Here is a 72,089-nt window from a genome sequence, read left to right as displayed (position 1 = left end):
ACTTGCTTCAAGTGCTTCAAGTTCTTTATAGAATGCAAGCTCTTCATCTGTTGGTTCCTTGTAGAAGTAAAATTCATCCGCCTTAAGCCAATCGCTAGTACACACTAATGCCTTTACTATTTTAGATGTCAATGAATTTCTAAAAGGATCCACATCCTCTTGCCTATGCTAAAGGCATTCTCACTAGCAACGGTTGAGCTTGGGATTGCAAAGATTGCAAAGATACCCTTGGCAATCTTTGAAAGGATTGGATATCTACCCTCATTGTCTTTCACCAATTCAAGAGTTTGAAGCCTTTGGTAAAATGGCTTTCAAAAGGGTCAGTCAAGTATTTATCCACTTCATTGGATATTTCCACAAGTTGTTCCTCCTTCCTTTGTTGCACAAGTTGATGAAACATTTTGGTTTGAACATCATCATGGCCTTGAAGATCATTTCCAACATTCTCATCTTTGCCTTCATTCATTGGTTGGCTCACTAAGCCATCCACCCCTCTATACTCAGTATACAAATTGAACAAGCATGTTCTCACTTCATGCACAACCTCATCTATCTTATTTTCTTTGGCCTTGAGATTATGGAAGCTTATCTTAAGCATTTGAAGTTTAAATCTTGGGTCTAGCACTAATGCTACAAAAATCATCTTGTTCACACTTTCAAAACTCCCCCAATACTTGTCAAACTTCTTCTTCATTGATGAAGCCAACCTTTGCAAGACCGGATCTCTAGGATCATTCATTTTGAGTTGAATCTAAACTTGTAAGCTAACCAATTCAAGGAAAATTATATTGGATGCAACCGTTTTGGTTGCACTTAGTTTCAAGATTGTGTCATAGAATTTCTTAAGAAAGTGAACAAATGAGATTGACTTCTCCCAATCTTAATTACTCGGAGGACCCACTCTCTTCATCCCATCCTTCTCTATCTCCTCAATGTAAGCTTGAAAAGATACATTTTCCGCCGCCATCCTATTGAATACTATCTTGTACTTGAAAGCACAATCAAGCATTTTATCAGTTGAATTCAACCTTGTCACCACATCCATTGGCACATTTGCCATCCCATCCATCCTCATCTCCAAGGCATGGTCCCTAAAAGAATCCAACCTTGACGGGGATGAGTGAATATATTTTACACAATTCCTTATCCCCTCAATTGAGCTAAGAAGCTCCTTCAACCCATTCTTAACAATCAAGTTAAGGATATGACATGCACACCTCAAGTGCAAACACTTCCAATCAAGCAAAAGGTTATTGAAATCCTTCATCCTATTTCCCACATACACAACTGCCCCATCATTTGCCGAAGCATTGTCAACCGTAATGCTAAACAATTTTTCAATCCCCCAAGCATTCAAGCATTCACATAAAGTCTTGCCTATGTCAACACCCTTGTGATTAGTGATCTTTGTGAAATTGATGATCCTTTTATGCAAATTCCACTCACTATCCATGAAATGGGCTGTGACTGTGATACTTACCTTGTGATTACCTATCACACTCATTATCTTGGCCTTCTCAACTAAGAACAAATACCATACTCCAGCGGCTATCTTTTGTCTATTAGGGATCTTGAACTTAGAGTTTAACTCATACAACATGCCTAAAAGGGATCTCATCCCTTATGATATACCTCACACATTTGGCTTCACACCTTTGTTGATTAAAGGTGTAGGGAACCAATTGAGCTTGACCGCCCATATTCACATTTGTCAAGATCGATTGAGTCTTATCTCTACTCTCCAAAAGAGAAAAGATCTTTTCTCTCTTCTCTAGGTGTTTTCTTATACCAGTTATCCCATTTTTCCTAGAATCACTCGACATCACTAATTTTCAATAGATGCAAAATGCAAGTACCCTTTCCATCCCATTATCATCTTTCTTGTGGGCTTTTTTTGTAGTGTTGTCACACCACAGATTTTGGGGATTTCCTCTTCCCTCCCACATTACCTGAATCTACTTTTGATTAGGTTTCAGTTTCTGTTTGGGGTTGAATGGAAGGTGTACTTCCTGAGGCATTAGTGTTGGATTGGCTAGACTCCATCATATCCTAAAAATAAAAGACACCATAACAAAAAACAGTCACACACAACCTAACCAACCAGCTGACTACACACACAAAACACAATAAAAACCTAACCAACCAGCAACTAAAAAAAATAGAAAAACACACCAACATATTTATAAAAACCTAATCAACTAGCAGCTACAAATTATATGCTTTGAAATTCAATTCCAACCAGCAATTACATGCATTTAACTAATCCTAAACATAACAATAAATAAAAAGAGAAACAAATGCTTTCAAATCCAAACAAAAACAGATGCATTCAATTTCAAATTAAGCTTCAATTGTGATTTTTATTTATACCTCAATTTAAGCTTCCAAACAAAAACAGCAGCAGCTCATAGCAACACAAAAAGCAGCAGCATCATGTAGTAGCAGCAGGTCTCTGTCCACAATTAACAGAAATGGTAATTTAAAAAAACCCTAATACAATACACCCTAAAAACTCTAATATAAACCCTAATCATTGAAACTCCCAATTAACAGAAATTCTTGATCGAAAAGCCCCAATTCATCCTAAACAAACCCTAAAGAAAACCCTAATTGATTTCATCCTGAACAAAGTAACAAACCCTATTCGATAGAAACCTAAAAAGAGAAGAGATAAGGGGGAAAGAGAGAGGAGAGAAGAAAGAAGAGAGAAAAGAGAAGAGAAAAGGAGAGACAAAGATACAGAGAGACTATTCTTTATTCTTACCAGATAAGAGGATAGGAGAGAAGAGAACGCGAGGAGGTGAAGAACTCGTTGACATGGAGGCGAGGATGTTGTCAGATCGAAAGAGAGGAGAGAAGAGAACGAGAGGAGGAGAGAGAGTTCAATGGATTTGGCGAAAATGAGATGAGATCGATGATTTCGAAGGAATCTCTTAAATTTTCGGGTGATTCAGTGTAGTCGACTTTATTGTAAACCCATAGAACTCTCCATTACACCAAATAAAATGCTGACAAATGTAATTAAAATAATAATTAATAAATAATATATATATCCGAGACTTTTCGGCTCGGTTATGAATACTGGACCGTCGTTGACTTTCCGATCAATGCGGTTTACCGCCCGAAAAAATCGGTTGGGAATCGCCGGTTTTGGGTTTTTTTGGTAGAACTGCATATGCCTAATTTCTTCTACCTCCATTATATATATTGATACCGTCTAAATAAAATGATAAAAAAATTACAAACACAATTAATAATAAAGTCACATATGCACTGGAGCTATAACATACAAATTGTAAGTCACACATATGCACTGGAGCTAATAACAAATTGCAAGTAATAATAAATTGCACTGGAGCTAATAACAAATTGCAATTAGTAATAAATTCCTGATTTTCAAAAGAAATGAAGGATTCAGAAAAGCAAAACAAGTTGATGAATTCATCATCAACTGTTTAATAACCAATAAAGTATTTAGACACAAACAACAATGTTTGATAAACAAAACAAATAGTCCAAATATCTTGAAGCATTATCAACCAAAAAAACAATCCCAAAAACCAATCATTCCAAACAAACCAGTCATTCCCAAAAACTCTCAAAAAAACCACTCATTCCAAATTGTAGGATATCAAATTTGAGCGCTCTTCAGGGGACATTTTCAAAAATGCATCCTTTTTGTGTTAGTATTCAACAAAGAAAGCACTTTATAACGAGCATGTTCATCCAAATTTGGGGTCTCCTTAATGACATCCCACATATAACTCTGCTCCTCTCTCTCTTTTTGCCCTTTTGCCAATAGGTTATGGACTCCCCGGAAGTCGGTGCCAATTGAATCAATGCTAAGGCTAATTCTTCCCATAGCTTGCTAGGTGGTGTCATTTGAGATAGCATTCCCTTCCAAATCTGTTCTAGTTCTTTTCCTCTAGCTTGAGTTGTCTGAGGGACCTTCATAATTAGTGGCCTGGAAGGGTAAGGATGAAGAAGAATGTTTGAGTGGTGGATCTTGGTGTGGTGTGGTTCATTATGATTTGGCATAAAAGCCTGACTTTCATCATAAAAATAAAGTCTTCTATTCCAACATATCTATCTTCCACCCTAAACGTTCTTGCATCAGTATCATCACCCAATCCTAATGAGTTTCTTCCAACAGCAGTTGCTTTCCCAATTACAATTTGTAGATCCTCATAGACCTCACAAGTTTTTGTTTGAATACTTGTGTCTTTTGGGTGGGACTATAACAAAAATAATAAAATAATAATAATTTAACAGAATTATGTATTCAAGTTACCAAACTGAATTATTTAAAGAAAATTTAATAACCTAACCTTAAAGTAGTCTTTCCAAACTTCTTCAGGAGTAGCGAATTTCTTTGTGGTTGGATCTCACCTAAACCCAGAGTTGTGACGGAGAAGCTGTGAATATTTTTGGTATTTTCTTTTAAAGTATTTCAACCGACTCTAGTATTGAGAATAGGTTTTGTGCACTTAAGTTTTTCATTAATCTTGGGGAGTATTTTGGTTTCTATAGTTGCCTTGCTTAGCATTCCATTAGCATCACTCCATCCACAGGATGCAGCATCAAGCATGAGTTGCAACAACATTCTACTCTCTTCCATACTCCAAGTGTTATAATTTTGTTTGCTCTTCCCTTTTCCATTTACTTGTTGTGCATTTTCAGACTCCATTTGAGTGGTACAGCTATGAATTTTATCATATCAATCACAAATAAAGCATAAAAAATATACAAAACCCATAAAACACTACATCCTAAAAAATGTACATCAGCAACCATAGATCCCAACAGACACATCTTATGTTGAATACACACATGAATGATGTAGAACAAATGGCTGAATGGATTGAAGAAGAATTGGAGTGAAGAATGGAAAAAGGACACATCAGAAATGTACAAATTTGACTTTCGAACTCTGATTGGGGTGCATGATACCTGTCCGAAAAGGGAATGATTGGAGCGCATGATATAAGTTGGATTTTGGGCTTCTGAGGTTGTTTAGGCTTCGAAAACATCATTTAAAAGTTGTAGTTAATTTTTGACTTTTCGTTTATTTATTGTTTATCTCAATTTGTCTCATTTTTTTGTTCGATTACAGAAAGGTTGTCAATCACTATATTTAAATTTCCTATTCAGTGATTCAATGAACAATTCTTACAAAGTTGTACATAGATATTTCAGAAGAAAAACAAGCATAAACCCTAGTAACAAGCATAAACCCTAACCCCAAGCTAAACCCTAATAACAAGTAAAAGCTGTAACCCCAAACTATACCCTAATAACAAGAAAAACATGAACGAAGAAAAATCATGGAAAAAGAAAACCCAATGAGGTAGAGAGAAAAGGTTGGACGTATGCAGAGAGAAAAGGTTGGACGTATGCAGAGAGAAACTTTGGGAGGGGGGGGAGGAGGTTGGATTTATTATGGTCTTTGTTATTTATAGCTCTCACCTTAAAACTTACCAAAATTTATCACTTAATGAAATCCTTCCAAATATATGACTCTTTGAATACACCTAGATTTTATTCAACTTTTTTATAATCCTAATTGAATACACCCATATTTGTATGGACTTTTTAAAAGTTCATACACGTCTGAATTGAGTACACCCAAACTTGTAAAACCCCTTTTGAAGTTTGTATAAATCCAAATTGAATATACCCAAATTTTTAATTTTTTTTTAAACGCTCTAGAATCCTAATTGAATACACCCCCTTTAATTATTAAACTACAAGACCCTTGCTAGGAAGAGGATTCTTTAGGACTGTGTTTGCGTGTATGTTTTTTTTTTTTTTTTTTTTTACTTTCTTTTATTTTTCTTTATAATAGAATTTTTAGGTTTAAGTACGTGAGAGCGAAAACTACATAGAAAATGTTTAGGTTTTAACTAACGAGGTCTACCTCAGTGAAAAAGGGCGTTGATTTGCAGACAATGACCTCATGTTTGAATCCCTATGACACTACTGTTGGAACATATATTTATGCAACCAATAGAGGGGCGACGCGGGGAAAATGAATGTTCCTTAGGTCAACTGATTACCCTAATTAAATGCTATTTAATTAGGGAAATTATCTTTGATTTAAGATGAAAATATCTCTCCAAATCAAGGATGAGATTTTCATCAAATCTACTTGATTAAATTCCAATCTCCTATTTATGGGTGAGAATAATCCTAACCAAATAAGAATTATTTTTCAAACCCTAGCACACAAGGAGCCTATAAATACATGACCACACAAGACATTAAAGGTAACACTTTCTCACCCGAAAAACCTTTTTCTTGCCGCCACTCTCTCTCCCCTCTCTCCCACATGACTAAGTGCCACCACACACTGCTAAGGCCACCTGACTTTCCCCATGAGAGAAAACTCCATCCACTTTAGCTATTGTTGTATCTTTATCAAGATCCAATTGAACTGACTTAGACATCGGAGGGTCTTTGGTCAACACCCCTTGGGTGTGGTCTATTTACTCATATTTATTTCAAAGGGATCGAGGAAGATAGAGAAGGAAGATCGAAGGTCAAGAAATCAACCTACGAATATTCCCCGTGCAGAATTTTACTCAAACATTTTGGCGTTTTCATTGACAGCTTCGAAATATACTCAATGCGATGCTCTTGAATTCAAATCAAGGGAAACTTATTTCCTTTCCATCATCGGTTTCATCCGAACCTCAAATCACCATAGGGAGAGGCCTCACTATGAACCGATAAGAATTTCTCTAGGCACCCATGGCCATTTTTCTTTGTGTTAAAAAAAAGAAGAAGAAGCTTTTGTACCTGATACAAAAGAGGAAAAAGGGAGAAAACTACAGGATCTGCTATGTCGCTGACGGCGACCAACAAGCCACCACTCACGATGACAAGCTATAGAGGGTCTTTCACAAACTCAGTCCACCGACATGCTGTGCAGGTAGGATAGTCGAGGAGATCTTCTCCAAAGAGATAATGAGAAAGTGAACCAGCGATGCCCGCATCATGGAGGACACCAACGTGAACCGCAGACCATGCAGGTAGAAGATTTCGAGAAGCTCATGAATGACCAACTTCAAGACTTGAAGATTGGATGAGATTTCAAAGATGTTCTATGCAAGGAGGTAGACCAAGTGAACTCCTCATCGTTCATTGCCGAGATCGAGCAGCGGTAACACTGAAGCGATTCTGAATGCCTTCTTTCACACACTTCAAAGGGGATTCCTATCCCGAGAGCCATTTGAAGCACTTCAAAAGTGTCATGATTCTCTACGAGGCCGAGGATGTGTTGATGTGTAAGGTATTTGCAAGGACCCTATGAGGAGTAGCCAGGATTGGCTCCATACCCTACCATCCGGGTCGATCAGCAACTTCAAGGAGCTTGCTTTCGTCTTCATCAAGGAGTAAACTTCCTACCGAACAATTAGGGGATGTTTGGTAGGGCTCACTAGATAGGACTGTGCTAAATTGGACCTGAAGCCCATGTTTGGTTAGAAAGGGGACTAATTTAAATGGGATTATATAGCCCAATAGTAAAAAATACCCCTTACTCGTTCTCCTTATACAGAGACATTGAAAATGGGTTTGCAAAATAAGCCTTCGCTATATTGAACATGCCTCTCGCTGTGGTTCACGACTCCGACTCTGCGACTCCACCTCTCCTTCATTCAACATCGACTCATCTTCTTCAAATCTTGACCCAGGCAAGTTTTTTTGATCTTTCCCTTTGGAACCTCTCTTATTCCTTCTTCCACCTCTTTGAATTTTGCAATTGTCCTCAACAATTTTGACCTGAAGCTCTGAATCTCTCCTTCCTTTTCTCTGTTATTTTTCTTCTTCTCTTCTTTAATTTTCGTAGAATCCATATCTACTGTAGCGATATGTATACCTTTGATGTTAATTGGCCATTAATTTGTAATTAGGTATTTAAGAAAACCTAGAAATTCATAAGCAGACTGGACTTTTGGCATGAATCCTAAGTTTATTGAACTTACTGGTTCATGTGGGATGATGCATCTTTGTGGTTCAGTTTTTCTTGGTTGGTGATTTAGTGCTAAAAGATTACACATAGGAAGATTTGTAGCTTGAGTTTGCCAATTTTTTTTTTCTTGGTTGGTGATTTGGTGATTCAATTTGTACTGCATCTATTTATCCCCTGCCTGTTGGTTCCAATACCTTGCTTCTCTTGGGTTTTGATAGTAAACTATTTTTGCTTATGTTGGTAGTATTTTAAAGTAATCTAGTTCTGATGATTTTCCTAAATATCTATTACAAATGGTTGTATTAGCTCTGTAGAAATTGCAATTTTTGTTCTAGTTATCAAACAAGTGTTAGATATTCAAAATTGTGAATCTCGTAAGTAATTATCTATTTTGCAGAAGGATTTAAAATTCATGAGTGTATTTTTCCTAGTGTGATAGTTTTATTTGGGTTTGTGCAGGTATATACTTATTTTCTGTTGTTGCAGGCTGTTGTATTCACTGACATCAGTCTTGAGAAAGCCATTGAATTCAATGATTATTGTCATAATCATCAACCTCCAATTGCCTTCATTAAAATCGAAGCTAGAGGCCTCTTTGGTTTTCTTCTTTTTTCTTTGGCCATGTCAAAGCAAAGTCATGCTCTGTTTTTTTTTTTTTTTTTTTTTTGGAGAATGATTTGTAGTTTTGGAGTTTGCAATTGCCTGTGATTGATTGTATATGTCATTTGACAGAGCAATTTGCGTCCTATGTTTTCTCATTTGGTTTCAGCTCGGATCCCACCATTTCTTCGAATAAGCTTCTTGCTAAACCAGGCTTTTCAGCCTTGCCCATTGCCTCTAACAAAGTATTGTACACAACCAAATTAGGCTGCACACCAAGAGCAGCCATTTCCTGCAAGACATACCTAATGCCATTGATAACTCATATATTTATACATTTATACCATCCATTTCTAGTATATTTGTGATGTTTTTGAGTTGAACTTGTTGCGTTTTACCCTATTTTGTGGTAGTATGCAGTTGCATATACTTTAGGATCAAGTTGAAGGCAAAAGAAATGAAAACATGCCATTTTTGGAGCTGACCCTTATTCAAACGTGGAAACAAGTTTCGTGACCTGTTTTGAAGTCCAAATAAAGAATGCAAGGCGAACCTGGCTTGTTTGAAGACTAAGAGCGGAATGGGAAAGCAATGGGGATTTCTAGCCTGATTTGGAGGTGCCAAATAAGGCAAAAACGTGCAAAATAAAGGCTGATTCATTAGGATATCTTTGGAACATCTTGCAGCCTTGTTTACCCCATAAAAACTTGCCTTTTAGCCACTTCTAAAACCCCTATTTATTTTGGACGAATTTCACAACCCTAGATCTGACTTCTTGGTTATTCTCTCCTTTCATGCACACTAAAACCCTAGCCGTCCATATATTTCCACCATCAGGACTCAGCGCAAGAGGTGGTTCTTAGAGAAGTTCAACATCAGAATTGGTTCAAGGGTTTCCTCTCATGAATTTATTTTCACTCATGTTGTTTATTTTTGTTTTAATCTCTTTGAACATGATGTGTAACTAAATTCATAGCTAGGGATTTCGATGTAGCCTTGCAACATTGATCCATGTTTCTAATTTAAAGTATTCAGTTCATCAATCTGTTTCTTGTTTCATTCACTGAATCTATTGTTCAATTTGTTTGTCAATTTTAATGTTTGATCACCATTAGAGTTGCCTACAGATTATCTAGACAAGGTTATAGTAAACATCATGCTTAATCTTGTTAGACATGTGAATGAATGAAAAGAATGCTATGCAAACATCATGCTGTGTATTTTCTTTGGTTCTTTAACGTTTTCTTGCATGCTAATGACTCTTAATTTGGAACCAAAGTTGAACATCCTAACTATGTTGCAGATTAGGAGAATTTGATCAAAACCACACATCATATGGCTGATCATATATATGTAAAACGAACTCTGGAAACAGGTTGGTAATTGAGTATGGTTTAATTTTATAAACATGGAATTAGTTTTGCAATGGTGAATTCGAAATCCCTGGTCTCTTCCCTATTCTTTCTACATCAATATATTATTCACTACTACATTCTTTTTGCATTGGAAGTTATTTTTCATTTACAACACAAAACCTACTTTCAAATTGTCAATTCATTTTTAGTTAGGGTTCTTTCAAAACTAGTAATTTATAGAGGTCCAATCGGTCCCTGTGGTTCGACACCCTTACTTGTACCATTATACTAACCATATATTGGCACTTGGAAGGAACACAACAAACTTTTGGCGCCGTTGCCGGGGAGTGATTTCAGTCCTCTATAATTGCTTTTTCTCAAACCCTAATTTCGTTTTATTTTTGTTTCTCAGGTAGTATATGTCAGATACACTTGCTGAGATAGGCCAAAGACTTGAACGGTTGAAGAGCAACACTTTTGAGAAGTCTATATCAGCTAGTGCCCAAACTAGCAGTGTAGAAGAGGACAATAGTTCTTCTGGCCCAACGAGTGTAGATTCTTTCGATAACTCTAATTCTGATAGAGAAGAAGAGATGGCTGACAATAACGATGAAAATCGAGCTTTGGAAGATTATGCTTAACCAGTTATACCAAATTCCCCTTCGTGCATCTTGCTGCCTACTGAAGCTAGAAATTATGATCTCAAATCTTCACATTTTCACATGCTTCCTTCTTTTTATGGTTTACCTAACGAAGATCCATTAGCCCATATTAAGGAATTCTACAATGTTGTGAGTGGTTTACCTTTGCAGGGAGTGACTGAAGCAAATCTGAGGATGAGGGTTTTTCCTTATACATTGAAAGATAGAGCAAAGGGTTGGCTAATGACTTTAGCACCTGGTTCGCTCACCACTTGGGATGCCGTAGCTAAGAAATTTTTGGAGAAGTTCTTCTCTACTCAAAAGACAGCTACTTTGAGAGGGCAAATCTTTAACTTTAAACAAGATGATGGAGAACCTTTCAATGAATGTTGGGAGCGTTTCAAAGGGCTGTTGCTACAATGTCCACATCATGGGTTACCTCTTTACTTACAAATGCAAATTTTTATGATGGACTAACCCAAACATGTCAATCGACTGTTGATAATGCAGCAGGTGGAGCTTTGAAGAAAAAAAATGCTCAAGAGTCATATAACATTTATGAGATGTTGGGATCTAATGCTCAACACAAAGATACAAGAGGTAAACGAGTTGGAGTGTATGAAATGAGTTCTAATAATGATCTTGCCTTGCAGGTGGCTAGTTTGGAAAAGAAGCTCGATTCTATGCTCAATATGGTGCCTAAGATAGCTGAGGTGTGTGCCATTTGCAACATACCAGGTCATCCTACTTATCAATGCACGGCTAGTGAGGCGTATCCCGAATTTGTTTAAGAGCAAGTGAATCTCATGAATTCTTACAATCAGAGGCCGAGGAATGACCCGTTCTCTAATACATATAACCCTGGTTGGAGAAATCATCCCAATCTCTCATGGAAGAATAACAATCAATTTCAAAATTTCCAACCAAAGCCTGCCACTACGCTTGAAGATACGGTCAAAATGCTAGCTCAAAACTCCGTTCAATTCCAGCAAACTACCAATAGTACTCTCCAACAACATTCAGCTGCTCTAACCAAAATGGAGACACAATTAGGTCAGATTGATGATGCTTTGAGTCAAAGAGAACCCGAAAAATTTCCAAGTCAACCGGTGATACTTCAAAGGAACCAAGAGCAAGCCAAAGCGGTCATAACACTTAGAAGTGGTAAGGTTATTAATAATGGAGTTGGCAATGAAGTTACTAATGAATCTGATCATGTGAATGCAGGTCTCACTCAAAAAGAGAATAAGAAACCGAATGACGATCCAAGCAATGCCACTTCTTCGTATGAAGCTCCAAATTTTCACAAGGCTGAAAAACCTTACTCTCCACCCATTCCATTTCCTGGAAGACTTGCCAAAAGCAAGCAGGATAAGTCATTTAAAGAAAATTTTGATATATTAAGTAAAGTGAATGTTAATTTACCTTTGCTTGATGTCATTAGGAATATGCCAGCGTATGGGAAATTTTTCAAGGAGCTAAACACTTATAAGAGGAAGTATGGACCTAATGAGAAGGTGTTGGTGTCTGAAAATGTGAGTGCTATGCTTCAAAGAAAGCTCCCACCAAAACTCAAGGATCCGGGCAGTTTTTCTATCAATATCACCATTGGTGACAAGCTAGTTGAAAAGGCTATGCTTGACTTGGGGGCTAGCATCAATTTAATGCCCTATTCAGTGTATCTTCAATTAGGTTTGGGGGGTTTCAAGGCAACAACTATTTCATTGCAACTTGCTGATCGATCAGTGAAATATCCAAGAGGTATAGTGGAAGATATCTTAGTTCAAGTTGACAAACTAATTTTGCCTGCTGATTTTGTAGTGTTGAACATGGAAGAGGCTCCTCTACATGATCATGAGTTACCTATTTTGCTTGGGAGACCCTTTATGGCCACGACAAAGACGATCATAGATGTGCAAAATGGTCTCCTCACCATGACTGTGCTAGGAGAAACTGTACAATTCAAAGTGTTTGAATCTCTTTCTCACCATTCTAGTTCAATTGATTGTTGTTCGATTGATGTGCTTGATCACTTGTTTTCTCTAAGTTTTTGCTGCCACAATCCAATGATCCATTACAATATGTTTTGAGTCAATCTCAAAATGACTTTGATGAAGAAGTGCTCATGGAGATGGTGGCTGCCTTGGAAGCATTACAACCATATCCCTCCACTTTTTCGCCTCTTATAGAGCCATTAGAACCGTCTGCCACACATCTGATCCCTTCTATTGTTAAACCTCCGAAACTTAAGCTTAAACCACTTCCATCACATCTAAAATATGCTTACCTAGCTGAGTTTGAAACTCTCCCAGTTATCATAGCATCTGATCTCACCCCTTTGGAAGAAGATAAGCTAATTAGGGTGCTAAAAGAGTTCAAATCAGCCATTGGGTGGTCTATTGCAGATATCAAGGGAATAAGCCCTATCATGTGCATGGCAATTCTTAGAAAGAGGTTTCAACCAGGTATGAAAGTACTTTTGTATGACTCACGTTTGCGACTGTTTCCAGGTAAATTGAAGTCTAGATGGGTTGGACCATCCAAAGTGCTTCAAGTATTTTCCCATGGAGCTATGGAGATAGAAAACATCAAGAATGGCACCCGTTTTAAGGTCAATGGACAGCGTTTGAAGCCTTATTTGGAGAATGTTTCACAGGAGCAGGTTTATGTTGTTATAGATTCTCTCGAGTTTATGGCAACTTAGACACACTACCATGTCTTGCCTAGACATTAAATAAAGCGCTTGCTAGGAGGCAACCTAGCTGGGTTTGTGTTCTTTCCGTTTATTTGTGTTGATTTTTAGTTTTTATTTTATTTCTTTCCATGCACACTGTGCCAATTTGCATTGCATCCATTCCATTCATTTTTTTTAAAGTATCGAGGACAATGCTTAGTTTAGGTTTGGGGGTGTGAGATTTTCGTTTGTTTTTAGTTCTGGTTAAAGTTTGCTTTTGCTTACTAATGTGAATGTATATGAGGGCTATGGTTTACAATGAGGACTACTGCGATGTCATGAAAAAGTTCATATCATATCTTCTTTTTTTTTTTTTTTTCAAAGCTGTTACTCTTGGAATCATGGTGGTTAAAGTATCATGCTCAAATTCTAGAAGAAGAATTGTGGAGACTACCCTAGTGAGTGATTTTGAGCCTATTTACTTCTTTGAGAGGGTTTAAAGTGTTTGTACTCCTATCTTTTTGCTTCAATGTCATTTCAAATTATCTCATTATTGTTGTTTGATTGAACGCTAAGAATTGTTCGCTTTCGCAGATACCATGTGTTTGGTAACATTCATGAATGAACTCATTGAGACGATGTTAGGCTATGTATGTCTTAACCACCAAAAGGCCTAATTTCTTACCTTTATGTGTGTGCCATTACCCCATTTTGAAGCCAATCATTTTTAGCCATTTTCTTTTCTCACACTTGTTTCCCCATATCCTTTTATCTCAATATGAGATATTTAGCCCATTACAGCTATACCCTATAGTTTGGGGAATACCAAAGTGATGAAGACAAAGATAATTTGAGCTCTACATCAAGAAAGTGGTATGTACCGAGGTATGTGTGCTGGAATTGTAGAAAAAAAGAAAGAAAAAAGAAACAAAGTTTTAGAACCACATTTAAGTAGGTCAGCATTGAAATGTAGTTTCTGCTCAAAATCTGAAAACAAGCATTGAATGGCAGTCGAAAACGAATATCCACTCATTAAACAATTGTATAATTTTCATTAACTTCAAAAAAGAATCACAATATCCAAAAATGTGAAAAGAACCCAAAAGCCAAAGCCATAATCAAAGTACTAAAACTTTGTTCAAAACACATTTAAGTAGGTCAGCATTGAAATGTAGTTTCTGCTCATAATCTGCAACAAAATCTGCTCAAAATCTGAAATAAACAGAAATCTGAAATAAACAGAAACTGCAATGCAGTTTCTGCAACAAAATCTGCTCAAAATCTGAAAACAAGCATTGAATGGCAGTCGAAAACGAATATCCACTCATTAAACAATTGTATAATTTTCATTAACTTCAAAAAAGAATCACAATATCCAAAAATGTGAAAAGAACCCAAAAGCCAAAGCCATAATCAAAGTACTAAAACTTTGTTCAAAACACATTTAAGTAGGTCAGCATTGAAATGTAGTTTCTGCTCATAATCTGCAACAAAATCTGCTCAAAATCTGAAATAAACAGAAATCTGAAATAAACAGAAACTGCAAATCTGAAATAAACAGAAACTGCAATGCAGTTTCTGCAACAAAATCTGCTCAAAATCTGAAAACAAGCATTGAATGGCAGTCGAAAACGAATATCCACTCATTAAACAATTGTATAATTTTCATTAACTTCAAAAAAGAATCACAATATCCAAAAATGTGAAAAGAACCCAAAAGCCAAAGCCATAATCAAAGTACTAAAACTTTGTTCAAAACACATTTAAGTAGGTCAGCATTGAAATGTAGTTTCTGCTCATAATCTGCAACAAAATCTGCTCAAAATCTGAAAACAAGCATTGAATGGCAGTCGAAAACGAATATTCACTCATTAAACAATTGTATAATTTTCATTAACTTCAAAAAAGAATCACAATATCCAATTAGACGCGGTGTAGCCAATTACAAGCAACTAAAACTGCAATACAGTTTTTGCAAAAAGTGCAACGCAGAAACTGACTATATATTCGCTAAACCATATCTAAAATAAAAAATTGTCAAATGAGAAGGAGTGTTCATATAATAGCCTTGCAAGTCTTCCTATTGTGCCCAGCAACACTGCATCGACTGCATTTCAATGGCCTTTTAAATTCACCAAAAACTTTGATCCTCTTTGTTGGTGGTCTTCCGGCTGGCCTCTTTGTAATTGGCGGAAGCACAACTCCAGCGGCAGAACCATTGCTGCCCAATCCTTTCCCAATATCTGGAATAGGAAAAATAGGACTCTCATAGGCTTTTCGAAAGAAGTCGGTTTTGTAGTAACACTCCACGTAATCATAAACTGAATCTCTCTTTGCTAGGATTGCAGCCACCGCATGTGTGCAAGGAAAACCGTCAATTTGCCAAAGACGGCAAGAACAAGTCCTTTGCTCGAGATCAACCATCACAGAATAATCAGCAAATACTTCAAAAACAGTGCTATTAGAACGACGAACTGCCCAAGTCCTACCGGCCTCCGCATTTTCACAGAGTCTAGTCTCCATCTCCGGACACAAAACTGTTGTCCACTTCTCCGCTTCAATTCTTCGTTGAGAATTCAATACCATCAATTTCTGTCGAATCCCTTCTATCAAAGGTAGCACCGGCAAATCTCGAAACACACCAACCCAATTATTAAAGGACTCCGCTAAACTGTTTGCCATCTCCCCATAACGCATTCCTTTGAAAAATGCGTTGGCATAGTGATCTCTAGACAAATCAGATATAAATGTCTTCACTTTCGAACTCCCAACAATCACCAACTCCTCCATTGCTACCTTAAACTCTTCCTCCGTAACAGCATATGCGCATCTACTAAATAAATTGATAACACGGTCTTGGAGCAGTTTCCCATAACCTGACTTCGGGTACTTTGATATCAAATTCTGTTTGAGGTGATAATAACAGTAAGAATGAGGCCATCCGGAAAACACAAACCCCATTGCATTTAACAAACCTTGATTGCGGTCCGAGAAAAAGGTCACCACTCTCCCCATCGGTAGCAATATAGAAGCCAAATGTTGAAGAAACCAAGTCCAATTCTCCTCTGTCTCAGAATCAACAACTCCAAAAGCTAGAGGATAAAACCCTGCAAAACAAAACCAAAAGCACAAGTATAAGCAAAAAAGGGAAACTGCAGTGCAGTTTATGAAAACAAATCTGCTCAAAAAAGGGAAACTGCAATGCAGTTTCTGCTAAAAATTGCAACAAATGAAAATCTGCAATACATTACAGTAACCATACCTTGATTTCCATTCTTTCCCGAAGCACACAGAAGCTGCCCCTTGTACTTGCTCTTCAAAAACGTAGCATCAATGAACAACAAGGGTATGCAATATTGAAATCCAGCAATGCAACCGCCAAAAGACACAAAAAACCGTCGAAAGCGATTAATTCCAGCTTCACAATCAAGAGTGCAGAGAGAACCAGTGTTAGTTTCCTTTACGGCGTCCACATACCACACTAACTCGTTGAAGGACTTCGACTCATCACCGTGAACGTCCAATTTAGCTAACTCTTTGCCAAACCATGCGTGGTAGTATGAAATGTCTATACCATAATAATCTTTGAACTCGTGTATAATCTCAACTGGCTTCAGCTCTGGTTTTGCACGAATTCTGTCCACAATGAGGGAGGACACCACACGAGACCTCATCATCTTACTCTTTGATTCCCGTATCCGACCCGCACATGTATGAACATTATTTAACGTCCGAATTACAAAACTGCCAGTAGCTTCACAACGAGAAGCATAAACACGCCAGCTGCAACCCTCCAATTTCTTATTCGAACAAACAGCAACCACCCGCTTCTTGTCATTGCCGGCATATTCAAAATTAAATCCTACTTCAAGAGCGTACTTGCACAATTTCAACCGGAACTCCTCTGCACCACCGTCAAACTTCTGCCCCACATGATGTATGTATGTCTCCCACTCATTCGACAACAAAGGCTTAGCACTTGCTCTCTTCGACCTGCCCAAAAACTCGTTTCTGTCTTCGACAGTACTAGAACACGACGACTCGCCCTTTTCACATGCTATCAACTCCTTATTTACACAAAAATCACCACTATATGCACTGCTCCCGCATAAATCCTTCACTAAAATATCAAAAGTCTTCTCATTTGATATCAACAAAAATGTCCTCATCAAGTCCAAATCGCTATCCGTTTCTAGAAAACAACTCGGATAACTGGGCACCGAATACCGTAATGTGAAACAACCCAACTGCAAACCCCTAAACCTCAGACACAAAGTCTTCAAAATATCAACCATGGATGACTCTGATGAAACTGAAAACATGATGGTTTCCGACTTATATGTGCACTTGGCAATGACACACACCTCCATTAGCCTTGAAAATGCAAACAAAACAACAAACAAAAACAGAATATCAAAACACGTTTGACTTCATGAGCAGTTATAACATTCCCATAAACCCTAGCAAAAAGCACTCTGAAATTGAATTATGGAACCAGAAACTGCATTGCAGTTTCTGGTTCAAAATTTGCTACAAACAACCAGAAATCAAAATGCAAAGACAGTACTGAATATCAAAACAAGTTTGACTTCATGAGCAGTTATAATATTCCCATAAACCCTAGCAAAAAGCACTCTGAAATTGAATTATGGAACCAGAAACTGCATTGCAGTTTCTGGTTCAAAATTTAGTACAAACAACCAGAAATTTTGAATCCAACGATTTTGAATGGTTAATCCCTATAAACGAAGCAAAACCTAAACAAAGAGTAGTTTTGAATCCAACGATTCATCCATTTTTCCAAAAACTGCATTGCATAAAGAACAACAGCAAAAATGTGTAATCCCTAAAATCGAAGACAAATCTGTGTTAGAGGGTCATTTTCTTACTGTTTTTTTCCCAAGAGAGTGAAAATCGCTTCGATAGTCGTCAGTGGTTGTCGTTGTTGGTGGTGGTTTCTGCTCGTCGTCGTTGCTGCTCGTCGTCGTTGCTGCTCGTCGTCGAACGAAATTTGCCTGCCAAACGAACGAAATCTGCTGCCAAACAACTGAGCTCGAAGACGAAACAGAGAAGAACACGAAGCTGCTGCCAAACGAACGAGAACGAAAAAGAAACAGAGAAGTCGCGCCTTGTTTAAACATTCAGGGGCAAAAGCGTCATTTACTGTATAGGTTTACAAATGGGCCAACGAATCTGGGCCTCTCTTTGGGCTAATCCAAAATAGTAATTTTTTCCTAGGTATTAAAACTAAAACCAAAATATCCAATATCTTACAAACTAATTAATAAAGTTAATTATGTCTAAAACCTAATTTTTCTTAGAATCAATAGAGTTAAGAGACGAAATTAAAATGAAAAGAAAGTCAAGAGCAGAGGGATGGTTGCTGTGGGATTTAGGGTGAGAGAGAGAGAGAGAGAGAGAGAGAGAGAGAGAGAGAGAGAGAGAGAGAGAGAGAGAGAGAGAGAGAGAGAGAGGGAGTATGAAGGTTTGGAAGGAATATCACACACCAAACTTAAATTTGGTGAAAAGAAAGAGCGGCACGCCACCAAAAAACAGGGGGGGGGGGGGGAATGGATTTCACGGTGTGCAAACAAAGTATGCCATTAATGGTAATATAGTTTACGGCATGAAGCACAACCTTTTTACGGCGCGCACCTAAACCACGCCATAATAAACAAAGGCAAAGATTCATTTACGGCATAAAAACTAACTTTTTACGGCACGCAACACATGCACGCCTAAATAGTGCTCCGTAAATACTTTGTTTTCTTGTAGTGTAAGCAAGCCAAAACATAATGGTGCCTCAAACTGGATTTTCTTACTTTCCGCCGTTCAAATAATTTCTTATTTTAAACTTCCTTAATAGGAACCCAATTAGCATAATAGTTGTAGTAAGAACATGTATCCATAATGGTATAGGTAACGATAAATTACTTCACATACCCCTAACCAAAAGATAGAGCATTATAAAGTGAACACATGTTTTATAAATAATTTCAATTAGCTATAAATTTCTTATGACATCTTTCTTGGTGTATTTAAATTATTTTCCTTAATACAATCCACGTACACATGAATAAGAGATCAATAAACTATAGGTTCAGAAGAACCTCATTCTTTACTGATCCCTTAGTTCTTTCTCTGAACACATTACTAGTCATTTATGCCATAAGAACATTAAATTTTAATTTGTCAAATAGCAGTTACTTTTAAATTAATCATGCAAAGTATCAAAAATATTTAAAGAAAATGTCATAATCCTTTAATTCAGTAAATCATTAATAGAATACCACAATTAACAAATAGGCATTCTTTAAGACTAAAACAATCATCACCAAACTTTAAAGGATCAAACATTATTGCCAAATTCCAAACAAAATTTCAACTAGGTTTGAAACGATAAGAACATAATATGCTTTCAATAAATCAAAATGATGGCCATTAAAGTGAATATATAATTCCAAAATGTGGAATCCAAAGCAACTTTGCATTGAACTATTAGAAACATGAATTTTAGCATATAACTTAATCCATCAAGCATCATAAGAAAATTCATCTAAAAATTGATTCGAAACACATAAAAGCGGAAGACTTATCTTTCTTTTTGAATTGTATTGTGTAAATTGGTTTGCCTTCTTCATAAGTGAAATTGATTTATCTTCTTCATCCAAAGGACTTCATTTTGCCGCTAAATTAGTCTACTCAATAATGCACTCATTCATACTTCGTATACCATCAAATTTCATGATGGCAAGTCAACCATTATTGTAATAACCCAAACCAAAATATCTAAAAATTAGGATTTCTTTATTCCACCCAAAAGACGATTTTGCCCTCGCATATTTTAATGGGGGAAAATTTGACTTTTTAATCAAGAAATAATTTGGCAATTCCGCTTGTGCCGTTGCGTAGAACACGGCGAAACGAGTCCGTAGACACGGAATAGACCCGAATCGGAGTTGTAACAAAGAAAATACGATCAAAATACCGCGAAGGGCAAAATAGTAATTTGGTCAGAAAGTCAGATTTTTATCCCTCTCCTTCTTCTCTCTCCTCATTTCTCTCTCCTCTCTCTCTCCCCTCCCGTTTCGACCCAGCCCCGACCTCCGCTCGCTTTCATCGTCGCCACGGCCGCCACACTTGGAGCCGATCTCCGCCGTTGGTACCAAACGAACAACCACTCGACCTCCGTCATTTCCTGACCCATCGCCGCCGTTGTCGTGGCCGGAGCTCGCCGGAATCTGCCATTTTTGCCGGATTTCCAGTTTGAACTTTGAGCTCTTCGTTCTCCTTCAATGCTCCACCAAATCGATCGAGTAAGGTATGGTTTCTCAGCTATTTTTCGTGTTCTAGCTGATGGATATATGGGTCTCGATTTAGTTTAGCTCTAGAGTGTTCGATTTTCGACTTGAAAATCGGCGGAAACTTCGGCCGCCGTGATCGGCCTTTCTGGTCACTTTTTGGGGTATGTCCAAGAACAAAAGTGACTCCAAATGGGGTGTTTTACCTAGGATAGGAGTTTGGAGTCTTGGTTCCGAGATTTTTCGGCCACCCGAAATGGCTTAGGACACCCAAATCTGCCCGATCGTGCTGGGTTGCGTGAGCGAGGGTGGTGACGTAATTCTGTGCAGTTTTGTGATCCTCGTGTAGTCACGAGCGCGTAGCATTTCGCGGATCTCGATTCGGAGTCCGTTTGAGCCCCGAACGGATTTTCCATATCGCGCGATCCTTGGGTGCAGTGTCGTCCAATCGTTGGATCGCGATGAATTTTGTATATGTCGGTCTACGTGATTCCAGGATCGTGTAGGATTCGACGGATTGCGAATCGAAATCCCGGATACTCCGAAATCGCGAACCCTGGGGCTAGGGTTTGGATTTTAAGCGATAACGCGATTTTGGCCAATCCGACCGTCCGTTTCGGACCAAATTCGCGGAACATGGTTCCTTCTCTGTTAGGAAACTTCAGAGAAGCCCAGATTGGCCATCAGAGACCGTGGACCCGCGGGGTCCCGGATCGGCCTGTCTGGTGGTTTATCGCTTAGTGAGGCTTCGGGTCTCTTAAAGTCGTTCTAAGTGTCTGAAAAGCTAATGTGGGCATAGGAGTAACTTGAAATGAGTGCACGTATTTCTAGGAGCCGGGGGCAGGGTGTTTAATTTAAATTCTTTTTATTCAGCAGTTTATTAATTTCCTATTCATGGTTAATCAGGCACCAGAGGTCCAGTTGACCCACAGGAGGGACCTTTGAAGGGTCCAGCTAGCTCGGACCAACAGTGAGTGGACTTTTCTTTCTTAAACGGTTTTATGATTATATTTTCTATTTGATTTTGAATAAGTGTTATAACATGAATTTTATTGTGAAATATCTTTATTTTTATAAAATTTAGCCGAGCAAACAGATTTGAGGTTCTTGATACAGAAATAGTAATTTAGCTCAGATTTACCAGAATACAGTGGATTATCAGAATTTATCAGAGATAGTTATTTTAGAACCACCGTGTACCCATTATCTTTGGTGATTACCCACAGTCGGACCGATGTCTACGGACATCCAGTCTGATTTCAGTTACGTCAGTGCACTTGACTTTGCCTCACGAGTTTCGGGGACGCTCGGACCGTGAGTGCCAGGATTTGCGGCTCGGCAGACTTGGTGTCCCGAGACCTGCCAGGATTGCGGCTCGGCTGACTCTGTATCCCCGAGACCTGCTAGGATTGCGGATCAGGCTGACTACGGTCCCCTGCATCCTGCCAGAGCGGCTCGAGTCGACTTGGTGTCATCGAGACCTGCCGACGGATTAGGCTGATCATAGTCCCCTGATTTTGCCAGTTTGCGGCTCGGGTAGCCTGCGTGACGCCCGAGACCTGCCAGGGGAATTGACGGATATGACAGGGGTACAATTAGGTGGTAGTTTCAAAGGATTTTAAGCTCTTTTATACAGTTACGACTTTCAGTTGTTTTATACCAGTTCTGTGATATTCATGCATTTCTATCTTTATATATTTGTTCAGTTATGCGAATATATTCATCAGTATATTTATTCATGTTTATTGAGTACTTTATATTGAAATATAGCTAAATTATCGATTTCTATCCCTAGTATTTCAAAACGGGGGTTATTATGTTCTAAATTATTTTTAAGAACCTTATTTTTGTCCACTCACAATTTTAACCTTGTTTTTCGCCCCTAGGCCATAGAAGTACGAAGGAAACCACTCGGGCCATCTTCCCAGCTTTCGCCCCACCACCAAAGTGTAGGATTTCATTGTAAATTTCTTAAAATTATGTAAATGTGTAGAAATGCTCTGATATCTAGTTGAACATGAAAAACTGGACTTGAGATCTGTTGTTTGAGTTAGTTTGGCAGTTGGTGTGATATTTGCGCTTGTTTGACAGGTGGAAGATTTTGGGATTGGTCAAATTACAGGGGAGACTCTGCCGAATTTTCGGCAGAAGTCTAAGGGAAATTTTAAAAGAAGTTGAAACGAGAAGGGTAAAAAGGTCATTTGTGCCCGACATTCGCCAGGTGTCGGACACGCACAGGATTCGACTCGGATTCCAAAGCAGAAATTGGGTCGGGTCCTGTCAATTACTGTCCATGTAATGGACTTGTTAACAATTCTCAAGAACTCTTTAGCATTTTTGAGATTAATAGAGCACAGCCCAATTTGTATTGCTATGTCTAGTTATTCGCATAAACATATGCCTCAATCCTTTTGATCTTTCCTAGGGTTTATGGAAAGTCTTTTAAACCTCAATGATGTAACGTAATATCAATGAGTTTCTCATTTTGAAGTGCTTGATCAAAATCGAGAACACTTTGCTGATACTGGACTTGTTCACAACAAAATGATAAATTAAATCAATAGTAGATCAAGCATGCAAATGAAGCAAACCTGAAAGTGACATTGCAACATAATTCATAATATGCTCACAATACTAATGCTTTGAGTTACCAATATGTACAAACATAAATAAGACCTATATAGTCTGAACATCAATAAACATATCATCATAACTCTCATTTGGGATAAATTATGAGCGTAGCAATAATTAACAATTGTGATGCATATATTTTACATTATAGGTAAATGTATATTCCTAGTTAGAAAAGCTTTGTTATCTTTGGATATCCAAAAACAAATCTAAATAAGACATATCACCAATCATATGAATAGCGGATCCACCTTTGGGTGATCCTTATATCTTATGAATGATGAAAGTAAATATACTCATGACGTTGAAACCTTGGAAACATTATAAGGTTCAACTTCATTTATATGCATCCTTAAATCACAAGTAATTGATTAATTATCATTTAATTTGATATTCAAGGAACGTTCTAGCTTGGCCACTTTGGTGACTGACAAACTATTCATAATATGAATGTCAAATTAAATTAACAACTATAATAATTAATCGATTACATAAGATTAATTGATAGACTTTAATGGTTAATCAATCATTAGATTAACCGATAAATATATGACCTCTTTAACACATCAGTGGGCAATAGACCTTTAGATTGCCTCGCCTCATAAGACAAAGTACAGTGACAATGAAATACAATATGCTTATATTTATTTATTTTAAATAACTTTAATTCACTGTACATGTAAACACCAAGATCTCTGTAGCATAAGTTCATAAGCAGTCATACAAAATCGATCATCCAATTACAAATTTCGTTGAATATAATCGCAATTATTAATTCGGTGCAAATATTATGCAAGTTTTCCAAAATTAGTATTGCATAAAAGGGAAACATTAGGTGTAACATCCTTGACCCAATTTAATCGATTTAATCCAATTTAATTCTTTTGTGAAATTACAATTTTGTCCTTGGGAGTAGGGGTACTTTGGTCACTTTTTAATCCAGAAGAATTTTGGAAAAATGAGTGGCACCAATGCGTAGAGCCCGCTCTCACGAACTTGTAGACACGTAGTGGGCCCAAATTGAAGTTTTAACGAAGAAGTTGTAGTCAATGGAAGTGCAGTGGCATAACCGTAATTTTTCTAAAGTTAGATTTTTAAATACTCCAGCTCTCTCTCTCTCTCTCTCTCTCTCTCTCTCTCTCTCTACACACGACACTCTCTCAGTCCATTGTGCTACACCATCGTTTCAGGTGGCGATTTTGTAGCCGCCCGGTGACCAAATCAAATGAAATTGGTCCCAAAATTTTTGTCTCCCTCTCCTCTACACAACCTAGTACTTTTTGTAGCTCGAAACCACCAAGATAGTCAATGGTATCGATTGAAAAATTCGGCAGATTTCTGACGCCGTTTCCAGCAATTCCAGCAGCTGTTTTCGTCAATCAATGAATGAATCTTCATCTCCTCCACGTGCTCTAGCTGTCTATGCTAGTATCTTGGATCAATTTTGAGGTTTTACAGATCATTCAATATACCCATTTTAGTTGACGGTTTCGACTTCGATTTGGCTAGTTCCGACTAGTCTTTGGACGTGGTCCAAGAGCCAAAAATGCTCCCATTGTTAGCCTAAACGTGTTGATATAGGTATTGTTGGGTGTTTCGAGAAATTTCTCAAGACACCCAAGTGCTGACGGCGGCAGGCAAGGCGTGTGGGCAGCTGTGTGGCGGCCCATTGTGTTATAAAATGTTCTCTTTGTCATCCCAAATGCGACGGTATGCTCCTATTCGAATTTGATTATCTTATGACAGTCGAATAGATATTACGCTTAATAGGCAATATCAGGGTTCGAAAGGTTCGGAGCATTGGATCAGTTCCAACTTCAAATATGTCGTCCCTGATACTGCGAATCTTTGAGTCTAGGGTTAGGCGAAGCGATCACTGTCCGATCGTGCGATTGGTTTAAATTCGACCCTCTATCGAGACCAAACTTTCAGGATGTGTTCAGTAGACCTTGTTGGACCTCTAAGAACTTTTGGATTTGAAATCTGAGGTCGTGGGCCCTGCAGGCCCCGTTGACCAAAAATGGAAAGTTTGACCAAATCCTTGATCATGGGTCTTTTGAGATCGTCCCGTCCTTTGGAAAGTACTAGAATAGCCTTAGGAATTTTCTATGGAGGCGGGTCCTGTCATTAGGCACCAACTGGATGATTCTAGGCTTCCTAGCATACATATGAACTATTATGATCATAATGTATGTGCTTCGATAGTGCTTTATCATGGTAATATATGACAACATTCAATTACTATCTATAGAATACTAAAATCATGCTTGTGCGTATAGTTTCAAAAATAGCATCCATATGGGATTATACAATCTAAAAGTTCGTGCTATACTTTTCATATAGATGCATATATAATTAATAATATATACTGTGTTTACACCATAATCAACTGAGCATATCCAGCCTCAAAACGACCAGTACCAAGGCAGACACGCCTTCTCCCCTTACAGAAGGAAGACACTCTTCCGAGGTACTAGGCACTTGCCAAAGCTCTCGACTGCCGAAGCTCCCAACTGCCGAACCTAATCTCCAAGACACGTGTCACCACTACAGCTACTTGCACAAAGTCCCACATCGAAACTTTGTGCGAACCTCTCTCTTTCACTTTCCTATAAATAGGGAACAGTACCCAAGTAAAAAAGGAACTACTTTCTCACCTTTACCGTTACTCTGCCAAAGTTACACTACAAGAAAAAAGTCATTCAACAACACACATTGTGCGTTGTTGAAGGGTATTAACAACATGCGGTGCACGTTGTTGAAGCCGATGTCGTTAAAAAGTTCACAGCTTTCAACAACACGCTTCGCATGTTGTTGTTGATATTAGTGCTCGTTGTCAACACCAGTAAATGCAATGCACGCATGTTGTGGAAGAGGCTGACAACAACTTGTTCAGCGTGTTGTTGAATACCTAATTGACAACGTTCATATGCACGTTGTTGTTAACTTTTTAACAACAGCCTTTGCACGTTGTGATATTAAATATTATTATGTTATAATTATTTCCAATCGCTATAATCACCTTATTGCATGAAAAATACATAATCCGTTTCATTTTTTGTTGACTTTCCATCAACAAAAAACCGTATCAATTACTTATTAATATTCAAAAGCATACAATATCAAAAGTACAATAAAATAAAATAAAATCTAGAAGATTGAAGTATTCTAGGACTTCTAACTACATGCCTAATTACAAGAATAAACCTAAACCAAATTGATATACATGATTATCCTACAAGTCAAGTTCTACATATATAAATGTATACCTTCATAATCACTAAATAAGGTACACTTAAGCTTCTCCTTTATAGTTCTTTCACTTGTACCAATATCAACAAACTCTTCATCACATAATCTACCAAGCTGATCCTTACCATGCTTCCAAGCTTTTTTCACCCTCTTAAATATCTTCTGAAAAGGTTTGGACAATAAAAAACAGAGATAATGATTTTCTAAACATAAACTATGTGCATTGAGAAAGAAAAAAAAATGCACACGTAAGTTTCAATAAATAGTATAAGAAAATATGAATAATACTTACAATTCGGGATGAAGCTGCTAATGGAACCCATCTATCCAACCCACATTGAGAACATATATATATAATTGCTAGTAGTTAGTTTGTTAGGATTTGATCCAATAGTTGTGGATGATAAACATTCACATTGAGCTCTTCAATTATCTCGTGTTTTGTAATTCACACTATCTTCATTACAAACTTGATTTCGCATCGTTAAAGTAATCTTTTATGTCTGTTAAATCATGCACTTTTTCTAATATCACATAGAACCAAACACAAAATGCCAGAAAATCCACCAAAAAGAGAAAGAAAAAAACATGTAAAAGTTTAAAATATGATAAATAAGAACGATGACACTTAAATGAATGTGCGAACGAAGGACTTGCTTTTCCCTTCACTAGAAGCAACGATCCTCATTCTGGTCTCCACCTTCTAGATTCAATTTTACAAGTGTTAAAAGACAAGAATGCAAGGCTTTGAACAGAGAAGCATTTACTAATATATAACTGACTTCCCAAAATATGAGGATATACCATTACCCCAATCAGTAGTACTTATAAAATTAGGATAAAAAGAAAACGATACAAGCACATGCACCACTATTGTAACCTCAGAAAAAATGTTAGAGCATAGTTTATATGAGATTACAGATTCTATGCAAATTTTGGGATCTAAGAAGGTTGTTCTAGCTTTATAAAACATACATAGAACAAGCAATCCATACATACCTCAAGATCAATAGCAAGCAGGGCAGCCATCTGTGTGTGAATTAGTTGACAATTGAGACAAACAAATTCTTACATGAATCAGTATATCCAGCAAAATGATTCTTTTTCTCTTATGAATTTCCTCTCTTGAATTTCCTGCAAATTGAATTGAGGTTCAGATAAAAAACACATATAAAGGAATGAATTTTAAAAAAAGAAATAAGAAAAAAAGAAGACATGTAAGAACTGAAAGACCAAGTCGAGATGGTTAAAGACTTGACTCTGCTCCAAGCCATACTCAACAAAACTACTATCTCAAAATTGCCACCTTTCTTCCTTTTCCTTTCTTAGCCAAAAAATTTAGGTTTTTCTCAGTAGCCTCATACTCCTAAATGATTTAGATTTGGGTAAACTATAAACGTACTCCACAAATAAAATCAATCTATGTTTCCATCAATTGTTGGTAAAAATTCAATCACCAATAAAAGCATAAACCATGAGGAGCAAAGACACAGAGAGAGAGAGAGAGAGAGAGAGAGAGAGAGAGAGAGAGAGAGATACATACATAGGTGTTCAATTGCCTAACAAAGCTGGAGAGGGTATTGTGCTTCAAAAACTTGGGCAGGAGGTCCCTAGCGGACTCTGGTAGGTTCTAAACAAACCAAACACAAGCCTACATAGGCCAACTATCAATAGATGCCAAATCACCAAATTCTGCATTCAAGAAACCGATACAGTATATGGAAATGAAAAGCAAATTCGAAATAATTAAAAAGAATTAAGAGAAAATGAAGGGAAAACAACAAATATTGCAAATTAAAAGAATAAGAAGAAAAAGAAGTACTCTGTAGAGGAGAGTATCGAAGGAGTACTTGGAGATTTGTTCCTAGAGACGGTTCCATAGAGATGACGAGTTTTGAAATCGATTTGTTCTGACTTACAATTCACTACCCAAATAGTTTAACCCTAAAGCATATTAGGAACATTGAAATCGATTTGTCAAAACCCCTAGACCATAATCCTAGATTGAAATACCATTAAGCTTGATTTGAATAATCTAAATCATACATAGTTAAAAAGAGAGAGGAAGAGAAGCAAAGCTTTTACCTGTCATAAAGAGGCTGAGAGTGTTGGATAATCTACTCGGGAATGGAGGAAGAGGCTGGGAGAGAGAGAGAGCCAACGACAAACAAAAAACCAGATTGTGAGAGAGGAGCGACATAGAAGGCCAGCGCAAGAGATGGAGAGAGAAGAAATGAGAGTTTAGAAGATAAAGAGAAAGACTAAAGAAAGAGAGGAGACGATAAAACATTTGAGAGGGAGACTGAAATATTTAGTGGAACAGTGCGGGAGTTTTTCCCACAAAAAAATTCGGCTAGTTTTTTCAGGAATTTTTTTACTGTAGTAAACTGATATAGTTTTGACAATATGCGTTGCATGTTGTTGAACTCCATATACAACAACACGCACAGGTGCGTTGTTAGAACTTCCCCAAAATTCCATTTCCACAACGAGCACTAAATGCACGTTGTTGAAAGTTGTATAACACAACATGCACCTTCTGCACGTTGTGGAAAGTCTAATTCCACAACGCTAACTTACGCACGTTGTTAATAACGTGTTGTCATAGTATATTTTTCTTGTAGTGTTACCACATATAGCTGACTTAAGCATCGGAGATCCTTCGGCCGGCACAACACCGGTATTCGAAGCTTAATGACTGCTTCTCCCACTTTGTCTTCTGTAAGCTCTCCTCTTATCGAAGGTCCTAGCCATCTCCCCTGCTGAAGACTCACCACATCTCTCTAAGTTGACCCTCTCCGAAAAAGAGTATCAACATACTGCACTTCAAACCAATAACCCATCCATCTAAATCAATTTATTGATATTCGTGATGTGTGCATTATAGCGTATAACATTTACATTCATGAAAACAATATACATAATATATGTACATATTTATTCAGACCACGCCTATTAATGGGTTCGAAAAGAATAATAGACATATTCTTTACTGATCAAAACCGATACATATAATAATTGCTACCATATATCTATCTCACATACTTTCATGTAATGACAAAATCGGTGAGCAGATGCTTACGTGTTCATATCAGAATATGACATAAGTACATATATCAAGTGATTAAATCTTAACTAACCAAAAAATACGGGAAAATCATGAAAGTTCAGAACCATTCTCTAATACCACATGTAAACTTAATATTGGATAAAATCATAAGACCCAATCCATGGCCCAAGATCTTAAACTTTATGATTTTCACAATAGCATTAAGTGGAAATTCAATTAGACTTAAATTACATACATATCTAAAATGATTAGTCTTCTACCATATCAAGATATTTGTCTTGGGCGATTCGTAGGCGAACCGCCAGTGCAGAGGAATTTCTCTCTCTAGCCTTTTTGCACAGTAGAAAACCCTAATACATATTTTCATCAGTGTACACATAAGATGGGTTGTGCACTATTATAGGTAGAGAGCAGACTTGTTTCCTAGTGAAGTCCATAATCAATTACCACCCACCAAAGTAATAAAATAGGGAACTACTTTTCTTTATTTGAGCAATATAATTATTCTGAACAATATTTATTAAACCAATTAAAAATTTTATTTACCACATAGGTCACTTCATGTGGGCCACACAGAATATTTATAAAATATTCATACACTATTATGATACCCATAGTATGTTTTTGACTTTGTATGAAGAACTATGATGCATTCTCTAGACCATAGGAGGACTTCTTTGACAGTACCTAAGTTGTAACAACCCAAACCTTAATTAATATATATATATATATATACACGCATGTTGGCAGTTGGATTGTATATATATGCTTGTTTGACATGTGTAAAATTTGAAAAATGATCAAATTACAGAGAAGACTCTACCAAATTTTCAGTAGGAGTCGAGCTTGATATTTTTTTGAATTTTTGTATCGGAGGGCAATTAGGTCATTTGTGCCTGGCACCCGCCAAGTGTTGGACGTGGGCAGGGTTCAGCTCGGGTTCCAAAATGGAATTTGGGTTGGCTCTTGTCATACGTAGTGATGGTATGTTGTTTTAAGGGTTTTGTGGTTGGGGTTTAGGTCTATTTGTTTCATATAAGTTGTTTGACTCTTCTATTTAGTCAATAGCATGGGTGGTACTCTTTCTTATCCCGAGGTTTTGTTTTCTCTGGGTAGGTTTTAACGAGGCTGCCATTAACATGCTAGTTCTTACCATGTAATGTTCTTTTCGGTATACAATCTTTTCTATATATATCACAAAAAAAAGACAAATTGATAAACAAAACACAAATAGAAATAATTAAACAAAACAACCAAAAATTAATTTATCTTAATATCTTGAACAAGTCCCTATATATAGCAATGAAATTTGGGATGAAAACTTCATGGATAAAATTATCTTATCCATTGTGAGACTTATCATCCAACCTCTTGACTTAACATGTGGCCAGATACTCTTGTACTTGTACCATGTATAATTAAAGAATTGAACAAAAAACTCAATTATTGTTATAAATCCATACGTTATGGGTGCCGACAATAATAGCTACTATTAGAGCAACTCCAGCAATGAGCTGAGCCTAAGGCTGGGGGGGAAAAAAAGAAGAAAACTCGTTCCAGCGGTGAGCCCAAGCCCGGGCTGGGATTGGGTCCCACCAAGTCGGGCTGGCCCGAAGGCCAGTTCAGCGCGAGGTGAAGCCCGCATGTTGTGACGTCAGCGCGACAGCTCCAACGGGCAGAAGCCACGTGTCACGCCCCCAGTGCTCCGATCTGCTTCTCCGAATCCAATCCAACGGCTGGCATTTTTTGGGTAATAAAATTATGAAAAAAATTGAATTTTTAAAAAAAATTCTAAAAAATTATGATTTTTTTTTTCTTTCTATAAATACCTATCAATACCCTGCACTTTCAACACCAATCCTCATACATTTTATTATACTTCTACTATTATTCACTCTTTACTCAACATTTTCCTATCTTTCACCTTGTATTTTTATTTCTTATTTTTATGGCTTCTTCTATCGAAACTGGAGGGGCTTGGAGCACCATGAAAGATGTTTCCTTGTGTGAGGCTTGGCTCAAAATTTGTCATTGTCCCGTGTTCGGCAATGAGATGAAATTTTTTCATATGTGAAAAACAATTCATGCCGAATTTTGTGAAAAAATTCCGGGGTCGACTCGTACGGAGATGACATTATCTAGTAGGTGAAAATTTCTCAATAAAGAGTTGGGAAAATGGAGAGATGCCTTGGCAAAAGCGATAGACAACTATAAAAGCGGGGAAAATCGTACTAACGAGGTAAGTATTTTATAATTTTTGTTTTATTAAGTTTAACCTCCTAATATATATATTTTGTTAATATTTCTGGCATTTTAAATATTTTGTTAATATTTCTTGTATTTTCAATATTTTGCATTTTCAATATGTTGTTAATATTTCTTGCATTTTCAATATGTTGTTAATATTTCTTGATTTCCAATTGTTTCTTAATTTTTCTTGCACTTCTAATTTATTTGTAAGGTTAATTGCATTTTCAATTTTTTTTTGGTTACTTGCATATCCAATATATTTTAAATATTTCTTGCATTTCCATTTTTTTGTTAAATAGATGATTCAAGCACAGATGTGGTTTGGTGCAACCGGGGGTGGCAAAAAAAGTTTCAACCATCATGAATGTTGGGAGGTGGTGAAATATTGCAAACGCTTCATAATTATTCCGACAGGTCCCGCCGTTGTGTTAAACGAGACGCCACTCCGTGATTCAATGACATCGGATTCACCTCTCGATTCCCCTTTGAGTCAAGACTCACTCATCGAAAAGGAGCCGAGGCCCATTGGCCGAAAGGCTGCGAAGGCAAAGAAAGAGGGTAATTCAAGCAATAATAATTCAAAGTTTTTGGAGGAAATTGCAAGGCAGAACGGCATAAGAATTGAAATGGAGCAGAAACGCCAAGATAAAGAGTTGGCAATTCAAGCTGAGTAGGCACGAGAAAGGGAGTATTTGCACAAAAAAGATATGGACAAGACGGATCGGGAAACCATGGCGATGGATACAAGCCATATGTCCTCTGAAACAAAACAATTTTGGAAGCTAGAACGAAGGGATGTTATGAGAAGAAGACTTTTTCGGGATGATGGGCCTAGCAACATGGATTGGTTAAATGATGGAAACCATTAAATTAGTTGGCATACCTTTTATGTATTTGTATTTTTCATGTTTTCTATTAAAGTTGTTGTAATTCATGTATTTTATTTTAGTAGTAGTAATTCTTAATGACTTGTATTGGATTTCTTTATTTAATAAACAAAGCATTCAATAAAATACCTTTTTATTCAACATATTCCATACATAAAACAACACAAAATTAAAATAAAAAAAACTACAAACAAGGCACAATAATAATAACAAACCACAACCAAACCATAATAAATAAAAAAACAACACAACCTAACCATAACTAAATAAAATATAACCAAAGCATCTATGCTCCATCATTCATCTTCATTGCCTTTCACCGCCCATAGATGCTCCATCAAGTCAACTTGACGCATTTCATGAATATACGAAGATTGCATCTCTGTATATCGATCTATCATCCGGGTCATGAAAAGACCATCCCTTACCAACGGTTCCAGCTCAAACGGTTCTCCACTTGGCCCCATGGGCCTTTCATAAATCCGTGTCAAGCCCGTGTTCATTGGATCCGGTTCATAGACCTCTAAGGCATCATAATCGTACTCATCCTCCACAATCATATTATGGAGGATGATGCAAGTCATCATAATGCTTCTGAGGATCTCCTCATTAAACATACGGGCCGCACCTCGAATAATCAACCACCGAGCTTGAAGGATGCCAAAATACATTTTGACATCTTTCTTGTATCCTTCTTGATAGGTAGCAAATAATTTTTACTTCTGGGATCGGGGATTCGGAATGGATTTGACAAAAGTGGTCCACCTCGGGTAGATAATGTTAGCTAGATAATACCCCGTTTGGTACACTGTATTGTTGACTTGATAGGTGATATTGGGGCCTTGGCCTCTCAATACATCGTTGAAGACTGGAGATTGACCCAGCACGTTGAGGTCATTTTGGGATCCGGCGACTCCAAAGAAGGCATGCCAAACTCATGTGTCGAAGCCAGCAACGGCTTTAAGGATGATACTTTTTTGGCCTTTTCTATTTTCGTAATCACCTTGCAAGGGAGTTGGGCAATTCTTCCATTGCCAGTGCATGCAATCGATGCTACCAGTCATTCCTGGAAATCCTCGAGCTTCGACTTTTTGTAGAAGCCGTTGGAGGTCCCTGGGAGTAGGTCTATGCAGGTAGTCTCTAGTGTACAGAGTTTCAACTGCTTGACAAAATCTTACCAAAGCCTCCAATGTAGTGGACTTCCCCATCCGAGCAATCTCATCCACCTGATCTGCAGATGCTCCATACGCCAACATTCGTATAACAGCTGTAAGCTTTTGCTCCGGAAGAAGCCCCAAAATCCCAGCAGCATCACACTTTTGAACAAAGTATGCATCATAATTGCAAATATCATGCATGACTTTATTGAACAAATGGGGTTGCATTCTAAATCGCCTTCGAAAATCAACATCAGAGTACAAAGAAGTTGGGATAAAATAATCTTCCAAAAGATTCTTACCTCGAGAATGCCTATGTCTGTCCATATTCCGGCGGCGGCCGACTTTTGAACCACGGTGGCGACCTTGGTTCTCTTCATCTTGCAAAGCCACTGCTATGACAACTTGTTCATCAACTTGTCTCTGCAACTCATTGATTTCATCTGCTCTACGGTTTCTCTCATTTGTTTCTCGTTCTTGCCTCTCCAAGCATCTCTTAAAATCTTCCATTGAGAATGAATGGAGTATGAATTCTAAACTCTGAGAAATGCAAATATAGAAAGATGTGGTGTAAGAGGTATGAGCTGAGCCTCTGGTTTTATAGAAAATTTTGGCAAGATAGACATGCCACGTGGCTTGATTTGATTGGATGAAAATCTTATCTGAAATTTGAACCCAAATTTATCTGAATTTTGAATTTTGAAATTCATCCGAAATTTGAACCCAAAAATCTTATTCGGAAATTTTATCCAATTGACACGTAGGAACTCGGAAATTTTATCCGAAAATATTATCCAAATTAATTATTGAGGTAAAAAAATTTGTAAAAAAATAAAAAAATAAATAGTAATTGCCCTTAGCCATGGCAATGGGTGGAAACACAAAATACTATTTGCAAGGGCAACTACTATTCATGTGAATAGTGGCTGCCCTAGCTCTCCCCTTGCCATGGCTAAGGGCAAATGGGTGGAGTTGCTCTTAACCTATCATAATACCCATCATTATATATTTGTAACCTACCAATTATGGGTGGTAAATGATTTAGGCCTCTCTACCCCTATAAATAGTGGAACCAAATATGAATGGAATACAAGTCGATTTGAGCAAATTATATTGTCTCTTTCTTCCTCTGATTTCTCCCTACAAATTCCCTAGTTTCACAACACTTTATCGGTACCTAAGAAGCACGGACACGAATACGGATACGACGATACGACACTACACGATATGGGGATACAACAAATCTCCAAAAACTAGGATACGATACGTCATGGATACGGCAATTAAAAATTTATATTAAAATATAATAATAACAATATATATAATTTAAAACATATTTTGTTTAACATAAAAATTCATATTCATCAACCAAATTCAAATTTAAACTCTACAAAAATGAAAATAAAAAAACAAAAGTTTCAATCAACTACAATATTTGTAATGTCCTCTCCAGTAAATAAAGCAACCTCCAATGATGGTTCATCTAGAGAAAGGTTAGCAATTTCAAGCATCCCAACACCTTCTTCACCCAAGTTATCAAATCCATCTCTTCCAATATCCCACATTTGAGTAACACCTTCTTTGTAGCTTGGGCTTTTCCTTGATAAAAGACGAAGATTATTATGCACAAATACCATGTCTTGAGCTCTTTGGGTGTTAACTTGTTTCTTCTTAAAGAGTGAATGAAACTATAAGTACTCCAATTTCTTTCAAAACACGAGGAGGAACAAGGTTGTCCAAGTAGCTTCAAAGCTATGGATTGAAGATTTGGTGTTGAAGATCCATGAACAATCCACCACAGCATTGGTTCCATGTGAAACCTATCATTCATAGCATCAATAGCTCCAAAGTCATCTAAGCACATTGAAAAAGAGGCATACTCCACATTGATATCTCTTCTAGCCCAGTCATCTGAAAAGTATTTCTCAAGACACTTTTTTCTTTCCCTTGTAATCTCGGTATCTTGGTGTGGAGCAACACGACTAGGATCCTCTTGCAGCCATTCTGGGCTATAAAACCTAAAAGTAAAGTGTGATATTATTTTATAAAATTATCACAGTATGAAAAGTAAGATAAATACTTTAAAAGGAAATAAGCACATAATACTTACTTAGGATTTAAAGAATGTGCCAAACAATGGAGTGGTGTGCTACTCTTAGTCCATCGCTCCACTATAATGTGATACACCACATCAAAAAAGTCGCTTTGTTCATGCAGTTGCTTGTGTTCTTTCCTATAGATAGTTGCCTTCACCTTCTCTATCATGGTATCCCACCACTCATAAACCGAATAAAGAGAAGGTTTATCAGAGTCAGCCATCCTAATCATCTTATATATAGAAGCTATAAAGGAAAGTATATAATCAATCTCATCCAAAAAGTATTCATCCAATATCTTTTCCTTCACTGCTCTTGCCTTGCCAACATCATCCTCTTTATATAAAGACCAGTTTGGACTAATCACCATTTGTTCTAGACCTTCCTTTACTTCCTTAAATCTTCTAATCATCACAAGTGTAGACGCAAACCTTGTTTCAGCAATGGAGAGCAGCTTCAATTTGCAGTGGTCCTTATACATAGTCAATCTCATATTATGGTTCACAATAAAAATTTTTATGAACCCAACATCAGCAGCAATCTCTGAAATCCAACTACATTTATCATACCAATCGTCATTTTGTTTTGGTAAACATATGCTCTTCAAAGCAAGATTAAGAGTGTGAACCACACATGGTGTCCAAAAGATATTGGGATATCTAGCCTCAACAAGTAATCTAGCAGCTCTACAAACTGGCGCATTGTTAGTGATTACTTGAACCACATTTTGATAACCAATTTTCTTAATGGAGTCGATAAGAAAATTGGCAATACAATGTTTGTCCTTGTACTCTCCATCACAATTAATTCCCTTCAAGAACATAGGCAGGCTCCCACAAGTTGCCATAATGTTAATAAGTGGTCTTCTTTGTGAATCTGTCCACCCATCACTACACACACTTATACCTTTAGTGCTCCATGCACTCTTGATTGGTTGTAAATACCGCTCAATGTGCCTCTTCTCTTGTTGCAAAAGAGTAGTTCTTAGTGCATTGTAACCTGGTGGAACATATCCTAGAAGCGTAGAAGCACGAAGATAGGAGTTTCGATAATGTGGATTCCTTGCAAGGTGGAAGGACAATCCACCTGTATAAAACATCCTTGCAACTTCAGCATCACATTGTTCTCTAGCCTTTTTCTGAAAAGCTCTATCAAGGGGCCCATTCATTCCTTTTTCTTCTTTTGCTCAACATTAGACACAGAAGAACAAAGTAAAGAACCAGTATTAGGCAAAGACACTTGTCTTGGAGCTGCACTTTTCAACCGGTGTTTACATTCTCTCACAAGTTTTTTTATTTATGCAAAAACTTCATCAGTAACCTTTTTGCAAGGTGCAATCCCATTGCCCGACATTTTCAACAAATGAAACTTGACTCTAGAGTAGGAGCCTTTGTAAGTATTATGACAATAATTGCATTCAAACATAGTATTTCCTCCTCTTTTTTCTAACTTGTCAAGCCTTTTAACATACTTCCATAATGAAGCATGATCATCTATCTTGATTTCAGTATTCTCAGTACTATTAACATTATCCGGATGACTCATGTTCCTGAACATAAAGAAAATTCAACATATTCAATAAAAATAAATTATAATATTATTAAATTGTCTTAACTAAACAAAAGTTTTTTCTTTTTTCTAAACAAAAGTACGTGGGTTTGAACTTTGAAAACTTTAATAACAAATTGCTTTTAATAATGAATTGCTTTTTAATAAAGACTTGCTTTTAATAAGTTGAAAGTTTATTGAAAGTTGAAACCGTCAATAAACAAAAGCCAGAGATAAGAGAAGAGAAATAAGGAGAAAATTCAAGAACACCACGCCACCACCACACCAGAAGATTCAAGAAGAAGAAAGCATATCTGACTATAGTGGTGCTGTGCTGGACGTTGTTATTTATATAGAAGAAGAGGGAGATTTGATTCCGAAAAAGAAGAAGAAGATTTGATTCCCAAAACAGGTGGAAAAATCCAATTCGTATCCTTGAAGACTTCCAATTTGTCTCGAATTTTAATTCTCTCTTAAAATGTATCCTTAAAATCGAATACGCATATCTGTAATGTTCATTGACCGTATCCCTTGACTCGGATACATATCCATTGCATATCCGTACATATCTATTGCGTATAGTATCCCCTCACGTATCCGACACGGGATACGTACCTTAACTATCGTATCCGTGCTTCTTAGATCAGCACGAAAGCTCTTGGTAATGTTCTTCTCTATAGCTTACGTCCATCCATATATATATTTTTATTTTTTCTTTTATCTACAAAACTCGATGACGGCTGAATTTTTTTTTTGAAATCATGTTTTTGACATGATTTAAATTGCCGAGTGTATCACCTAAATTAAAGTCTGTATACTTATGGGTCCTCCAATGAATGCATGAACATGTAGTTTGTTGTTGTTGTTGTTATATGACCACTATTACTTGAAAACTTGTTTGCATGCATGTTGTAGCTAATTAAAACACGAGTAGTATGCAAATTTTTTATTATTATTTTTTCTTTCTTTTCTCGTTTGAAGTTTTTAATTTCTTAAAAAATGTAAAGACAATATGTTATGATGAGTTTTTTTATTTTTATTTTTAATTAACAAGAGATTAGGGCCTGAAGTTCCTCGATCCTCATAATAGATATGGACCTGAAGTTCTTTTATCGAATCAGAACCCAATTTTCTGTGATTCAAAATAATTGAAGGCATGAAGTTCCTCAATTCTAATGTCTAAACATCCCAAACCAGAAGTTTTGGTGATTATATTTATGTTTACTATATCAACAATTTTTCTTTCGCTCTAACACATTCCATTTTCTTTTATATAGAAAATGTCGAACTTGGCAAAGCTCGAATTTGTTGCACTTGACATCTCTGGAAAGAACTACTTTTCATGGATCAATGATGCTGAGGTTCATCTTGAGGCTATGAACCTAGGGGAAACCATTAAGGAAGGCAATGAGGCATCCTCTGTGGATCGAGTGAAAGCCATGATTTTCTCAGATGCCACATCCATGAAGGATTGAAGTGTGAATACCTTACGGTCAAGGATCCATTGGCCCTTTGGGGAAATCTCAAGGAAAGATATGTCGATCGGAGGACAATTATTCTTCCTAAGGCTCGCCATGACTGGATGCACTTGCGTCTACAAGATTTCAAATCAATGGCTAACTATAATTATGCTCTGTTTTGAATTAGCTCCAAGTTACAACTTTGTGGAGAGAATATAATTGATGCAGACCTATTGGAGAAAACTTTCACCAATTTCATGCCTCCAATGTGGTTTTTTCAACAACAATATCGAGAGCAAGGTTTCCACAAGTATTCAAACCTCATATCTTGTCTACTTTGAGCTGAACAGAATAATGAGCTTCTAATGTAGAACCATCAGTCTCGTCCAACTAGATCAGCACCACTCCATGAAGTGAATGCTACCTTGGCACCATCTCATGAGGCATATGCTACCTCATCACGTAGCAATCGTCGTCGAGGACATGGTCGTAGTAGGGGTACCCGTAATGGTCAAGACCAAAATAGTAATAGCCACCGCTTGGGTCCAAGAAATACTGAAGCATCTCATAACTACCAGAAGTGGAACAAACAAGACAATGAAAATGGCTCCCAACCTTCAGCTAACAGGGTGATTGAAGAAGCATGTCATAGGTGTGGTACAAATGGGCATTGGGCAAGTGTATGCCACACGCAAAAACATTTGGTTGATCTTTACCAAGCCTTAATCAAGGACAGAGGAAAAAAGGTTGAGACATATTGGATGGATGTTGATCCAACAGAGTTACAATGAGTGGATGCAACTCACCTTGATGTTTCAGACTTCTTTGTTGATTGATACTGATGGAAAATCTTTTGATCCTATGCTTAGTGGTGGGATGCTCTCCAATTAATTTTGTTGTATTTTTTTTTCTTTGCTTTATGTTGTTTGAGCTAAGTTTAATTCTTGTTTATTTTTCTTTTTCCTTTTCACAAGTTAGTTTGGATCTTTTTCATTGAATAAAATTGAATAAAAGACTTTATTTGCATTTTTTTTCTTTCGAAAAACATATATATATTTTCTTATATTTTTGAAGGCATGGAAAACAATGCTCTTGTTTTGGGAGAAGTGACGAAGATATTTGTCTTGCGTATAGTGCAACTATGCACACAATTCTTTGAGATAAAAAATATTTTGACAATTTACATTTATCAAAAGCAAAGGTAACAACCATACTAGGTTCGCAAAGCTAATTGACGGCTCTGGAAGAGCTCAAATTTTGTTACCCAATGGGACTCAATTCTCCATTGATAATGCTTTGTACTCTTTGGGATCAAGAAGAAATTTACTCAGCTTTAAAGACATTCGAATGAATGGATACCATATTGAAACTAGAAAGGATCATAATGTGGAGTATCTTTGCATTACCACAAATATCAACAACCAGAGGCGTATATTGGAAACACTTCCTGCTTTCTCTTCTGGGTTGTATTATACAACCATCACAGCAATTGAAGTCTATGCTATCATGAACCAAAAGTTCATTGACCCAACGAACTTTGGCATGATCGTCTTGGGCGTCCTGGATCCACAATGATGCATAGGATTATTTCAAATTCAAATGGACATCCTTCAAAGCCTTACCATAGTACTTTGTCCATTGACCAGTCTTGCAAAACTTGCTCCCAAGGGAAATTGATCATCAAACCATCTCCGTCAAAACTTGGCTTTGAATGTCCATAATGCAGGTGAGTTTACCTCCCAAACTTTTGATGCCTATTGCATGTCACTTGGGATTGATGTTAAGCACCCAATTCCCCACGTCCATACTCAAAATGGATTAGCAGAAGCTTTTATTAAGTGTCTCCAGCTTATTGCTCGCACTTTGCTATTGAAGACAAAATTGCCAATTTTTGCTTGGGAACATGCAATTTTACATGGAGCATCTTTAGTCCGCTTGAGGGCCGTTGCCCACCACCAATTCTCCCATTTACAACTTGCCTTTGGGAGACAACCCAATATATCACATTTAAGGGTTTCGTTGTGTAGTTTATGTGGCAATTGGGCCTCCACAAAGCACTAAAATGGGTCCTCAACGTCGATTGGGAATTTACATTAGTTTTGATTCACCAACTATCATTCGCTATCTCGAACCTATGACAGTAGATACTTTTATAGCACGCTTTGCGGACTGTCATTATGATGAGGCATTCTTCCCGCTATTAGGAGGAGAAAAGACCGTTCCTGAAGAACGGTGTGAATTGGGTTGGAACATATCTATTATGTCTCATCTTGACCCTCGTACAACTCAAAGTGACAATGAAGTATGAAAGATTGTGCATCTTCAGCAAATTGCTAATCAAATGCCAGATGCATTCATTGATACAGAAAAAGTGACAAAATCACATATACCTGCAGCAAATACACCAACAAGGATTGATATCCCAATCGGATTAACCAATGTCCTAGCAAATGAATCATCTACTACACGCCTGAAGCGAGGTAGACCCATTGGTTTGAAGGACTCAACTCCTAGAAAGCCATATTCCAATCCCAATGAAAACACTCATGAATATATTATTGGGATAAAGATTCACCTTGTACCTACAATTCATCTAGAGAATGAAAGTGTCATTGAAAGACACAAGCTACTGAAGAGGAAAAGATACCTAATACATAAATTTATGTAAATTTTTCATGCAATGATGAATTGTGGGACTGTAGTGAAATGGTTATCAATGATATTTTTCGCAGTAGCTGCTGAAATTATAAAAGGTCATGAAGATATTGAACCACGATTTGTTGATGAATGCAAAGAGAGGCCTGATTGGCCAAAGTGGAAAGACGCAATCTAAGTTTAGTTAAATTCCTTGGGAAAACATGGTATAAGGCATGACTTGTTGCATAATGAGAAAAAATGAGATTGCAAGGTATAAGGCACAACTCGTTGAGCAAGGCTTTTCTCAAAAGCATGGGATTGATTATGAAGAAACATATTCTCCTGTTATAGATGCAATTACGTTCTGTTATTTAATAAGTCTTGTAGTGTTAGAAAAACTTAACATGCGTCTTATGGACGTTGTTACTGCATAGTTGTATGGGGAGTTAGATGCTAATATTGATATGAAAGTCCTAGAAGGACTCAAGTTGACAGAATCAAACACTAAATCATGGAACATGTACTCCATTAAGTTGAGACGTTCACTATATGGGTTGAAACAATCCGGATAAATGTGGTATAACCGTCGTAGTGAATATTTGATTAAGAAATGCTACATCAATGATACCATATGCCCTTGTGTTTTTATAAAGAAATCAAATTCTGGATTTGCAATAGTAGCAGTGTATGTCGACAACATGAACTTAATTGGAACTCCTGAAGAGATCATTAAAACTGTTGAATATTTAAAGTGTGAATTTGAGATGAAAGACACTGGAAAAACTAAATATTATATTGGCTTGCAGATCTAGCATCATCCCAATGGTATTCTTGTCCATTAATCAACTTACATTGAAATTTTTTGAAGCGATTTTATATGGATAATGCCCACTCGTTGAGCACTCCAAGTGGTAGTTCATCCATTAGACACAAATAAAGATCCATTCCGCCCTAAAGAGGATGATGAAATGATGCTTGGTCCAGAAGTACCATATCTTAGTGCGATAGATGCTTTATTATATTTAGCCCAATGTACTAGGCTAGATATTGCATTTCCAATAAATTTATTAGCCATGTATAGCTCGGCTCCAACGCGTAGACATTGGAATCATATAAAGCATATCTTACGCTACCTTCGCGGAACTACTGATATGGGCCTGTTTTATTCGAACATACCTTGCAACGGTCCAAATCTTGTTGGATACGCAGATTTTGGGTATCTCTCCGATCCATATAAGGGTCGCTTCCAAACTGGTTATGTGTTTACTTCAGGAAATACAGCTATCTAATGGCGATCCACAAAACAAACTTTGGTTGCTACCTCTTCTACTCATGCAGAAATTCTTGCGCTCCATGAGGCTAGTAGAGAATGTGTTTGGTTAAGATCCCTAGTTCATCATATTTGGAAAACATGTGATCTTCAACAACAAAAGCTTCGACAATCATGTATGAAGACAATGCTGCTTGTATAGCTCAAATTAAAGAAGGGTTTATCAAGGGTGACAGAACCAAACATATACCACCAAAGTTCTTCTACTCACATGAGCTTCAGAAGAATCAAGAGATTGAAGTCAAACAAATTCGTTCCCAAGATAACCTGGCAGACCTCTTCACCAAAGCTCTTCTGAAGTCTATACTTCAGAAGTTGGTATATGGTATAGGGATGCAACGACTTTACAAGCAATCAGACTGTTGAAGATCAAGGGGAGATATCAATTGAGGAAACTCCTCAATTTTACTATATCGGATGTATGTGCAATGTACTCTTTTTTCCCTTCAATTAGGTTTTTATCCCATGTGGTTTTTCCTGACAAGGTTTTTAATGAGGCAACATTTAGCACGTCCAACATGATGTTATTGTATGGTGGACATCCAAGGGCGAGTGTTATAAATCCATACGTTATGGGTTTATAGGTTATGGATGCCCACAATAATAGCCACTATTAACCTATCATAAAACCCATCATTATATATTTGTAACCTACCAATTATGGGTGGTAATGATTTAGGCCTCTCTACTCCTATAAACAGTGGCACCAAATATGAATGGAATACAAGTTGATTTGAGCAAATTATACTGTCTCTTTCTTCCTCTTATTTCTCCCTACAAATTCCCTAGTTTCACAACAATTATTTGATTCTACATTAATTTACACGTGTTAAACTAAATTTCGACAAGAATCGAAGAGTTGAATAAAAAAACTCAAAATTGTAAATTCAAGCAATCAACAACATAATCAAAATATGATTTTAATATGAATAACCTTTAGGAAAAAAAAAAGGGCATAAAAATTCGATAAACTTCACAATCTAACTAAAATCACTAATAATTTGTGGTTCGTGCCTTTTGTACTATACACAATGATGTTAGTACCCCTCGTAAGTCCTTGCCTTCCATACTAATATCTTGATAAATTGTGCAATTAACACCCTATTACCATATGCTAAAGGATTTATTTGTACCCATTTTTATCAAGTACGATTGACTTCAGGAATAATCATACACACATTCCCATCAAGTTGAGACTTGCAAGTTGGATATAACATCCACCTACATTTATCTTTTTTGGCAATGTCGTATCAATTGTAAGAACAATGATCCAACCTCACGACTTGACATGTGGTTGGATAGACTCGTACTGGTCCCATGTTCAAAGTAGGATGGTGGACAAGGGACGAAGATGCCATCCACTATCTTATTTATCGAAGAAATGTTGCAGATCATGGTAGCGTGTCAAAGGGTAAATGCTTGCATGACTTGAAGCTGAGTGACATGTGACATGATCATCTCCCAATCCACCATTCTCACTCATTCAAATCCTTCACCTATTTCCATTTGAAAAAGAATTCAAATCCTTCACTACCTTTGAAGAATTCATATATCCACCTACCTTCCTTTTTTTTTTTTTTTTGTCAATTTCTTTTCCATTTTGAGAATAATCATCCAATATAACAACTTAACATTTGGTCAGATAGACTTGTACTTGTCTCCAACAAGTCCTTATATATCGTAAAAAACGTAAAACTTGATTAAAAAAAAATACAAATAGAAATAATTTAACAAAACAATACAAAATTAATGCACCTTTAAAATCTTGAACAAGTACCTATATATCGTGATGAAATTTGGGATGAAAACTTCGTAGATAAATTTGTAATTTGTTCATAGTTGGATGTGTCCCTCCAATATTTTCCATCTGTCTCTTCTGTTTTAGACTCAGCATCATCTATCAACTTGATCGATACTTAAAACACTCCTAAAAACAGACAACATGCTTTTCACACCGAAAGATTATATGATTTGTCATTCTACCGAAATCCTCAAAGCTCCATGTTTGATTGAAGGGCCACTTCTATTGTTGGCAACACAATATAGTGTCAAATTGACCATAAATATACTCAGGAAATGCCTTGATAAGAACCTAGTCAACTTGGTAGTCAGACATCAAGAGCAATAAAAGAAATTAAACTATTCCTTATTTTCAGGTTAGGGCTTGACATCCTCCAACAAGTTACTAGGGGCTGGGAATGGTGCAGTTCGGTGCGGTTTCTCCTTGGAACAAAAAATTATTTTCATTGCAATGCGGTCAGTTATTGCCAAAATGGGTAAAGAAACTGATGGTGCGGTTCGGTTACAATACCGGTTTTCGATTTTACACCGGTTTAATTTTTATTTAGGTTATTTCCCAAAAACACATATAGGATAAAAAAGAGAAGAAAAAAACCAAAAAGAGAAGTTAGAAACCTGACTCAGTCCAGCCCATTTTCGAATACTAGTCCTTTTGGTTCTTGAAAAACGGTAAGCCTTAAGGGGGTGTATTCAACTGGAATTTTAAAAGACTTTATGGGATAAATAAGTCTTGTGGTATTCAATTGAGACTTTTAAATAATCTAAGCAAGTCTTGTGGTTTTCCATTAAGACTATAAGGATTTTTAAAAGAGAGTGTCGAAATCTAATGGTATTCAATCAAGACTTTAAACAAGTAACAAAAAGTCTTATGGTATTGAAAAACTTGCTAATTTCGAAGGATTTGTTTATATGTGGAATTGTGTTGGACTTTTTAGTGGGAGGTATAAATACCAAATCTTTTCTCAAATCCCACACAAACCCTTCAGATTTTTCGTGTGGGATTTTTTTTTCTTTTTCTTTTTCTTTCTGTGATGGAGAAGATGACTAGACTGTAGATCGAAATAACGACTGAAACTCTAACTCATTAAGCACTAACCTGCAGAAAAATTAACTATGGTACACAAAGATCTTCTACCTTATGCAAGCTCTAGATCCCCAACTCTCAACGGGGCTCGAGTACTGTGTTTGCGAAGGCAGGGACCTATGTATTAATACTATTAGCTGGTGAAAATCTGATTGGATTCTCCCATTAGAAACCCAGTTAGAATATAACTTGTACACCTAACATCCGTGCACTTATGTCAATATTAATAGGATTAGGATTCCTAAACTCATAAGGATTCTTTATTCACATCTGTATGAGTTTACTGGATAAGTTTGTATTAATCTTTATGTCTACAAACATGAGTTCAAGATTGATTCAATGATTGTGATGTCCTATACAAGCTTACATTCTCCCACTAGGACACACAAACATTGAATCTTGTATTGAACCATTGTATCTACAACAAACATACTTTAGGTGCCATGAGATCAAACCAAAACTCAATCCTAATGTCAAGCTTCTGTCAAGAAGAAATATCCATACATAACTAAAGAAACTCATGCTTTTAAACAATCAAACATGGTTTCCAGAATTACATGTACATAATTTCTAAACACATGAAGCACCATCAAGACATAAGTTAACTGATATGCCATATGACCCTAAAATGTGAATCATTAACATATAAGCATATCAGGCCCTCTTTATGCTTCAAAATGAAGCCCTTATTATTTCATTTGAAACAAAAAACTTTAATTGAAACATAAAATTGTCTCAACTGAATATTGCATATCCTTAATAAAACTGTAGCAACTATAAAATGCAATAGTAAAAGAACTTACTATTTGCGAAAATTACCTTAATGTATAGCCATGAACAAAACTTTAAATTGGAGAAAAATAATTAATGAAGGAAACTGAATTGAGAACTCCCACTAGACTTCATCATCAAAACCTGTAGAACTCCCATGCTCTTCACATGCTGCTTGAAAACACCATTTGGAATTGCTTTATTGAGAGGATCTGCTATCATTGAATGTGTGTCTATATGTCAATTCTAGTATGACCCTGCTTGATCTTTTCTCTCACTAGAAGAAACTTGATTTCCAAATGCTTAGTGCCAGCTGATCTTTTGTTATTCCTCGAGTAGAAAACTGCACCATTATTATCACAATAGATATGTATAGACCTTGAAATAGAATCCACCACACATAGACCAATAATAAAATTCTTCAACCATGCTACTTGAATGGTGGCTTCATAACATGCTACAAATTCAGCTTGCATTGTAGATGCTGCCACAGTACTTCGCTTGACACTTTTCCAAGAAATAGCTCCACCTGCTAGGAGGAAGACGAAACCTGAAGTTGACTTGAGATCATCTGGAAACTCTGCAAATTCAGAATCACAATATCCTACTAGATTCAGTTCACTCCCACTTTTGTACACAAGCATGAGCCCTTTTGTTCTTTGCAAGTAACGCAACACTTTCTTTGCTGCAATCCAATGAGGAGTGCCTGGATTTGATTGAAATCTGCCCAACACACTCAAAACAAAAGCTATGTCTAGTCCGGTGCACACTTGTGCATACATCAAGTTGCCAACAAGTGAGGCATAAGGTTTGTTCTTCATCTCATTCTTTGGACTTTGTTCTCTATTTAGTTTATCCCCTTTCAAGATAGGTACTTCTCCATTTTCACATTCTGACATATTAAATCTCTTAAGTACCTTCTCTATGTATCCTTTTTGAGGTAAACCAAGCATTCTTTTAGCTCTATCTCTGTGAATTTCCACCCCAAGAACATAAGAAGCTTCTCCCATATCCTTCATCTCGAAGTTTGAAGACAAGAACTGTTTTGTATCATATAAAAGAGTCTGACTATTGCTTGCCAAGAGGATATCATCCACATATAGACCTAGAAAGATAAACTTGCTCCCAATAAACTTCAAATATATGCACTCATCTATTGGATTTTCCACAAAGCCCTGGGATGTGACAACTTGATCAAACTTTAAATACCACTGCCTAGATGCTTGCTTTAAACCGTAAATTGATTTCTTTAGTTTACAGACTAAATGCTTTCCTCCTTCTTGGTTAAAGCCCTCTGGTTGTGTCATATAAATTTCCTCATTTAACTCCCCATTAAGGAAAGCTGTCTTGACGTCCATTTGGTGTAGAAATAAGTCAAAATGAGATGCCAATGCCATGATCACTCTGAATGCATCCTTGGTTGAGACCGGTGAAAAAGTCTCATTATAATCTAACCCTTCCTTTTGATCCTGATGCTATTGAAGTCTCGGACTGATAACGATCCTTTGGAGGATGCGAATGATCCTGATGCTAGGATCAAATTCCCACTGTCGAAGCTCTTCAAGGAGGTGTTTTGCAACATGGGGTGTGCTCCGAGCCAATGTACTCCCAATGTTTATCGGGCGATCATGTGCATCGAGAATCTGAGCCGTTTCTTCACGCTGGAGCTGACGGTGCAAGAGTTCTTTTATTTTTTCAAAGTGAGGCATTTCGAGCAGTATGCCCAAGTTCGCGTCTACAAATCCTGGCCGTTCGACGGTCTTAGTCAAGGAGATCACGCTTGACATGACGACGTGTTGGAAGTCAGCGGACGGTGGGAGGGTGACGTTGGCGACGACCCACTTGTTCCTATCACCTATTGCTATGGTGTGTTTTTTTGCGATTTTTGATATGTTCGCTTTTTATTTGAGTTTCTTGAAGTGTGGCTGACGAACTTTTGTCTTCGGCCTGTAGTGAGCGACATCAACAAGCAATTGGAGCTTGGGACTGACATGACTAAGGTCCACTGTGCTTTGAACATCCCCAGGAAGTTTCGTGAGTGGCGCTGGCTGTTGAGCGAGTATCGGGAGGAAGAGAGTGGTCTACCCCTGCTGAGGATGTCAAGAGATGGAAACAGTATAGTCCGAACCCTGATGATCTATCTGCTGAACAAGAGGAGTGCTCTGCTAAACCCCCACCAAAAAGGAAGGCTGATGTCAAGTCTTTGAGAACTTAAGCTACTTCTTTATGGGCGAGGAATGTGTCTCCATTGAGGAAGAAGCCAAGGCTCCCTTCTACTAAGAAAACCCAAGTAAGAGCTATTCCCCCATCATCTGCCAGAGTCAAACATCTTGTTGGTGCAGATAGCAAGAAGATTGGTGGTATGCGCAACATTAGGGATGTTCGGTGGTATGCGCAACATTAGGGATGTTCCCCTTAAGCCTCTTGCTGACAAGTTTGGAGATCGTGATCTGCTCGGCGAGGTAGTTCGTGCACGGTCTAGCTCACCTGTTGAGAAGCAAAGAGATGCTGATTTTCCTCTCTGAAGTTCAGGTCGTTTCCACCAGTCGAAGAGTAGAGGTCGATGTGGGAGGTCTGCTCATCCATCCAACCATCATGATCCAACTATTTTGACAGGACCCACCCTGGAATTTCCTGAAAACTGGAGCTAATCCCGTCTTTTTACTGACATCTCCTCGATGCCGGGCCCACTTACTAAAGATTGAGACTTTCTACCAAAATTTTGGCAGTCTCCCCTGTAAATTGAACATTTCCCAAAATTCAACATGCTAAAAAATTCACAGGTTAAATACCCAACCGGCAGCATGCTTTCAAGGAAAAAAAAAATAGTTTACAACAAAGGCCTCCGGCCTCATAAATCAAACCTTAGCACAGGCAATAACAGAGCATATCTAAGGAATTCAATTACAACGAAGACAAGATTCAAAGGAAAATAAATGAAGGAGTCCTACGAAGGCTCAAGGCTCGTAAGCACACTATCCGGCTCGGCTGCGGAGCTCAGTCAACTACTGGCTGGGGGGCGCAAAACAGAAAAATGTGAGTGGACAAAAATAAAGTTCAGTTCAGCGTAAACCAACATAATATAACCTCATCGTTTAATAAACCATGCATGAAATCCAAATGCATCCCAAAACCATCATAATCAAATAAATATTTATATATATGTGAAAACCAAACTAATACCGGATGCCAAGTCTGAAATCCATAAAGAACACTTTACAAACCCACCAATCAAATATTATAAGTCTCAAACTAAACTGTCGAAAGCGTACCCATTGGCACGACCGGCAAAGAAGTATCCTCACCGAAAAACAAGAATGAATGAATAGTTATATATAAGTAAATATATAATATAAGAGTTATATATATAATATAAATATGACCATCACCGAGTTGTACCGGGGAAACATTGTTTGACTAGTCACCATGGCAGAGTCCTCGTGAAGAGTCCTCAATTCACCATGTGACTAGGGAACGAGCCGTCCAACTGGGGGACTAACTCTCAGCCAACACGTATCGTCGATAGCCTCAAAACCCGTACGTCTGTGACCAGTCCTAGGCGCAAACTACCCAATCAAGGGTCTACAACAACATCCCGTCAAGGATGCCCCGGGTTCCAACAATTCCAAGTATCTCAAGTTTCCGTATCCAAGTTCCAAATCCTGGAAGGTACATAGGGTAGTGCTTATAGCACTCCAAACTGACATTCTATACTCATCACTTTTCACAATCTCATCTCAACAATCCAAGTACCCTAGACATAGCTAAACATATAGAAATTCTCAAAATCCATATATACATACTCAAGATACTCAAATATGCCAAAACCCAAAATATATTACCAATACTTTATGAAAATAAAGAATTGAACTATTAAATATCACATGCATTTCAATAAACTATTTAATTCATATCCATAAAATTTCCATTATAAAACCATGCTTATAACTTGAAAACAAAGTCCACTCACAAGTAGTCCCACACTACTTGACCCTGAAAGGATCCAGCCTGCTGCGTACGCATGGTCAGAGTACCTATTTCAGAATACGAATACGAGATTAATACAAAGCATTTCGAACGAGAACTTTAATTAAATATCCTAATTTCTCGGGTTTCTAGCGAGTGTGTGAGGAACGGAACAATCTGGAAGTTCCAAAGGGTTCCACAAGGTTTAAGACACATGTCCCGTAAGTTTGGTCCGAAATGGATTGAACGGTTATCGTAAAATCTCAAACTTTAAATTATTGAATCGGAACATCTAGGGCTCCGATTCACAATCTGTGAAATCCTATACGATCCTAGGAAAGTCTAGAGTAACATATATTGGAATGGAGTTGATCCAACGGTCCAAACATGTTGAACCTGGATAACTCCTAATATGTGAAATTCGTTCGGGGTTCGAACGTGAACCAAATTGGAATCCGAAGGTACCTACGCGCTTGTGCGGACCAGGAGAACACATTGGGATAAAAATGCACCTGTGCTACAGTGCCCACATGCCGCCACATGAGCCGACAGCGCGTGGGTGTCCAAAGCGATAAAGCTTCGCTGGAAAATCTCAATATCTAGGGCCAAGACTTCCACCCTAGGTATAAAACCCTATTTGGAGTCACTTTTGTTCTTGGGCCTACCCCAAAAAGTGACCGAAAATGGCCGGAATTGGAAATCCAAAGCCGACCGAACCCTAAATTGAAATTCAACTAATCTAGGCTCAAAATTAACGAAATCCTACTCAACCATCAGCTAGAGCATGGAAAATAGGTAGAAATCCATACCTTACTCGTCAAATTTGGCGGAGAAATGAGAGTTACGAGAGGCCGAAAGTTTGTTGAAAAACTGTCAAAACAGTTTCGTTTCGTGGCTGTTTTCGGCGACGGCAGCGGCGGATCGAGGTGGCGGTGGGTTGGAATGGAAAGAAGGAAGTGTGGTGGTTCCAACAGAACCGATGCCGCTCAGTTTGGAAGTGTGTGGTGGTGATGGTGGAGGTGTGAAGTTGCTTCGGTGGAGAGAAGAAGAAAAAATCGACGGGGGCGGTTTCTGCGCAAATGAGAGGAGAGAGAGAGAAGAAGTCAGATATTTTTAAAACCAACTTCGAAGAAATTACAATTATGTCACTGAGCTTGTTTTTCTCGTAACTTCTTCGTTACAACTCCGAATCGAGCTCACTACTTGTCTACAGACTCATCTCAGTACGGTCTACCCAAAAATACCAGTCATTGCTCCAAACTCTTTTCGGATAAGAAAATGACCAAAATACCCCTACCCCAAGGGTAAATTCAAAATTTCAAAATTAATTTAACTTAAGTAATTTAATTTAGAGTCGGGGTGTTACAGTTTAGTCACAAGCAGTCAAGCATGGAGTTAATTCATCGTCGTGAATTCCTTTGGAAGTAAGGTTGGCAGAGGCTAGGAAAGCAACAGAGTCATCTGCCTGGGAAAAAGGTTCTTCTGCAACATCAGTGGCTGATCCAAAGGTGGACAAGCCTAGCCCTGCAGGGGGTGCGGGCGTGTCTGATCTGCTCAAGACGTACTTTCTATCAAGTCCATCTGTTTGCGCTGAGCTGGTTGATCAAGTCCGTTAGGCTGGTGATCTTGATACTTTTTCAAGTCTTTCCTTGGAAAAACAAAGGGAAGCAACATTTCATCTGCTTCAAAAAGGAGCGGTTTTTGCTGCAAAGACCATTCAGAACTTGTCTGCTATTGCCCCATCTTCTGCTCAGCTCAGTGAGTTGGAGAAGAAGAATGCTGAGCTAGCTAGCAAGCTTTCTGGCAAGCAGACTCTTTACGAGAAGAAGACGTCTGATTTGTGGGCGATGATATCTGAGCTGAAGAGTTCCCTTGTTGAGAAGGATTCCGTGCTCAGCTCTTCTACTGTTGACTTGGCAAGTCGAAAAGATGCTTACTTCCGCCTTGAGTGCAAGAATATCAACATCTCTTATAGTTATGACAAGCCTTTGGCTAGATTTCACGCCTATCATAAGTCTGCTGAAGAATCCAAGTCCGAAGCTGCCATGGATACGTATAAGTTGGGCTACTTGGACTACACAAATGGATATGATCCCTTCTATGCCATTGGAGATAAAGACATCGAGATGCTCTATCTTGAGTTGCCTCTTGTGCAAAGTGAGGAGGCTAATGTTGTGAACACCGAAGAAGCTTAAGAGCAGGTGGCTGAAGAGGCAGTAGCTGAAGAGGATGGAGATGAGGATGATGCAGCTGATGAGGTGATGGCAAACGTTATAGATTAGGCATGTGGAGCTGCTGAGAGCGTGGCTGATCAGTTGGACGCTGAAGAGGCTGTAGATTAGGGATCTCCTGCTGGCGTTTCGGAGTAGACGAAGACTCCTTTATTTCTTTTCAGCTTTTGTAGTCTGCTCTTTATTTAGAATAATTGGTCTTGTTTGACCATCTTTTTTTTGTTTGAACTTGGCCTGTTGGTCACTTTGTTATGGAAATTTCAGTCTTTATTTTTTCAACTTCAATTTGCATATTGTCTTGTGAACTGCTTGAGTAACCAGTTAGTGTCTTGGCTGTGTATTTCCCTTGGGATTTTGGCAAAAGCCAGGGTCCCCCTTGAGGGGCTCCGGGTGTATTCTGCATTTTTCCAGAAAACGCTTAAGACGCTTCTGGTCATTGCCCTGCGTCTCCCTTAGGACGTTGCTTATGGACAACTGTATGACTATCCTACCCCCTTAGGAAACGGATAGGAACCTGGATACCTCCCTTAGGAAATTCCTGGCGCACCTTGCGGCTCCCTTAGGATGCTGCTCTGTGGGCTGCGTCTCCCGAAGGATGCTTCTGGTCATCGCCCTGCGTCTTCCTCAGGACGTTTTTTATGGGAAACTTATTTGACTATCCTGTCCGCCTTAGAAAACGGATAGGAACCCGAATATTTCCCGCAGGAAGCATGGTGACCTTCTTTTAAGAAATTCCTGACGCATCCTGCATCTCCCTTAGGACGTTGCTTTGCGGGTTGCATCTCCTGAAGGACGCTTCTGGTCGTTGTCCTGCTTCTCCCTTAGGACGCTTTTTATGGGCAACTGTATGACTATCCTGCCCCTCTTAGGAAACGAATAGGAACTTGGATACCTCCCTTAGGAAATTCTTGGCGCACCCTGCGTCTCCCTTGGGACGCTTCTTTGCAGGTTGCGTGTCCCGAAGGACGCTTCTAGTTGTCGCCCTGCATCTCCCGAAGGACGCTACTTATGGGCAACTGTCTTTTGTGTGTGGACATTCTGGAATGAAAAACTAAACTTGTATTAATGCTCATGAGATTACATCGCTTTATTCGAAATGGAATAACTGAATAATGAAATCGAAAACTCCAGCAGTTGCTTCTCTTCTTCAGAAATGTGCAGTACTCAGTCATCTATTGGGGACTGAGCAGGTTGGAGGAAGCATCATGGATAGTATCTTTGAAGGTGGCAGGCATTCCATTGTCTCTAAATCTCATTCTTTTCCATGGTGTCAAGCTTATAGCTTCATCTGCCCCCAGACCAGCTGATTACGTAAGGGCCTTCCCAATTGGGTTTCATCTTTTTAGACCCTTGTCTTTGTGCAGTGATGAAGGCCTTTCTTAGCACAAGGTCGCCTGGTTGAAACTATCTGATTCTGGCTCTTTTGTCGTAGTAAGACTTCAACCGCTGTTGATAGAAGGGGACTCGGACAATGGCCTTCTCGCGCTCGCCTTCAAGTAAGTCAAGGTTGAGTCTCATCTGCTCAGAGTTTTGCTCAATACTGCCCACTTCAATGCCTACAAAGGGGACAATGACGTGAGGAGGAATGATCGCTTTAGTTCCATAGGCGAGGGAAAACGGGGTTTCGCCAGTTGATCTTCACTTAGTGGTGCGATAAGGTCATAGTACTCCAAGGAGCTCATCTACCCATTTTCCTTCTGCGCCTTCTAATCTCTTCTTTAGACAATCCAATATTATTTTATTGGATGCCTCGGCCTGGCCGTTGCCCTGAGGATACCTTGGGGTAGAGAAATGCTGCTTGATGCCATACTTTTTGAAGAAGGCGATGATCTGCTTGCCGATGAATTGTGAGCCATTGTCGGTAACTAATGATTGTGGGTAGCCAAACCGGCATATAATGTTTCTCCAGACAAATCGTTCCACATCGGCTTCTTTAGTAAAGGATAGAGCTTCGGCCTCAATCCATTTAGTAAAGTAATCATTAGCGATGATCATCATTTCTTTCTTGGCAGATGTCGTTGGCATGGGGCCTACTAAGTCGATGGCCCATTGCATGAAAGGCCACGGACTGGTCTACGGATGGTAGATTTCGGCAGGCAGATTAGGAACTGGTTTGTACCATTGGCAGCGATCACATCTTTTGACATATTCAGTGGAGTCATGGCGCATAGTAGGCCAGGAATAGCCTACGTTTAGAGCCTTCTGGGCGAGTGACCTGCCCCCAGAGTGGTTGCCACAATCGCCATCATGAATTTTGCAAAGGACCTCAAGTGTTTGAGGGTATTTTATGCAAGTGAGATGAGGGCCGGAGTATGATTTGCGAATGAGCTTGTAGCCTTGCATGTAATATCTCGCGGCTTTCTGTTGGACCTTCCTAGCTTCGGACTTATCCGTTGGCAGATTTCCATTCACTAAGTAGTCGATCATGGGGTCTTGCCAGCTAGGGTCTTCATCGATCTGTATTGAGTCGATTGGCTCTATTCCTTCAATGCTTGACCGGTCAAGGTGTTCGACTGGGATGGAGCGTCTAAATTGGGTGTCCAGTGCTGATCCTAGGCTCGCCAACGCATCTGGATGAGTGTTCTCTGCCCATGGAACTTGTTGGATGGTGAAAGTAGGGAATTCTTTCAAAAGTCCTTGGACTTTGTCGAGGTACTGGACCATTCTTGGATGCTTAGCCATGCACTCCCCTAAGGCTTGATTCGTGATCAGCTGGGAGTCTGAGTAGATGGCCAATCTCTTGATCGACAGTTCTTTTGCTAGGCGCAGTCCTGCAAGCAATGCCTCATATTCTGCCTCGTTGTTTGAAGCAGAAAAGCCTAGTATGATGGCTTGTTCCAACAAAGTTCCATCTGAGGTGATTATGACGACGCTTGCCCCCGCTCCTTCGTGATTTGATGCTCCGTCTACATGCAGCTGCCACATGTCGTTAGGTAGGTTCGAACCGGTGGGGAGGTGTCGTCTGCTTTTTCCTTGCTTTTCGTGACCATCTTCTCTTCTTCGGTTGTCAGAGTAAACTCTACAATAAAATCTGCTAAAGCTTGGGCTTTTATAGCAGTCTTCGGCCGGTAGAGGAGGTCGTATTGACTGAGTTCGATAGCCCATTTCATGAGTCGCTGAGAAGCGTTGAGGCTGTGGAGGATCGATCTTAAAGGAAATTCTGTCATGACAATTATCCGGTGTGCTTGATAGTAGGGCCTTAGTTTTCTCGCAGAAACCACAAGCGAAAAAAATGAGCTTTTCCATTTTCATATAGCGAGTCTTTGCATTGAGAGAGCTTTTGAAGTGTTGAATACCGGATGTTGTGCCCCCAGCTCTTCTCGGATAACAGCTGAGCTGATGGCTGAGTCGGACACCGCTAGGTAGATGTACAAGTCTTCGCTTGTATCAGTTTTGAGAGTAATGGAGGTGAAGTGAGGTAGGTTTTCAAGTTTTGACAAGCTACTTTACACTCGTCATCCCCCTTGTCTATATGTCCCTTCTTCAAGGCTTTGAAAAATGGTCTGCACTTGTCGGTAAATCTTGAGAGGAATCGGTTGAGAATTGCCGCTATACCTGTTAGACTTTGTATCTCCTATGTCGTGGCAGGTGGCTTCATGTTGAGTATAGCCTTGATTTGATTTGGATGTGCCTCAATTCCTTTTTGGGTGACTAAGTATCCCAAGAATCGGCTGGACGAGACTCCAAACGTGCATTTGCTCGGGTTCAACTTCATGTTGTATTTTCAGAGTAGGTTGAATGCCTCGGCAATGTTCTTAATATGGTCTGCTTGCTCGGGAGCTTTAACTAACATGTCCTCTACGTAGACCTCCATGGTCTTGCCGATTTTCTCCTTGAAAATTTTATTCACCAACCTTTGGTAGGTTGCTCGGGCATTCTTCAGCCCAAAGGGCATGACTTTGTAGCAGTATGTACCTCTTTCGATGATGAAGGAGGTCTTTGCCTTGTCGTCTTCATGCATCATGATTTCGTTGTAGCCGGAGTAGGCATCCATGAAGCTTAGCAGTTGATTGCCGGAAGTTCAATCGATGAGCTAATCAATTCTTGGCAGTGAAAAGTTGTCTTTAGTGCACACCTTTTGAGGTCAGTGTAGTCGACACACACTCTCCACAGGCCTTTGTCTTTCTTTGCTACCAGAACAACGTTTGCCAGCCACTTTGCGTAGGAGACTTCTTCAATGAAATCGACAGCTAGAAACTTGTCGACCTCGGCTTCAGTGATGGCAACCCCACTCGGGAGCGAAGTTGCGTCCCTTTTGTGCTGCAGGCTTGATAGCTGGGTTAACGTGTAGGCGATGATAGATGATCTAGGGATCGATGCCTGACATGTCGGATGATGACCATGCAAATACGTCTTTGTTGTTCTAAAGGAAGGCTGCAAGCTCTACTTTTTCCTCCTGGCTTAAGCGCGAGCCGATCCTCACTTTTCTTTCTGACTTGTCAAGATCAAGGGGTACTAGCTCGACGTCCCCCTCGGGCTTCCATCCTTCTTTAGGAGAGACCTTCGAACGGATTCCCTCAACTTGGTCCTGACTCTTTGATTGTTATTGGAGAGTAGTTATTCCCTTTCCTTCCTGGTCTGCTCGGCCATCAGGAAAGGGATCTGCTTCCTTCTTTGCTTGTTCTACTCTCTTTAAATTTGCCTGATTCACATGGAGGAATTGCGTTTGCCTGCTTTTTTTTTCAGCCCTTGAGCTGAGCATTTCCTCGCCATTGCCTGATCGCTGTTAATTTGGTCGATACCACCCCTAGGGATTGGGTAGCGGATCTTCTGATGTGTGGTAGAGGTGATGGGGTTGATCTGGCCGATCCATGGTTTGCCCAGAATGCCATTGTAGGGTGAGACTTCATCAATGACCATGAACGTTTGCGAGCTGATTACAGGTTGGGAGTAGACGTCAAGATCTGTCATGCCCATAATAACCGTTGTTGCGCCATTGAAGCCAGTCAGCGACTTGGCTGATTTGTTGATCTTTGTCTCTAAGCCCATCTGTTGGATGACTGCCAATTGTAGGATGTTGGCTGCACTGCCCTCGTCTGCATGGATTCGGTCAACCATGGCCTGAGCAATTTGAATGCTAATGATAAGGGCGTCGTTGTGTGGTAGATCAAGGTCGATTAAGTCTTTCTTTTGGAAGCCGATCATGGGATCGTCTTCTGCCAATGAGAGGCTAGTTTAGACTTGGGAGATCATAGTAGCCTGTTTGATCTTCATCTTCTTTTCTTTGTTGGTCAATCCGGACTCCTCGGAGTCGGCTAGGATTGTGTTAATCCTTATGACCTTCTGGGGTGGCTCCTTGGCGGTATCGCAGTCCTCAATCTGTTGGATGGCCTGCTTCATAATAAACTACGTGCAGTGACCTTCTCTCATGAGTTCTTTGAGATGCGCTTTCCAAGCAAAGTAATTATTCGTATTGTGCCCATGTGTCGCATGGAAGGCACAATATTTTCTGGTATCCCTCTTGACCGGATCTTCTTTCAAGGGTGGTGGCCTTTTTAACCAAGGTTTGTGCTTCACTTGGGCTAAAATTTGATGTATGGGGATGAAGAACTTGGTGTAGTTCTCTGTCGTCGTGGCATCTCTTTGTGGGTGTGACCTGTGTTTGTCTTTGTCCTTGCTGCCAAGCCTGTCGCCTCTTTGTTCTGCCCGCTTGGTCAGCCGATCTTCCTGCTCAATGGACTTCTTCGTGGCGATTCGATCGTCATCCCAGAGTGCGTAGCGTTCTGCGGTCGCAAAGACCTCTGCCAGAGTCTAGCTAGGAGTGAGAGTCAGCTCGCGGTATAAGTCATGTTCTGCTGGAAGACCTTTCTTGAATGCAGAGGATGCGATTTGGTCATCGCACCCTACGATGTTGGCCTTTTCTACTTTGAACCTCTTGATGTAATCTCGAAGGGATTCTTTGGGCTTCTTGTGCAGGTTGAACAGATGGTCAGGGTTCTTCTTGATCGTCTGATAAGAAGTGTATTCTTTAGTGAAGACGTAAGTAAGCTCTTTGAAGTTGCTGATTGACCCGGTTGGCAGGGTATGGAACCAGTCCTAAGCTATTCCCCGCAAAGTCATTGCAAACACTTTGCACATTAGCACGTCTTCGGCTTTGTAGAGGATCATCAGGCTCTTGAAATGCTTCAGATGGCTTTTGGGATCCGAATCGCCTTTGAAGCATGTGAAAGAGGGCATTGAGAATCCTTTCGGGAGAGCAACCTGTTCGGTTTGGGCGGTGAAAGGTGAGGAGTTTGCATGGTCTACCTCCACGCGTAGTGGATCTTTGAAGTTTCCGCCAATCTTTAAATCTCGAAGTCAGTTATTCACAAGCTTCTCAACGTCTTCCACATACATGGCTGGTCGGTCACGTTGATGACCTTTACGATTTGGGCGAGGCTGATTAACTTCCTCGTTGGTTTGCAAGGGTCGACCTTTTCTGCTGCCCTGCCTAGGCGGCGTGTTGGTGGACTACTCTTGCGATGGATTGTTTGTAACTTGGCGACGAGAATTGGTTCTTCAAGAGCGAGTAGCGGAGAGTCTTTCTTCACGGTCCTCATTGTGAGGGTTATCAAGTTGACCTCCCTAGGGGCCTAGCCTTTCGTGAATATTTCTCTGTGAGCAGGCAGCGGAGCGTCTTTCTTCTCGATCCTCGTAGCGATGGCCTTTCATGAACGTTTCCCTGCGGGCCCAGGGGAGCGTGGATGTCAGGTCTTGGGCCCAGCCTATCGCGCACGTTGGTCCTTAAATTCAATCTGGATGGGAGACTTCGTTTGCTCTGAGTGTGGCTTGCGGTTGGTTGCGACATGTCGACGAGCTGATCGCGTTGTTGTGCATTTCCTTCTCTACTTACTCCTGCTCGACCTGCTTGGTTCCCGCCGAACTACCTATCGGTGCATTTGTTCATCCTTCTCTCTTCGCCCTGTTGTCCAAGGCCAAGGTTTTGAGCCAAGTTTATGTGGTTGAGGAGCTGCCTCATCAAATTGTTTTGGTCGTCCATTCTCTAAGTTAGCTGGTCAACTCTCAGATTAAGGTCTACTTGACTTCATGGATCGAGATGAGAGAAATGTGTGGAGCCCAATTGCACATGGGAGCGTGCGTCGAGCGTAGAGGCAATGGAGGGAATGCTTAAAGTTGCTCTAAGATTGGGCCAAAGTCGCCGGTGGTAGTGAGCCCACCTTGATGGGAGGTTCCACCATGCTCGACGGCTGTGCATGAAGGCGGCTAGATCCGGCCACGAGACCTTGAGATGGTACAACGACGGTAGAGGCCGGTGCGATGGTTCCAGTCACACGGGGCGGCTGTTGTGGTGCGGCAGCAAGGGTTTGCTGCGGGTTCATGACGGTGAGAGGTGGTGGAGCAGCCATGTCGATCGTGGGATCGTGGGAGGAGTAGCTTTGGGCCGTCATGGTTGCTTCCAACCATGGTTGTTTGGAAGGCTTCAGTGGATTGGAAAATAGAAGGAACGGATTCCTTGAGCACGCGTTGAGCATAACTCTTGCTCTCAATGAAAGCACCAAATGTTTGTGCAAATAATCTCGCAGAGAATATTTGCTTCTAGATCCTTCAACCTTCGATCTTCCTTCTCTCTCTTCCTCATTTCCTGTAAAAAAGATTAGAGTAAATAGACGACACCCGTGGGGTGTTGGCCAAAGGCCATCCGATGCCTAAGTTAGTTCGAGTGTTTGTAGGAAAACAATAGCTAAGCAAAAGGTACGGAGTTGTATGTAGGGTGTGAACCGGGTGGCCGGAGCTGTGTGGAGAAAATATGGAGAGTGGAGAGGGAGAGAGAGCTTCGGATATTTTTCTCAGGTATTAGGAGTAGGTTTAGATGTGGGTTTTTTGAAATACCTTGAATGATAAATGAAGTCGTCTATTTATAAGAGCCTCGGGGCTAGGGTTTCGTAGAGAATATGCTGAGTTTATTCTCTACCCAAGTTCGTAGGAATCGAGTCGGACTTGATAATATCTGAATTAATGATATTATCTCTTTTTAAGAAGATAATATCTGAATTAAATGATATTATCTTCTCTTTATTAGGATAATATCTGAATTAATGATATTCTCTCTTTAAATAAAGATAATATCATATTAATTAAGATATTTATCTCAATTAATTAATTAGCCAGATAAATTAGTTTAATTAATTAATTTAAGAGATAATCTGAAGAAAATATTTGCTCCCACAATGACTTGATCCTAACTGTAGCTTGACGACTCCTAAGGCTTTGACTTCAACTTTGGTTCCATATCCTACGAAAACATGGATTTCATCTCTATTTGGTGTCCTCTTTTTTACGAAGCTCTGCAAGGAATTAGAGATATGGATAGATGATCCAGTGTCAAGCCACCAAGAAGAGGAAGGGACATTAACTAGATTTGATTCAAAACATACAAGGGCTTGTTGGTTACCTTTAGCTATTTGCTTATCAAGCCAGCGCTTGTATTTGTGACAATCCCTCTTCATGTGCCCTTTCTTTTTACAGAAAAAACACTCATTGCTATCAGTCTTAGTGATTAGTCTTTTTAGGGTGGTGAGCATGTTTGGAACTTTCTTTCTTGACAGGCATGCAGATTTAGTTTTAGACTCATCCTTAGTCACCAAGTTAACAACATTCACAGATTTGTCACGCTTGATTCTGGCTTCTTGTTGAACACATATAGCTATGAGTTCATTTAGACTCCACTTCTCTCTTTGAGTAATATAATTATCTCTCATATTGGTAAATTCAGCAGGTAAAGATTCAAGAGCAAGATGCACCAGAAAAGTATCAGTGATAAGTACCTCAAGATTTTTCAATTTGTTGGCCAGATTTATCATGGTTAAAATATGCTCAGGTATACTTCCACTTCCATCGAACCTTATAGTTGTCAATGAATGCTTCCACTTCCTTCTCAGACTCAAGGTAGCTGTCTTAAATTCTTTAGCAGTCCTGCAATCTGGAATGCCTCCACGCACAACATCTGTTATGGCCCTTTTGATGATCATTAGAGAAATCCTATTTGTCTTTTGCCACTTCTCATATTTAGACCTTTGAGAAGTGCTTGCTCCCTCTGCAGGTTTGGCGGGTTCATCATCCCTTAGTGCTAAATCCAAGTCCATCACTCCAAGCACAATTTCAACATCTTGCTTCCACTTCTTGTAGTTGATCCCAGTTAAAGGATCGATTGCATGTGAATTATAAGAATTGCTCATGACAGAGGAAAAATACACATTTATTAAATATAACTTTATCCCCTTACTGTATGCACACCAAATATCTTCCTTTGGGTGGATTTATGATATGCATATCTTGATCATGAAACTAAAACACAAGATTATGAAAATTCCCTTTATCAAAACTTTCAGACCTTTAGGTAAGATAAGCTTTGTCAAATTTTCATAACACCATGTATTATTCCATGCCATCATAAGCCAAAAAAACATAGCACAGAACTCCTTTGGGATGAGCTTATGCCATGTGTTCCAACTCATGATGCCACCTACTATCGATTTACTTTGATCGTTCAAGGTGTAACAGCCATCAAAACTGCTTTGGCTGTTTTGGTGGTTGTAACATCTTCTTTATGAACTGTATCGATAGAGCCTTTACTTTTAGGGCCTGCAGAAAATTCTATGCAACATATAACAATTCAATTTCAGTTGTTAGGCATTAAAGAGTTTGAGCGACCTGGCTCTTATACCAAATGTAGATTGAAATAACGATTGAAACTCTAACTCATTAAGTACTCACAACTACAAAAAAGCAAAAAGACGACGGTAAATCACCGTCGTGTATTGGGTTTTTCAATGGTCGTGGAATCCACCGTCATCTTTTCCCTCATAAACCACGACGCTAAATAACCGTCGTTGTTAAAATATACAACGTCATCAACAAATACAAAACGACGTCTTTGTACTGCAAAAAGATCTAAAAAAAGCAATCGAGGATGATAATAGACGACCAACTCTCTAAAAAAACCGTCGTTAAAAAGGAAAAATATGACACATATTAACAGAACAAGGCCGCAAGATAGACATACAACGACGAAAATACAAATACGACGACGTTAAATATAATTTTCACGACAATAAAAAATATGACATCTTTAAATACATTAGAAGACGACGTTATTGATACCTACTACGTCGCATATATAAAAACAACCGTCGTAAAATTAATTTTCCACTTCGATTTTTCGATAAAAGATGACGTGGAAATAGTTGTCAGTGTCATTATTTACGACGTATATGTTAATAGAGTAGACGTTGAAAAACTAAACAACGTCGGTTACAAATATATGAGAGTCGTATTACAAAATTTATACGTCCTATTTTCAGAAACAAACAACGACGATAAATATTAGACGTTGTTAAATAAAACAACGTCGGAAAAAAATAAAAACAGACGTGTTTAGTCTGCTAAAGTTCTAGAAAATAGTCGAGGATGAGAATAGACGACCAACTCAAAAAAATCACCGTCGTTAAAAAGGAAAAATATGACACATATTAAAAGAACAAGGCCGCAAGATATACATACAACGACGACAACTAAAATACTACGCCGTTAAATATAATTTACCCGACAAGAAAAAATATGACGTACGTCTTTAAATACATGAGAAGACGACGTTATTGAAATCTACTACGTCTCTTATTTACAAAAAACCGTCGTGAAATAAATTTTCCACTTCGATTTTTCTAAAAAAGATAACGTGGAAATAGTTGTCAATGTCATTATTTACGACGTATACATTTATATAGTCGACGTTGTATTTATATGTATTCATTACTCACGACGCACTTAATAATATAGACGACGTTGAACTTCTAAACAACGTCGGTTCCAAATAAATGAGAGCCGTATTACAGAACATATAGACGGCGTAGATTATGATGAGAGCCGTATTACAAATAACGTCGTTTAATTGTTATTAGACGGCGGTTATAATGAATTTCCGTCGGAATTCATTTCGTTCCTCTTCGTTTATAAAAGAACTTGCGACGTGGAAAATGTATGATGACGTCGTATTTTTTAACGTTCAGATTATATATCTCGTTTTTTAGACGTCGTTATTATGGGATTGGAGTCGTGTTATTTTGAATTACATGGCGGTTCTTAATCCTTCCCCGACGTGATATCCTGGATAATTGCTTCACAATAGCGTCGTGGTTCTTCATTGTTACATTGCTTTAAGACGTCGGTAAATATGCTGAATAAATGGTTCACCATAACGTCGTGTTTTATTTGAACAGACGTTGTTTTTTATGCAGAATATGATGATGTAATCTGGATCCAGTATTTTTTGCACTGATTGTTTTGTGGCCAAAACCTGTATAATGAAAGTGAAGAAATCACATTACAATATATTATAAAATGAATGTCATACACTGCCAATTACATAAGCATCATTCAATCCATATATCTTCACACCCACCTCGAATATTTTGAGCACCTAACTCACCCACCAGTTCATCAAATGTGTCAACATTTGGCATCCCTCTAGTAAATGGCTCACACTCAATTATCACATCACCTAAGACTTCATCACCAATAACATCATTATATTCTCTATTAGGCATTGATAACACTACCGACCAACCACAATGCATCGGGTCGTCAACAAAAAATATTTGTTTGACTTGAGAAGCCAAAACAAATTGGTCATTCCTATGTCCAATTTTACTCAAATCTACAAGGGTAAATCCAATTTCGTCGACTACAAGACCAGAACTATCTATCCAATCACACCTAAAGACTGGGATTGTAAACTTTTGGTAGTCAAGGTCCCAAATTTCTTGAATGACACCATAGAAACCCATATTTGAGAGAATTGGGTTTTTATCCTTGGCACTAGCAACTTGCATGGTATGTGCAAGTAAATAAACTCCACTATTTTGAGTTGTCCGCACATCATCTTGTGCCTTGATATTGAATTTAATACCTTTAATAAGATAGCTCCTATATAATGGCACTGACATGTTTGGACCAGCTGCTAGCCACCTTAAATTTTCTGATACGCCATTATTGTCTTCCTCAAGTTCACTTTGAACCTGCAAATTAATCAAATCTTAATTCAATCTAACATAGAAATAAGAAGAAAATTAAAAGAGAAATATGTTATTCAACAACATATACCTTGAAGCGTAGCCATTGAATGAAAGTGCTATTGTGCTTATCCTGCAGCCACTTTGTTCTCTTTCTAAATTTTGGATAAGCAGTCTTGATGTGGATCATATGTTGCCTACATGACACGAAAAATTCAAGCATTACGGTCCCAAATATATAAGATAAACATAAGAAATAATTTAAAATGGAAACTTAAAGAATAAAACTCATACGTACTCGATATAAGGTAGGACTTCCTCCGTATTCTCCAAGACATATAGATGTGCTTGATTCAACAGGTCCTGATCAACTACGCTCACTGTGCAACCTGATAATGGCTTTGAAACTCCCATCTTTTGGCTTGAAGGCACTCCAACTGTACTAACATCAGATAAATGCTGAGTACAAAACTCTACCGATTCTTCAGCTATATAACGCTCAGCAATGCAACCTTCGGGACGAGTACGATTCTGAACATACCCCTTCAGCACTTTCATATATCTTTCAAATGGATACATCCATCTAAAATATACTGGCCCACATAGACGAACTTCTCTGACAAGATGTACTACTAGATGAACCATGATATCAAAGAATGAAGGGGGAAAGTACTTCTCAAGCAAACACAGAGTAACTACTACATCTTCTTCCAACTTATCTAGCTTGGAAACATCAACAGTCTTTGCACATATAGCATTGAAGAAGAAGCACAAACGAGTTATTGCATACCTTGTAGGCTTCTCCAAAACAGAACGAATTGCCACAGGGAGCAATTGTTGCATTAAGGTATGACAATCATGTGATTTAAGGCCAAGAAGTCTTGAATCTTGTAAAGATACAAGATTTTTAATATTTGAAGAATAACCTTCAGGGACCTTCATACCATAGAAAGAATTGCAAACCTCTCTCTTCTCTGCTCTTGACAAATTCCAAGGCCCAGGAGGCAGACGAGTACGTCTTTCTCCATACTCGGGTTGCAAATCAGTTTTGACCCCCATGTTCAATAAATCTAATCGAGCAGCAATCCCATCTTTATTTTTTCCAGGGATCTCCAGCAATGTACCAATGATACTATCGCAAACATTCTTCTCAATGTGCATAACATCTAGGGCATGCCTCACAGGAAGGTATTTCCAATACTCGAGATCAAAGAATATTGATTTCTTCTTCCAACAAACTCTGTCACCATTTTCAACCATATGCAGCACTTCTTCTCCGGTTAATGGCTCGGGAGGTATGCCATATTCAGGTTTCCCATTAAAAGCTGCACGTTGCCTCCTATATGGATGATTGATTGGTAACCATTTTCTATGCCCAATGTAACAAATTTTGTGGCCATTTTTCAACCTGTGACTAGGTGTATCATCGCCGCATATTGGACAAGCTTTATATCCTTTAACAACACAACCAGATAAGTTTCCATAGGCGGGGAAATCATTAATTGTCCACATTAATGCAACTCTGAGTGTAAAGTATTCTCCATTATGTGCATCATACACTCCTCTAATCCCAACCCACAAGGATTTTAAATCATCAATCAAAGGCTCCAAGTAGACGTCTATATCATTTCCGGGTTGTTTAGGACCGGAAATCAATAAGGTTAACATCATGAACTTTCGTTTCATGCACAGCCATGGAGGGAGATTATATGTAACTAAGATAACCGGCCAACAACTATATCTGCTACTTAGAGAACTGTGGGGATTGAATCCATCAGATGAAAGAGCCAATCTCAAGTTTCTCGGCTCATTACCAAACTCAGGCCATTTATCATCAAGAAGTTTCCAAGACGGGGAATCCGCCGGATGAGACATCTGACCGTCAATTGATTTTCTAGCAACATGCCACCAAGTCAAACTCTTAGCTGTCTCATGTGATTGAAACATCCTTTTAAACCTTGGAATTGGGGGAAAATACCACACCACCTTCGCTGGCACACCCTCTTTCAAGATTGAATCTTTGCCTTCCTTCCACCTTGAGATACCACAAGTAGGACAATTAGTTGAATCCTCATACTCCTTCCTATACAAGATGCAATCATTGGGGCATGCGTGCATTTTCTCATAACTCAGCCCCAATGCACACAAAGTCTTTTTAGCCTCATACATGGAGGTTGGTATTGTATTTCCTTCTAGAAGCAAATCGCCTTGAAGTATCAATAATTCTGTAAAACAGACATCACTCATCCCATGTTTTGCCTTCAAATTATACAACTTCACTAATGCCGATAACTTCGTGTACTTTCTACAACCAGGGTACACTGGTTGATCTCCATCCCCAATCACATTGGCAAACTCATACGGATCCGAACCAAAATCACCAAAATCATTATCATCCATATCAATTTCTTCAGACACAAAACTGTACCTACTATGGCCATCATCTTCTTCAACATTTCTACTAGCATTAGTAGTTGCTTCCCAAGGTTCTCCGTGAAATGTCCAATTCTTATAGCTTTGGTGAATTCCATTAAAGTATAAGTGATCCCTTATAATTCCAACCCCAAACAACTTCAAATTAACACATTTAACACATGGACAACGGATATGTGTTGTAGTTAGAAGATTTTCTACAGCAAAGTTCAAAAATGCTTCCACCCCAAATTCATATGCCTTTGATCTTCTATCCGAGTGCATCCATGACTTATCCATCTCCGACACTATAACCTATTATCTATAATAAAGTGAAAATACAGGCAATGACCATCACTATAGCAGATTATACAATGATCTAATCGCAAGTAATACACAACAGAGACGACGGGTTTTAAACAAAAACAGACGTATTTGGCATATATAGACGACGGATTTTCAACAGACGTCGTCTATTATAAGTAATACAAACGACGGTTTATGAAAAAACCGTCGTGTATAAGTAATACAACGACGGTAGTTTAAAAAAACCGTCGTGTAATCGTCGTCTTATGCCTTAAAATTCGTCGTGTCTCAGTTTATTTTCAAGAACACAAAACCCATTAAGAACACAACATATATATGAAACCAAGCAAGAAACCAACATATACATGAAACCAAGCATGAAAACAATAAATCCATTCCCAATTCAACATAACATAGGGTGATTAAAAGATACGACAAAATTAAATCCATTCCCAATTCAACATAACAGATAATGTAATCCATGAACCCATTAAACAGAAAATCCATGAACCCATACCTATAAGCACATTATTAACAGATCGCAAAGCATACACATAAAACCCTTTAACAAAACAACCTAATATCATTCAATGAATTTACAAGGGGAAGATAGGGTTTGTACTTACAGGTTGGACGAGCTCACAGATTCGACGGAGCCTGGAGAGTGCAACTTTTAATTAGAGCAGAAGTGAGAGAGCGAAATGTTATGTCGCGCGAAATCTGAAAATTTTAGGTTTCAGGGTTCGAAGTATAAGAATAAGAGCCAAATCTAAAAAAATTTAGGTCGCGCGAAAATTTTTAGAGCTCGCGCGTTTTAAAACGTCGAAAGAAAAACCAAGGCGAAAGTTCTACAAGTACCGACGTAAATTTAATATTCCACGACGGAAACTTCATTTTTCGGATTAAGAACGTAAGGCCGTTCATTTTGAAGCTTCATTTTTCGGATTAATTTTGAATTTATTTTGAATTTTTTATATAACGACGACTGAAAAACCACGTCGGTGTTAAGAAATTAAAGACGTTGTAAATTATATAAACCGACTTACATATTAAAATGACGTCGTTTAAAGCGTAAACCATGTCGTATGTTTTACTGTACGACGTAAAATATGTATTCCACGACGCAACCACCGTCGTTAAAAATTAATACCCTAAACCCATAAAACTAAATTATACAATTTAAAAAATTAAGTTTATAAAAGGTTTTATGGTTTTAAAGCCTAACATATACCCTAGACTACCCAAAAATTATACTTTAAAAATAAACCCCAATAAATAACAACCCTAATCTCTAAACCCTAGACTCTAAACCCTAAACCATAAAACTAGAAGTGATTTTATGACTCATCAAAACAATTTTGTTTTGGATGGTCATTTTAAATTTTTGTTATTCAAAATGAATTTTTTCAAGGTTTATGTGGAAGAAAATATATCAATGACTTCATAGGAGTTGACTTTTCAATTTTCTGATTTATTTTAAATTTATTTTGAATATTTTGATATAAAAATAATAAAATATTCTTACCACAACAACAAACCACGTCGGTGTTAATAAATTGTAGACGTTGTAAATTGTAATAGACTACTAAGTCGTTAAAATGACGTCGTTAAAATGAGAAACCATGGCGGCTATTTAACTATATGACGTAAAATATATATTCCACGACTTAACCGCTGTCGTTACATAAACGTCGTCGATGATACCCTGAACCCTTAAGAAATTGAAGATGTTGTAAACCATAAACGACTCAATTGTTCAAAGAACGTCGTCTAACTATATTTTTACGTTGTATTTGTTTAAAACACGAAACAACAAAATACGACGGTTTTTGACTTTATTAGGTCGTTGGAAAAGTATTACACGTCGGTTAAGCAATTTGTATGTTTGTTTTTTTTTTAATTTAAGAAAACCTCAACAAATTTTTACATTACATATTATAGAGAAAATTTGTACATTATACATAAATATCAAGTGTTCAATAATTGCCCTGTTTAATAATTTGGAAAACAAACTCTGCCCATTTATTCCGGACTTCATCAATGGCTTCTTGGGGGTATGAAGCTTCCTGGTTTCCCTTGGCATACTGCATAAACAATGACTATTAGGGTTTATAAATAAAAAGAAATTCAATCACAGACGACGATATTTTTCATAACCGACGTAGTATATCCATTCAACGACGTTAATTTTACATGACCGTCGTTGATAATACAAAAAACGACGTGAAATGTATGAAGGTAATTTCTTCTTACCTTATACTCAAACCCCAAGGAAGGATCCATGATGATGTCCCTCATGAAGCGCATCACATAATACCCGCATTCGACATTGCTGGGTTGCTTTGGTGTGCCTGAGAGAGTTTTCCAAATTATATTTTTACGTCCTGCTCGGGCTATGTGGGTATTATATATTTTTAAAGCACTGTTCACGATGTTTTTCGCCTCTTCGTCGACCACACGATGACCTGGCAGAGGATCCAGAAAATAGACGGTCTCCTTCTTTGCTCTTACAATCAGCAAGATCCAATGACGGCTGCACAAAATTAATATAAAAACGACGGTTATTTACAAAAACGACGTATTATAGTATTTCACACGACGAAATAAAGTAGATAACGACGACATTATATATTTATCACGACGATAAATAAATACCGACGTGGTTAGTAGTTTCAAACGACTAAATAAAATAAAACACCGACGTGGTTAGTTTATAAGCTGTCATTTATTGAAAATCATAAAAACAAAATCCTAAGGAGACTAACCCTGGATTGTAAGGCATCATGAAAATCTGTTCACTGTCTGTCTTCTGAAGTCGAGTTGCTACCAGTCGTGATCTTTCAGTTATTGTGCCAGAGTTGGCACTAACTGTAGCAGGGTCGATAAAGCCAACCATGCTGCACATATTGGCTTGTTTCAAAACATCGTGTAAGTACCTAAATACATAAAATAATATAAACAAGTCAGCACAAAAAAACACGACGGTTATGTATAAAAAAATGACGTATTATAATATTTCACACGACGTACTGAAATAGATGAGGACGTTATAATATATTTATCATGACGGTAGTTAGTTAAGACGACGTGGTTAGTTAGTTAAGACGACTCAATATATAAACCAACGAGGTATTATTTTAGAAGTACAAACCTCATATATACAGCCAATACAGTAGCTCCAATTTCTTCCATGCCTGCAAATTGTGTAATATCTTCAGGCAGGAGGAAGGTATCGCGCTCACCACCAAACACCTCCTTATCAATTGTAAATTGGAGTGTCTTATCCTCAGGCAGGAGTGTCGTTTCCACAAAACGACAAAGGGTTTTTAAAGAAGATGGCGCCTCCATATTTGAATAATCACCAACTTCAATAACCTGTTTAAAGAAATAAAAAAAATGACGTGGTAATTCAATAAAGACGACGGTTTAAGGAATAAAACGTCGTCTTAAAAGTATTTAAACGACGGTGAAAAAACTGTCGTGGTAATTCAATAAAGACGACGGTTTTATGAATAAAGCGTCGTCTGAAACCATTTAAACGACGGTGCAAAAACCGTCGTTTAAATATTTTATTACGTCTTAAAAAAATTCCGCCGTCTAAGTTGTAAACAAACGACGGATTAAATAAAAATATCGACGTCTGAAATTTTGAAAAACAAATAAAAAAGGCAAAGTTATGTGAACATACCTTGTCGTCATGCTTTTCTTCATCTTCTTTCTCCTTTTCTTCTTCCTTCTCTTCATCTCTTTTTTCTTCTTCCTTCTCTTCATCTGGCTGATGTTTCCCCATTTTGGCAGTATCATCCTCCAAATGTAGGGATCTCACATCACCTCCAGAGCAGCTAGCTTTGTCAGACATTGGATTTTTGGGGCTTTGGCTAATTCTTGGTTTAAGCATGCTTGGATCAAAATTGGGAATTAATTGGGAAAGCTGACTCAGGAAATGCTCCCTCTCAGCCTCTACCAATTGTTTTGTCCTAGCCTCCATCCTTAAGGCCTCTTCCCTTGCCTTAGCCTCCATCTTTTTAGTCTCTTCTTGAAGGAGAACTCTTAAACTGTCCTTCAAACGGTCGTCAAAGCTCACCCTCTGTGGTTTGGGCAAATTGAAATATTGCCTTGGGGAAACACCAACACCAACTCCCCTCACTCTGCCTGGATGCTCGGGGCCCAAAGCCATGGTCAGCACATCATTGCTGCCATCTACTTGACTTTGCCTTCCGAGACTTGTTTCTGCAATTCATCCTAAAACAAAGATAAACAAAAAAACACACGACGGTTATTTATGTACAAACGACGTATTATATAATTTCACACGACGCAATAACGTATAAACCGACGTTATTATAACTTATCACGACGGTAGTTATACCGACGTGGTTATTTATTTAAAACGACGAAATGAATAAACAACCGACGTCTTATGCTATAATTAAAGAAAACAGAGTAGTGATTCCTATTTAGACCGTTAACGACGTTTTTAAAAAAGTTTCGACGTGGTAATATCATTCACACGACGCGAAAATGAACCACCGACGTCTTATGCTATAATTACAGAAAACATAGTAGTGATTCCTATTTAGACCTTTAACGACGTTTTTAAAAACTTTTCGACGTGGTAATATCATTCACACGACGAAAAATATAACATAC

The 72,089-nt window shown here is 38.4% G+C and overlaps 3 protein-coding genes and 2 long non-coding RNA genes across 6 annotated transcripts; 1 reads left to right on the top strand and 4 right to left on the bottom strand.

Moving 5' to 3' along the window:
- Positions 15,177-17,612, bottom strand: LOC109950333. Its single transcript, XM_020568895.1, has 2 exons — positions 16,505-17,612; positions 15,177-16,349 (listed from the first exon to the last, which is right to left on the bottom strand). The coding sequence occupies exons 1-2, from the start codon at positions 17,610-17,612 to the stop codon at positions 15,298-15,300; spliced, it is 2,160 nt and encodes a 719-aa protein (XP_020424484.1). The 3' UTR covers positions 15,177-15,297.
- Positions 20,217-22,541, top strand: LOC109950130. The gene is made up of 3 exons (XR_002272420.1): positions 20,217-20,563; positions 21,450-21,513; positions 22,430-22,541. It is a non-coding gene; the product is annotated as an uncharacterized LOC109950130 (long non-coding RNA).
- LOC109950271 lies at positions 26,084-28,983 on the bottom strand. Of its 2 annotated transcripts, XR_002272590.1 has the most exons (5): positions 28,512-28,983; positions 28,249-28,370; positions 27,970-28,118; positions 27,426-27,560; positions 26,084-26,588 (listed from the first exon to the last, which is right to left on the bottom strand). It is a non-coding gene; the product is annotated as an uncharacterized LOC109950271 (long non-coding RNA). The 2 variants fall into 2 exon arrangements; XR_002272589.1 differs by lacking the exon at positions 28,249-28,370 and having other exon boundaries at positions 28,512-28,973.
- LOC109950332 lies at positions 35,209-37,054 on the bottom strand. Its single transcript, XM_020568894.1, has 3 exons — positions 35,901-37,054; positions 35,611-35,808; positions 35,209-35,389 (listed from the first exon to the last, which is right to left on the bottom strand). Exons 1-3 carry the CDS (start codon positions 37,052-37,054, stop codon positions 35,209-35,211), a joined length of 1,533 nt encoding a protein of 510 aa, XP_020424483.1.
- LOC109950331 lies at positions 57,361-57,858 on the bottom strand. Its single transcript, XM_020568893.1, has one exon. It carries the CDS (start codon positions 57,856-57,858, stop codon positions 57,361-57,363), a length of 498 nt encoding a protein of 165 aa, XP_020424482.1.

This window comes from Prunus persica, chromosome G7 (genome assembly GCF_000346465.2).
Source record: "Prunus persica cultivar Lovell chromosome G7, Prunus_persica_NCBIv2, whole genome shotgun sequence".
Taxonomy (NCBI): domain Eukaryota; kingdom Viridiplantae; phylum Streptophyta; class Magnoliopsida; order Rosales; family Rosaceae; genus Prunus; species Prunus persica.
Note: the sequence above shows the minus strand (reverse complement) of the source record. Positions and strands in the feature narration are given on the sequence as shown.

Bases quoted from the DNA above. Each gene is read 5' to 3' on its own strand.
- LOC109950333 (XM_020568895.1), bottom strand. From the start codon at position 17,612: ATGGAGGTGTGTGTCATTGCCAAGTGCACATATAAGTCGGAAACCATC. The intron at 16,350-16,504 runs GTATGGTTACTG...TTTGTTTTGCAG, and splicing joins GGGAAAGAATGGAAATCAAG to GGTTTTATCCTCTAGCTTTT.
- LOC109950332 (XM_020568894.1), bottom strand. From the start codon at position 37,054: ATGAATGGGCCCCTTGATAGAGCTTTTCAGAAAAAGGCTAGAGAACAA. The intron at 35,809-35,900 runs GTAAGTATTATG...CTTTACTTTTAG, and splicing joins GCACATTCTTTAAATCCTAA to GTTTTATAGCCCAGAATGGC. The intron at 35,390-35,610 runs GTTTCACATGGA...TCTTTTATCAAG, and splicing joins ATTGATGCTATGAATGATAG to GAAAAGCCCAAGCTACAAAG.
- LOC109950331 (XM_020568893.1), bottom strand. From the start codon at position 57,858: ATGATCGGCTTCCAAAAGAAAGACTTAATCGACCTTGATCTACCACAC.